The sequence below is a fragment of the Eublepharis macularius genome, chromosome 19, assembly GCF_028583425.1.
Source record: "Eublepharis macularius isolate TG4126 chromosome 19, MPM_Emac_v1.0, whole genome shotgun sequence".
NCBI classification, from domain to species: Eukaryota; Metazoa; Chordata; class Lepidosauria; order Squamata; family Eublepharidae; genus Eublepharis; species Eublepharis macularius.
The window spans coordinates 4,909,575-4,965,719 of record NC_072808.1 but is presented as its reverse complement, the minus strand read 5'-3'; the positions used below and the strand labels follow the sequence as shown (position 1 = coordinate 4,965,719).

General features: G+C 44.1%; 2 protein-coding genes across 2 annotated transcripts; both read right to left on the bottom strand.

Annotated features, from left to right (window-relative positions):
- Positions 1-12,190: 12,190 nt before the first annotated feature.
- On the bottom strand, positions 12,191-29,351 carry PRR13 (proline rich 13). The gene is made up of 4 exons (XM_055003932.1): positions 29,204-29,351; positions 22,701-22,747; positions 19,485-19,897; positions 12,191-13,726 (listed from the first exon to the last, which is right to left on the bottom strand). The coding sequence occupies exons 2-4, from the start codon at positions 22,717-22,719 to the stop codon at positions 13,688-13,690; spliced, it is 471 nt and encodes a 156-aa protein (XP_054859907.1). The 5' UTR covers positions 22,720-22,747; positions 29,204-29,351; the 3' UTR covers positions 12,191-13,687.
- A 4,172-nt stretch (positions 29,352-33,523) lies between these two features.
- Positions 33,524-55,591, bottom strand: AMHR2 (anti-Mullerian hormone receptor type 2). The gene is made up of 10 exons (XM_055003778.1): positions 55,399-55,591; positions 53,181-53,321; positions 48,247-48,333; positions 46,052-46,191; positions 44,186-44,413; positions 41,910-42,024; positions 40,526-40,686; positions 39,623-39,770; positions 35,111-35,247; positions 33,524-33,920 (listed from the first exon to the last, which is right to left on the bottom strand). The coding sequence occupies exons 1-10, from the start codon at positions 55,589-55,591 to the stop codon at positions 33,789-33,791; spliced, it is 1,482 nt and encodes a 493-aa protein (XP_054859753.1). The 3' UTR covers positions 33,524-33,788.
- Between the last annotated feature and the right edge of the window lie 554 nt (positions 55,592-56,145).

The window sequence follows — 56,145 nt, the reverse complement described above, 5'->3', positions numbered from 1 at the left end:
CTCTGCCATCTCAGGCTCAATCACTTGTTTAACTTTCAAAGTTATATATGCCATCAAGGGTCAGCAATGCCCTTCAGCTCTCTGTATTGGACAAGCAGTTCAATTCCTTCGTCAAAGAATGAATGGGCCTAAATCTGATAATAAGAAAAAACAATATTAAAAACAACAGTGGGAGAACATTTTAATCACCCCGGACATTCCATGGTTGGGTTAAGAGTCGCAATTCTCAAGCTGAGAAACTTCAAAGGAAAAACTACAATGCAAGACTGGTGAAATTGAGTTTATTCGCAGATTTGGAACAATGGATCCCGTGGGGTTGAATGGGGACATAGGACTTTTCTCGCATTACAGATGCTAATTTTCTGCATTTTGTCCCCTGCTCTGTCAAGCTATTTACAACACGTATTATAGCTAGCTTCCTAGCATTTGTTTGTTTATTTTTATTAACATTTATTTATAGTCCGCCTTTCTCTCTCAGACTCGGCAAATTACACTGAGTCAGTACAGCCAATTTCAAAGGCATTTCAATAAGCAATGTAATAAAAAAGGAAATCCTGCAAAACTAGCAGGAATGTAATAGAGTTAAAGAAATGCTTAACAGAGCATAAGCAATTCTAGTACCGACATCGAGCTTTCAAGGGTCAGAGTGGAAAAAGGAAGGGATCTTTCTAATCCAGGCAGAGGGAGGGTATTGTAATCCCTCTGCCTGGATTATAAGGACCTATTTTTCCACTGCTTATATCTGAAAAACGGGCTCTCACTCTCAAAACTCGTACCCTGAAAATCTAGTTAGCCTTTAAGGCGCTACTGGATCCGAATCTTGCTCTTCTACTACAAACCAACGTGGCTACCCACCTGAAAGTAAGACTTAACATCTTAAACAACATATAAACTATTCTGTGGGATCATATTTACAGCAACAGACAGTACATAGTAGAAAAGTCTATAGTCCCTTTACTTTTGCATCTCTTTGAGACCACTTGCTTACAGTACAGCCCCCCATCTGAATAAGAAGCCCTCTTGAATAATTTAGTTTTGCATCATTTTGCAGGAAGGCAGGCTAGTGGGAGCTTTCCTGACCTCTTCAGGTAGGCCATTCCATAGGGTGGGGCCCACCACAGAAAATGCATGTAAATGAGCAGCTGTTGATTATGCCAACCTGCAAGGTCTCACCTGGAGAAGGCATGCTGTAAACATATACAGCTCTTAAATGTACCTAGAAGGATACCTAATCTTAATGAGAGAAACATGCAGGGCTTTCATTGCTTCTGAATTGTTGCATACCTTCGCTTGTCGTTTTGACCAGACTCTTCCCTTAGCGTTGATGTTTTCGCCTCTTCTTTTAATCACGGTGGCACATATACCCACAGATTGGGTAACAAGTAGCTTATTGCCCTACCTTGCAATAAGGGGGAAGGGTGGGGGAGATCACAAGGTGCTAGGAAAGAAACTACACCAAAGCCTCTGTAGAAAACTCTTAAAAGTAATTGAGAACTGAACTCTTAACTAGTAGCCACAGAAGGGGGGGGGGGAATCTACCTGGAACTACATCTAGCTGTGTTGACAGCATTATTGACCCTTTGTGACCAAATAATATTTTTTAGATTATTTACCACAAAGCTTGAGTTTTCTCTTTTACTCCTTTTAAAACTTTTCAGATAGCAAAAAATTAAGGTATATGTGCTAATGTAGCTTAAGGTGCATCAGCTTGCAGTTTTCTTTCAAGTAATGGGTATATTTGCAGTTGTGCTCGTAGAAAACTAAGGCATTTATACATTTAAATTCCATAAATATGTTACATATTGCCATTTTAGATCCTAATTACCAATTATGTATTTTGATGCTGTTAAAGTAGTAAAGTTAGTTTAGGTTTGATAGGACAATCAGTATTGCATATATCTTAATTTCCCCCAAAATTTCTATCGGTTTTTTTAAACAGCAAAAAGAAAACAATGGGGGAGAGGGGACAGTTTTTTCCCATCACTTCAAAATTTCTGGAAACTTTACAACTCTCACCAAAGTTACAATTTAGGGCTCTGCAAACTTGAGTGAATGCTAAAAAATATCCACCCATTTTCTCCTCTCACTTCAGATTTTGCTTTGCTCCTTGTCAATTTGCCAACCTCAATATGGAGGCTGAGATTACAAATGATCTCCAGATTACATAGATCAATTCCCCTGGAGAAAATAGTGTCAGAAAGCAGAACTGCATCCTCTTTATAAAAAAAAAAACTTAAGTGACCTTAAGTCTTCAGAATGGTGTGGCTGGATACAGACAAATGTCTGCGCATGAATTGATGTGTGTGTTGTGTGAGGGCTACTATTTTCTGGGTTCCCAGAGGGACCTGCCTGGATATGCTGTGTGGAGCTCTGGAGGTGTCCAGGGCAAGGGGAAAGAGGTGATGGGGAGTGGGGTAGGAAACGGGGAAGGGCCAAATACCAAAAAGAGGGGAGAGTAGGGTTGCCATCCCCCAGATAGTGGCTGGAGATCTCCCGGAATTACAACTGGTCTCCAGGCCACAGAGATCAGTTCACCTGGAGAAAATGGCTACTTTGGGGGGGGGTGGACTCTATGGAATTATGCTGTGCCAAGGTCCTTTCCCTCCCCAAACCCCACTTTCTCCAGGTTTCACCCTCCAAATTTCCAGGAATTTCCCAACTTGGAGCTGGCAACCCTAGGGGGGAGTAATGGCGTAAAATTGAATTTCCCCTCCCTCACCAGCCCTCTATTGTTTCCCTCTTGTTTTATCTAGAAAAACTGTTCAAATTATCCTCTGCTAGCATTGCATGGAGGTAAAATAGATCCAATGAACCAACCTTCTAAGAAAAGTATTCACACGTGAATAAAATTATGAAGCAAGTAACTGAGTTACCTCTTTATCTGGTTCAGCCTTCAGGTGCTGGTAAGAAAAGGCCAGTGTGACTTTTAGCGTGCTCATCACTTCATCTGATTCCAGAAAAATAGAAACCCGCATAATGCTTATTGGAGATGGCTCACACGTGTTTGTTTCATACACATGGAGAAGAAAGTCATGTGTGAAGCAGCCGCTAGTATGATTTATTTTCCTGCATATTTTGCAATCCGTGGAGTGAACATGTAGAGATCCATCGGAGGGAAGTGGCATAAAACTGAGATCAGGACAGGCCTGCCTTATTTTAACAGGGTGTTAACTCTCACACAGTTGTTGCCAGTGTCGTGCTGTCAGATGCGCTAATTTATTCTCTCAGGAACATTCAGCTATTCAAGGAGCCAGGCGTATCTCCTGCTTTTCCCACTACACCTGATGCAAAAGAGAGGCGATACCGACTTATGCTGTAAAGGCATGAAAATAATCCCAACTAAGAAACAGGAGAAAACTGTAAATGACCCTTTATTAAATCTACATTTGCAAACATTTGATTTGTAAAGCTTTTAAACCATATAATGACCCATACAAATAATTAAAGCCAGCTGGGAAAATGATGCTTATCATAAAAATAATACAACAGAATTTGGGAGCTTTCAGTTAGGTAAATTCTCAAAGCTGAGAGCAGCAGACAATTCAGCTTTTGAATAAATGGATGCTGCCATTCTGAGACTATACAGAACAGTCCACATTAAACTTGTGTAAAGATCCTTTAAAATGTTGTTCTATTTATATATATGAATTGTTTATGTCTCAGTATATTTAACTAGCTTGATACCCATGCTTCGCTACGGTATTTAACTACTTTAAATCCAGTTATAATACTTATGGGTATGTAACATTTTTTGGCTTGTTTTTTTTTAAAGTGGGTTTTGTAGTATAATAGCATAGAGCCTGAGCTTCACAAAGGTGTTTGAATAAAGCAAAACATGTTATCTCTATTCAGGAGTCTTGTACTGTCTTTCTTCAGCTGTCTGCAGTTTCCTTTACCTGATTTTTACCTCAGAACACAGAGTTCCACAGCTGATCAATCAGAGGGAGAGGGAGGTGCAAGCAGGCAGGAGCCTGCCAGCCACACAGGAAAGCCAGGCCCCACAGGGAGATTGGCAACCCTAGTGAACTTGGAGGGGAAGACTGGGAGGTGCATTCACTTCAAGACACAGTCAATTACTCCCAATAGCAACTGCATACTGTTTAGAATGTGGGGGGCGAGGACCAATCTGGCCATATATGCAAATGACCTCTGTGTTCCAACTCGGGGGGGGGGGGATGAGGTGTGCAATGTCATGAGCCCTAATCTGCCTGCATATGCAAATTACATTGAAAGGCTGGCTCAATCAGGGAAGAGTGGCCGAGCTGGCAGCGGGCAGATGTGCAAGAAGGCAGCAGCCTGCCAGTCACACAGGGAAGCTGTATCCCTTTGGGAAAACACATTTTTACCTCTTTTTACCCCCTTAGGGGGTGTTTATATCATGAAAGAAATGTTCTCCCCAAATTTCATGTTTCTAGGTCCAGGGGTTTGGGCTGAGTGTTGATGAGTCAGTCGGGACACTTGTCTTTATATACAGAGATGGTAGCTTATACTTCGAGTACATGTTTTGTGACATTTACCTGTTAAAGCCTAACTTTCACTGAATATGCAAAGCCTAACTGTAAATTAGGGTGGTAGTTGGCATACCTTTACATTGTCAAAATTAAAGTTTCTGTTAATCCGTGCCCTTGTTTGTTTTGTTATTTGTAAAATCCAATAAAATAGTTTTTTAAAAGGTTAAAAATATTTAGACGGATAAATCCAAAATTGGAAAGAGAGTAACAACTTTCTATGTGTCTTTAAGAATAAACCTAAAATAAAATCTACATGAAACACGTAAATATCATCAAAATACTTTTCTGTAAAAATTACATATGGCAAGCTACTTCAGACTTATTGGAACTGGTCACACAGATGGAGAAGCGGTGTGTGTTTAAAAATCAGTTTCTTCTTTTAGTTTAAACAAGGGTTTTACTTGTCTTTTTTATATGGGGGGAGGGTTGGAGTTGTTGCTTTTAAACCCTTCAGATTTTTAACATTATGAAAACCGATCACCCATTTGTAATAGCATTGCTATCTTTTGTTAGAATTTTGTTAAGTATATTATTTATCAGATTACATACATGAATTGCAAACTGCATTCGGAACTTTACTTTTTGGTGTCACCTCTGGCTTGCTTGCTTATTTATTTATTTATAGTCTGCCTTTCTCACTGAGACTCAAGGCATATTACATAGCGTGAGATTAGTACAATCCGTATCGAGGACATTTCCATACAGTATCAAGGATAATTCCATACACTGGCAAAGACATTTCCACAACAAGGTAATAGGATCTTACAAAGATGCAACATTAGCAAGGATCCAATACAGAATTGCTGAAACAGAACATAATAAATTCTAGGACTGCCATTAGTTAACATTAAGCACAGGTAGTATAGGAGTACATATTCATGCAACAGACAATATGCAAGGCAACATCATGGTGAAGTCTATTAGCGAAGCATTTGAGACCCCCTTCCTACAATATTTCCCTCCTATCTGAGTAAAAAAACTTCTAAGGTTTGGTATGCCCTGCCCTGTCCCCTTCTTTGGGCAACCTCTAAAGAGGGCCTTTTTGGTTGTGGTTCCTTGGTTTTGGAACACCTTCCCATAATTGGTTCCATTTATTTTGCCACCCCCAAGCAGGTCCCGAGCAGCACAGTAAAGAGACAAACCAAGGCTACATCTCTTACACCTCCAGTGCTACTCGAGACCAGGAAGAAAGCAGATGCCAGCAGGGATTGTCTGGGACAGGGCTGCCAACTCTAGGATGGGAAATTCTGGAGTAGTGGGGGGTGGAGCCTAGTCTGGGAGGCAACAATTAAGGTTGTCAGTTTCCAGGTGGTAACCAACACCCAGCCCACCCACTCCCCAAGTAACAGTCCACTGAAGATCCTATACAATGCAAATGTTATTAAATATTATTAGAAGTATAACGTATCAATAATTCATATCATTTACACCAAATATCCAATGAGCGTTTCTCCTTTTACTGTTCTGTTAGAAGAGATTCTTTTGTACTAATTTTTTATTGGATTTGTGCACTTTCAAGACCCCTTTAAAGTTGCTTTTACTTTTATTCTAGCTGTTCTTTGATAATTCAGTGGATGTTTTTATTCTTGAGATTAGAAGCCACCTCAGGAGCACTCGTTCAGAGAATTGTGGGATAAATATGGGGGGTATATATATCTCGGAACAGTTTCGGTTTCCATTTTATTTCGTTTTTCATTTTGTGAAGCGGACAAAGAAGAGGAGAGCACATTCCCTTTGGAACGCTATTTAAAATTAATGTTGTCGTCTGCACTTTGCCATTTTAGCATCTTCCTCGCTCTAACCTACAGACTGCAGCCAGCACAGGAAGGCGGTTATAAAGCACTAGTCAAGTCACACTGTATGGCTGCTAGGTTCAAAAATCCTGAGTTGTGCAGACCTCTTTTAGATATTCTTGGTGGTAGCAGCAGAGGAGCCTCTCAACATACGTTTCTATTTTCATCCTGCTATTTAAAGGATATTTTAAAAACAGCCCGGCATTGCTACGGGCAGGAAGAAAACAACCATGTTATCAGTTCTGCAATATGACTCAAACTGATGCCTTCTCCTTCCCCCAAATCTACCATTAAAAAAAAAAAGGAATTTATTCATCCAAAATAATCTACGTTTGGAGAAGCTACAATCAATCATATGACTCATCTTGCAGTCCATAAAGCAGAGATTGCCTTTCCGCCTGTTAGTCAACGCACCAGGGTGTGGAAAAGACAGCTGCAAGCGGAGGAAAGAAGCTCGTTGCCACAACAAAGTTCAACGAAACTGTAGGCACCTCTAGGACTGACGTTAGACAACATGAAGCACAGGTAGTGTATAGGAGTGCATATTTAAAGCAACAGATAATATGTAAGGCAACATAGCGGTGAAGTCTAATGTCCCTAACTCATTAGCGAAGCGTCTGAGACCCCCCCCCCTCCCTACAATACAGTCCTCCTATCTGAGTAAAAAGCCTTTTTGAATCATTCGGTTTTGCACGTTTTTTCAGCCGTTCAACTCTGTATTGGATCCTTGCTAACGCTATGTCTTTGTAAACTTGTATTTATTTATCCTATGGCATTGTTTATGGAAATGTCTTTGACACTGCATGGAAATGTCCTTGATACTGATTGTACTAATCTCACACTAATCTCACACAGGACACATATTACACCAATCCTACAGCAGCTTCATTGGCTCCCCGTGGAATTCCGGCTCCGTTTCAAGGTGTTGGTTTTAACCTTTAAAGCCCTAAACGAATTGGGACCAGCAAACCTGAGGGACCGTCTCTCCCAGTATGTGCCCCGGAAAGCACTTCGTTCAGCGGGTGAGAAATTACTGGTGATCCCTAGCCCTAGGGAGGCTCGTTTGGCCTCAACCAGGGCCAGGGCCTTTTCGGTCCTGGCCCCAACCTGGTGGAATTCTCTGTCTGAGGACACTCGGGACCACCAGGATCTTGTATCATTTTGGCGGGCCTGCAAGATGGAGATGTTCCACCAGGCTTACAGTTGAGGCCAGCGTCAGGACTGTCATTGAGCCTCCCACCGGTCTCTGGTATTCGAGTACAGCTCGGGTGTTTGTCTACCTCCTCTTTGTATGCTGGGGGCAGGAATGTGTAGCCAACCATCGGAGGTTTTTGTATATATATGATTTTAATTGCTGGATTTTATTGTAGAATTTGTTATGCAGTTGTATTTTATGACTGTTGTACCCCGTCCTGAGCCCACTTGTGGGGAGGGCGAGTTAAACACCAAATAAACTAAAACTAAACTATGTAATCCGCCTTGAGTCTCAATGAGAAAGGTGGACTATAAATGACACAAATAAATACATATATTAGTTGTAGACCATTAGCATGGCTCCTCCCAAAAGGATTATGGGAGTTGTAATTTGGCAATGAACCTAAGGGCCTATGTAGACACTGACAGTGACTATATTGGTTTTATGCAACTGTCATGGCTCCCCCTCAAAGGATTTTGGGAGTTGTAACATAGCAAGGATTTTGAAAATTCTGTCAGAGATCCCTTACTCCCCCATTCTCCTGGAGAGGGAAAGAGTCTGAGGGTGAAGCTACAAGTGACGAATGACACTTGAACAGCAAGTGTATTTCTCCCTGTTCTCTTGCGCTCCACTCAATCCACTTGCTGTTCAAGTGTCATTCGTCACTTGTAGCTTGGCCCTTAAACTCTTTTATGTCTTTAATATAATATAAACACAGCTTTTCTTTCTCTGAACACATACGAGCAAAATTATTTGCTACTTGTGGTTCTCTGGTGGCCAGAGCAGTAAATTGACAACAAAGGAGAACATTGAACGTGCGGACACGATATACTACAGTGGAGAACACAATACCACACAACTTACGTTCCATCAAGATAAAATAAATTTATTGATCATGGAATGGTGGCCAACCAGATATCCAGTGAATTGCCTGATTTTCGCCGACTGACTAGAGAAACTAACTGAGGAGATTCTCAAGTCATTTGGTAGGCCACAAAATGTGGCAAGTGGGCCAGCCAGGCTTAAAGAACCGCAGTTTGTGTTGGCCTGTTATGAAACCATTGTGTGACTTCCTCATTCAAACAAAGGGTTTAGGGTAAACCAAACCTACTTGCCTCTGTGTTAAACATTTGTATTGTTTAAACTGGAAAGTTGGGGGGAGAAGGGAATCTCTTCCGCTTAACGAGAGCTACCTTGACTGGTTACCTGCAAGGCTACCCAACTAGCCAGCCAAGTAACTCTTTACAAACTTAATTGGGGGCAGCAGGGATGGGGAGAATGGCAAGGAAATGGCTGCCTAATATCCAGCTGTTCTGTATTTCAGCCTGGATTTTTCTTTTAACATTACCTATCCCTAGACCTTTAGAAATAAGAAGGGTTAGACCTCTAAGGAAATAATTTTATGCACATCACATTTGGCTCAATAAACAAACCCATTAGGAGACATTCACATATATCAGGCCTGTTTATACAGAGTGGGGTAAATTGTTAGGGCTCTATACATTTATATCATCTCTGGATTTGATCCTGGTGAAAACCGGTGGAAAAATTACTGTTTTACTTCCAGCTCTCTTGGCCCATAGGACCAAACACAGAGAAGGCATAAATGTGTGAATCCCTGTTGGTTTACACCACTGCAGGATCAGGCCTGGGGTTATTTCCGTAATTGCCATTATCCACATATTGAATTAACAGAAGAATATAAAACTAAGATAAACAAGCTGAAAATGACTCATCCCAATACACAATAATTACTGTGTTGACGATTAGGATTGCTCGTGTGAAATAGATATAGAACTGCAATGTTTCCCCCACCTACTTTTTTTTTGTTTTACTGCATCCTGTAGAAACCACAGCGCACTTCAGTTTATTGTTGAAGCTAATTGGTTTATACTCCTTAAAGCTCTCTCTTGCTCTTCGGAATGCACAGACGTCACACCAAAAAAATAGAGGCCATTTTTAAAAAGGTACCCCAGGTAAAATCATTAATGACTTGGGTGAACTGTTAATATGTAAAAGGGCTTTGAATCTAGTTTTTTACGAGATAGGTTATTACCCCAACACAAGTGACTTACTCAGGGCTGCACAATGAGTCCACAGCCAAGCTGGGATTTGAACTTTAAATGTGAAAGGCCACATTCAACATTCCACCAAGCGAGCCTCAGCGAGAGACGATTGCTGCATTCACAGAGTAGTGGTGGCAAGGACTCAAGAGGACCCGTTCTACACTAGCAACACTTGAAGCCAAATGGAACAGATGGTTCCTATGCCAGATTACAAATGTTGATTCCCCCCATATTGAAGTCCAGGAAGTCAAACTTAAGTCATCGCACAGAATGGCTCTCCAAACCCCTTCCTCTCTTCTTTAGTACTTTAACAAGGTTTCCCCCCCCCCTCCACATCTTGTCAAGCACGTGAAAACCTTTAGCATTTTTAGAATGGGTAGTGGGCACCACCACAAAATGGTTGTGGTGGAAGGTGGATCCAGTAACAAGACCCCAACTGGTGCAAAATGTCGCAGTGTAACAAGCAGGAGCATGAACACCACCCCCATTCTGCAGTCACTCCTTTGGCTACCTATCATCTACTATGCTCAGTTCAAGGTATTAGTTATCACATACAAAGCTCTTCACAGCCTTGGTCTGGCGTATCTATGGGACCGCCTCTCTCTTGAAGGTGCCACCCTGCACATGGGCGAAATCAACAGCAGCCCATAAATAGGCTTTCTCTGTGGTGGCCCCTACCCTCTGGAATGGCCTGCCTGAGGTCAGGAGTAGAGATGGGCACGAACCGGAAAAAACTGAACCGTGCGGTTTGTGGTTTGTCAAATTTCACGAACCACGAACTTTCACGAACCTGCCCCGGTTCATGAACTGGCTGGTTTGGTTCGTGAAAATGTCACATCCAGGTCAGAAAACCATCATTTACGGTCCAGCAGAAGGTCACTTCTGGGTCAGCAGAAGGTCTGCAGAAAGTCCACCCCCCCCCGTTTCCTAGGAAACTGATTGGCGCCAGGCTGTCTGCAGTGACAAACCAAAAAAAGAACCAAACGAACCAGCCTAAAGTTTGTGGCGGTTCATCAGAAATGGGATCTGACGAATCATGGTTTGTGAACCACAAACTAGCCTGGTTTGTGCTTAATTTTGGTTCTTATTTTGGTTCGTGCCCATCTCTAGTCAGGAGTGCCCCCACTCTCCTAGCTTTTCGCAAAGGATGCAAAACCGAATTACTCAAAACGGCTTTTGTATTGTAGGGAGGAGCTCTCAGATGCTTCGCTAATGAGTTAAGGACTATAAACTGCACCACTGTGTTGCCTTGTGTACTAAATAAGGCAACACAGTGGTGCAGTTTATAGTCCTATGAACTACCCGTGCTTCATGTGGTCTAGTGTCAGCCCTAGAATTGCTTATGTTCTGTTTCAGCATTTCTTCAACTCTGTATTGGAGTCTTGCTTTGTAAAATTCTGTTTATTTACCCTATGGCATAGTTTATGGAAATGCCATTGAAATTGATTGTAAGAGAAAGGCAGACTATAAATGACATAAATAAAGATGGCTGCCATGGGGGTAATTACAAAATGTTGGGAGGTCCCAAGCCATATGAGAACATCTATTTTTACATGGTGGGGGGCTCCTGGCAGTCCCAAAGGTGACACCTCCTGGGGTCTTGTGAAGCATCCCTTGCTTGGCTCCATTCGTGATTTTTTGTTTCGAGGAAGAAGCAAGCGGGCACCAGGAAATACATTAGTGGGCTCCATGGTGCCATGGTGGGCATCTCTATTGTAACCCCTTTATATAATTTTGGGTGACTGGTGAGTAGGGAAGGAAATTGTAGACGCTTGTGTATCTGTGGAAACTTTTTAAAAAATGTTAAAGTTGACTGAATAGCCAAAACTACACTTGTCTGTCCTTCTGGTGGAGAAACACCAAGTACTTGGTGGTAGAATAAAGGAAGGACATTTGACAAAAGAAGCTATTTGTCACTATTCCAGGCATGACAATCAATGCAATTTTCAATTTGCCACCAACAAACAAGTCCTTGAAGGAGGAATCGTGAGTGGAGCTGTTCTTTAAATTTTCTTATTATTTTCCAAGATGAAATTCAGTAAACTCGCAAGTAAGGTTAAGTGAAGGATTGGGGGGGGGGCTGCCTAAAGGAAGAAAATTCAGGTACAAAAAATACAAGAGACCTCTATTTAAAAAGATACAATCTTCCATTGTATCCCTTAATTGGATTCTGCTTACGTTAAACCAGACAGAAGCTAATATTGTGGCATTTACAAAAAAAAAACACCTTGCATTGTTCTGAGCAACACAATTTAAATTTATTCTTGAGAGTGAAGGTGAAGTCAACCAAAGGTTGGAAAAAACCATCAAGGAAGGAGCTACTGAACACAGCAATTGTATTTGTAGGTAAGGAGATTGGTTGCTACATCTCTTACAAATTTTAATTTGATTCCATTCAAACCTTTTAACGCTGAAGGCCAGTGTGACACGACAGCGTGACTTTGGGGTACCCACTCTCTTGACCTAATCTACCTCACATGGTTGTTGAAAGGATCAAAGGGGAGGTGGAGAAGGAAGGAGGTATATTCTACCCTGAACTACACGTGGGCACGTGTAGGATGAAAATGTACCAAATAAACATTTCCAAATAAATAGCAACATATTCATACTACAATTCCAATTAAGTAGTAAAATCAAAAAGCCCTTTATAGTGAACACAGGCAACAAAAAAACAAGTTTAAGTCTGGGATCATTAGATACACACATTTGTGCAACTGTTGACAGGGGCAGGGTGGTGGAAGAATTCATGAACTAGGAAGCAAGCTATCACAATAAGATAGGGCTCAGCATCCTCTCTTGTGCCTTTCAAAGCAGCGGAAGCTCATATCTTAGCAAATTTCATTTGCCTTATTCCAATAGGTCTATAAAAGTCCTATTTTGTCCACGAGTGATTCCGCACACGTTGGATAATGCACTTCCAGTCCTCTTTATAGATCATTTGGAATGGATTTTTTCATGTGCGGAACAAAAAATCCACCTCAAACGATTGATAAAGTGCATTGAAAGTGCATTATCCAACGTGTGCGGAATCAGCCCACTTTTGACTAAACTTCTTCCAAGCCTAAAATCTACAACTGGATGCTATCTAAGCAACCCTATCTTGACAAGACACCAGCAAACTAGCTCAGGGTCAAGAACGGATTAAAAAGTGAGGACATGTTCCCTCCAAATGGAATGGCTTGGACTGCAGGTATGTAAAAATTGTATCACCATATGTACGTCCTTGTGGTAATTTATTAGACATTACCAACCCCTCAAGCCAGATACCTACTTCAGATCAATGAGAGCTGCACCCATGGAAGTAATAATAAAAAGTATAATGTGAGGGATTAACTCCCAGGCCGAAGTAAACAACCTCCTAGGATATATTCCAAACAAGATTTTTATCCTCAACAATCCTACAAAAAAACCTAATAAATTTGCCCCTCAAATCACATTATAAAGCCCATAAAATATGCTCATAACGAAGTGCACAATTATCCCCGATCAAACATGTTTTATTTGCTATAGTAAGAAGCCTATAATTCTCGTTTATATAGTGAACAACAAGCATTTGTCAGATACAATTCAAATGTAGGGCAGTCTCTCCTTCGCTTTACCATTTCCCCTTGCAAGATGGAAAAGGCAAACAGTTGTTTTGGGAGTAAAGGCAAATCCGAAAGCGCTTCGGCCAACTCGAACCCATCACCCCACATTCAAATTTCAGCTTAAAGTGATAACATGACATGTTTCTGCAGGTATTTGGGAATCAATCAGAAAGCTTCAAGGTGCTCAGGAATGACTTGATTGGTTGCAGGGTTGGTCAGTCTACATTTTCGGAAGGCTACAGGCTTGTAGGTTTTCCAGTGGTCTTTACACCCGCATAATGCCTTCCTACTTCTGCAGAGCAGCTGATCAGTCTAGTTCTATTTAATCAACATCACCAGAGTTCCCATCAGGCTTTGCAGACTGCTGCGCATGCCAGCGAGATAATCTTGACATTTTGGCCCAAACCTGTAAGAACAGGAGGAGCAGCAAGGAGGAGTCGTTTTTATCTGGTGATTATTTATCCGGTGATTATTGGATGGATGCAGGAAGCGGCGTTTTAGGGAAGGAGGTAGAGCTGGAAGGTAGGAAGAGGCCTCAGTCCGAATCGCTACTGCTGGAAGAAGAGGAGGAATGCTGTGAAGAGAGAGATTATTATATTATATATTTATTTATAGTCCACCTCTCTCACTTAAGATTCAAGGCAAATGACACAGTGTAAGTCAATGAGATCAATAGCTAGGACACAGGAGATTGAAAACCATCATAAATCTAAACACAGAGATAAAACGCAGATAAAAATGTTGCTAAAACAAGGGCACTAATGTTGGCCAGATTTAACATATTGCCTTCAGCCATCTTCGTTGGTAGATGTCAAGGGACCCCTTATGAACTTAGGAAATGCCCCTGTGGCCTGGATGTCATTGAATCTGTCTCTCACATTTTATTAAACTGTTTATTTTACTCGAAGATCCGGAGACAAATGTCTGAACTCCCTTCTTTATCTATGATGTGGCCTTTCTGATAATGTCAAGGTCCAGCGTCTATTATCTGGTCACAATTTTTCTATAACCTCCAACGTTGCTTGTTTTCTTCAGTCTGCAATTTGTTATCAGGGAAGCTATTAATTAATTTTTACTACTTTGGTTTTTAATGCCTTTTCCCTCCCATTTTTTAATGTATCCCCTTTTGCTTCTGACATGCCAATAAAGGTTGTGTGTGTGTGTGTGTGTTGCTAAAACAATTATGAGACATCAACCTGGTTTACAGAGGGATCAGGTTTAATCGTACTCAGGGCTCCAGAAAGTGTCAATTGGGGATATCGAGACCTTACATCAGTTGAAGGCATTTATTTTTCTCTGCCTGCCTATCAGTTGAGCAGGCTGTCTCTGAAAAATGTACATAATACTTCTCAGCAAATCGCTACAGATTCAACAAAGATTCGAACTCAGACACCTTTCCTTTTATACATTAAGAACAGCAGTACGTTGCAAGTTATGGCAATAGTATGGGGCGAGAAGGAAGAGGTCCATTGCCACTCCAGTATGGCCCAAATCCCCGCCAGTTCTCTTAAACAACTTTTGCTGCAATGGCTTGATAGCCACGGGGCACCATCTATACAAAGTTAGACATCTTGAAGACCTGAAGAACGTAAGCTGGCAACTGAGCCGTCCTGTTTATTGATTTAATAAGCTCTTCTGCACTACTATTATCGTCTACTTCCTTTTTCTCACTATGGCGTCTTTGGTTCCCAGTACTGAAAAATGTCATATTGCCCCTTCCTCCTTTTTTAGTTCTAACCAAGATCTGCAGGGCCAATAACGTTGTTTCATATTTCATCCAACAAACATGCCTGTCATCTTTTATTTTCCATCTGTGAAGAGGGATGCAAAGAGCTAATAACTGTCACTTGAAACCATCATTTAAATCTATTGATCTTTTGTTAGCAGACTGCAACCTTGACTAACACAGGCTGCATTAGTAGATTATGTTCATGTTGTCGACAGAGGAGGAGGAGGGGAGCATGGAAAGAACAATGGTACTGCATTCGAGATCGGCACGAACCGAAATACGAACCAAAGGCCAGTTCGTGATTTTCGAACCAGCGGTTTGTCAGAGCCCATTTCTGTCGAATCGCCACAAACTTTAGGCTGGTTCATTTAGTTCGGGTTTTTTTGGTTCGTCACTGCAGACAGCCTGGTGCCAATCAATCAGTTTCCTAGGCAACAGGGGATAGACTTCCTGGAGACCTTCTGCTGACCCGGAAGTGACCTTCTGATGACCTGGAAATGACAATTTGCTGCCCTAGATGTGAAATTTTCACGAACCAAATGAACCTGTTTGTGAAAGTTCATGGTTCATGGTTTGTGAAACGCAACAAACTACACGGTTCGGTTTTTTTCCAGTTTGTGCCCATCTCTATTCTGCGTAGATCAAGGGTCTCTGCAACCCTGTACAATTAAAGACACAAATGATGTCAACATTTGGAGAAAGAAAACAATGCAAATGAGTCCATTTGCATAACTGAAATGATCCAATTTAGCATTACTAATAATTGACATAGGAGTCAATGATCTAAACAGTTTCTGCCACCCAAACTGGCCGTTGGGCACGCAATAAGTCACAAATATGCACAGTTGCATCCCGCACAATTATTTCAGTGCAGTGGCATAGATCTGCACATAGCTCAAACTTGGGATTTCTGGCAACTGTTCACCTTTAGCATTTCTCTTTCTGTAATGCATCTCTAAGAAACTCTTCAATCCCACACAAATCTCTTGTCAGTCACTCCCTTGACATACTGGTTAGTCTATCATCCCACCTACCCTTTCCTATATATCAAAACAGAAAGATTTCATATATATTTTTAAACAGCCACATTTGGCTTTAGTTTGAGCCACGGTCTGCAGACCCCTGATACAGAGGTTTTACCTTTACGTTCAAGGAGATTAAAAGTGATGTATTGTCGAAGGCTTTCACGGCCGGAGAACGATGGTTGTTGTGGGTTTTCCGGGCTGTATTGCCGTGGTCTTGGCATTGTAGTTCCTGATGTTTCGCCAGCAGCTGTGGCTGGCATCTTCAGAGGTGTAGCACCTTTTGGTGCTACACCTCTGAAGATGCCAGCCACAGCTGCTGGCGAAACATCAGGAACTACAATGCCAAGACCACGGCAATACAGCCCGGAAAACCCACAACAACCATCAGATTAAAAGTGGATCCTATTTTCCATGTTAAGGTTAAAGCTGAGTTCTGGAAAGACTGAAAAATCAATTCCAAGACTTTTTAGGCTTCAAAGACCCATCCAAGACACCGTTCTTAAACAAAGACTTATTTAGAAAAGAGCAATTGTCCAAGTAACACCTCTAAGACTAAACAAATTTGTGGTAGGGTATCAGCTTTTGTAAGCCGTAGCTCACTTCTTCAGATACAGCTGAATTGCAACTGATAACAATGCTCAAGACAATGTATCCTCCTGGACTGAATCAAGATATTGGCTTCCTGTCTCATTATCAATGTTAATTTCCCCCCTTTGCATATCCCACCCTATTTAATCACACCTGCCATTGTCATTCACAGGCTATTATCATTCGGCTTCTGCAATCATTCCACTCTCCAAGATATAAGGATAGATGAACTTATCTGTATCTGAAGAAGTGAGCTGTGGCTCACGAAAGCTCCTACCCTACCACAAATGTTGTTAGTCTTATAGGTGCTACTGGACTCCTGCTCTTTTCTACTGCTACAGACAGACTAACACAGCTACCCATCTTCATGATCAGGGCTTGTGATGTCAGGTATAGACCAGTATGGAGTACAGATAAGAAAATGGCCTTAATGGTACCTCTCATCTTCTCCTCCAAAGCAGATGGTACTGGTAAAGGATATATGCAACGATGGTTGTTGGGGGTTTTCCGGGCTGTATTGCCGTGGTCTTGGCATTGTAGTTCCTGACGTTTCGCCAGCAGCTGTGACACTGAGAGATCTCTGTCTTTTGGTGCTACACCTCTGAAGATGCCAGCCACAGCTGCTGGCGAAACGTCAGGAACTACAATGCCAAGACCACGGCAATACAGCCCGGAAAACCCCCAACAACCATCGTTCTCCGGCCGTGAAAGCCTTCGACAATACATCGATATATGCAACCTTTATAACTAATCACAGCTGCAGGAAAGGATTGTCATATGTCTATGTTTGGATAAATGATGGAGTCTGAGAGCGGGACCACAAGTGACGCCTGACACAGGTTGGACACTTGCCAGCTTCCCTCAAGTTTTGGCGGGAAATGTAGGCAGCTTGGCGGAATGTTGGACAAGTGACAGTTGAAAAGTCCGTTGGACAGCAGTCAGAGAGCGAAGCTGCGAGACCAGGATGCCTACATTTCCCATCAAAACTTGAGGGAAGCTGACTAGTGTCCAACCTGTGTCAGGCGTCACTTGTGGTCCCGCTCTGAGAGTTTTGTAGGTCCTTGGGAACATCCTCCTCACGTTGCATGCAGAGGGAGAGGCAGTTTTTAAAGTAGCAGCAGCATGAGGCAAAAAGGACCCTGAAAACCCAGTTCCTGTCCTGATAACCTTACCACAGTGAAGCCTAGCCAGTTGAACATTTTGATAATACATATAATAACTGCAGCAAGAATAGTATATGCCAGATACTGGAAAAACACAGATATACCAACAAAAGAAGAATTATGGTTGTTGTGGGTTTTCCGGGCTGCATTGCCGTGGTCTTGGCATTGTAGTTCCTGACGTTTCACCAGCAGCTGTGGCTGGCATCTTCAGAGATCTCTCAGTGTCCAAACGTCAGGAACTACAATGCCAAGACCACGGCAATACAGCCCGGAAAACCCACAACACCCATCGTTCTCCAGCCGTGAAAGCCTTCGACAATACAAAAGAAGAATAGAGAAAATCTTAGAGACAGCAGAAATGGACACACTGACAGAATTAATAAAAGAAATAAACGGACGTAATGGAAAACAAAAATGGACTCTGTTTTATAGATGGGTTAAACGGAAGTGTAAAATAGAGGCATAACTATATGTTAGCAGAATACAATCAAATGAACGAGCAGAGTAAAGAAGTACTAGAATGAAAGAATGCAGACTTATAGGGATAATAGTGTAGTGAAAACAGTATAATTATGATGGAACTGTAGAGATGAAATGGAACGTATGATTTATAACATGTATTCAAAGAATGTAAGACTTTTGATTAATTTTGCTATTAGAATAAGATGGAACTAAAACAAATTAAAATATTTTTTTTAAAAAAAGAAACATAACCAGTTGACCAACTGGTATTAATATCCCAAGCGACTACAGGAAATTCAGAATTAAAAACCCCTGAATTTAAGAAAGGTTCTTGGTTGCAGAGATGTGCTTGGGGAGGAAATAGTCAACACCTGTCAGAATTAAAGGCAAGGAGAATATCAACACAAGTTGATCGGGAAAGAGGTCATGAATGTGTAGAAGAGGGCTTTGGCATGTATGTCCCCCACTAGAGGGGGAACCCCAAATGGATCATATATACACAGCTTCTCTTGCTGATTCATCTGCCAGGGCTATAGAGCCCCCTTCAGAAAGCTGTAAGGGCATCCATCGGTTATCTGAGGCAGAGAGGGGGCACGCAGATTCAGTCACCTCTTCCTCAGCTTTTTGAAGAGGGCTGCAGATGGATGGGGAGCTGAAGGATTCAGAAAGCCGGGCGTCTCTTTCCAAGGAGACGAGTCTAGACAGTAGAGGTAGGCCTCAAAACAAGCAGTGTGGTATAGTGATTAGTCCAGGACCTGAGTGACCCAGTTTCGAACCCCCGCTCAGCCATACAAGTTCACAGAGTGACCATGGGCCAGTCACATACAGACAGCCTAAAGTACCTCACAGGGTGGCTGTGGGGTGTGTGTGTGGAATGGATGAGAGCAGCTTTGGGTTCCCTTTGGGGGAAAAGGCGTGGTTATAAATGAAGTAAATAAATAAATAAATAAATAAATAAATAAATAAATAACAACATTCGATTTATATACCGCCCTTCAGGACAACGCCCACTCAAAGTGGTTTACATAGTATGTTGTTATCCTCACGACAATTACCCTGTGAGGTGGGTGGGGCTGCGAGAGCTCTGAGAGAGCTGTGACTGACCCAAGGTCACGCAGCTGGCTACAAGTGGAGGAGCGAGGAATCAAACCCGGTTCTCCAGATGAGAGTCCTGCTGCTCTTTAACCACTACACCAAACTGGCTTCATAGATAAATAAATAGAACGATTTTAATCCAACCGCCTTGCAGCCCTCATCCTAAGGGTAGAAGACACGATGACTCGAGTGGCACGCAGGCCTTCTTTGCTCATCCTCCAACGCCACAGGTGAAAAAAGCCCACCCTGCCCCTCCCCCTTCCAACAGACCTTGCCATGCAGCTTGTGGAGCTTATGCGGTTTGTGCATCTTGTGAGCCTTCTTCATCTTCTTCCTCATCTTCTTGGCTTCCTTCTTGTCCAGCACATGGGTGCCCACAGCAACTGCTCCAGGCAGCAAAGGGTTAACCCCCATCCCTCCAGGCATCCCAGGAGCAGGGGGCAGGTAAGGGCCACCAGGTGGGACGGGGTAGCCAGGCTGGTGACCGTGATAAGAGGGCTGAACAGGATGGCCTGGAGGGTAGGCGGGCTGGCCTGGGATCCCTGGGGGGACAGGGTACGAGCCAGCAGGCACAGGGCCTGGAGGGAAACCAGGATTCACTGCAGGAGGATAGGCAGGATTGGAGCCGGCAGGGTAGGAAGCATTGGGGGGATAGGCTGCTCCCGGGTAGCCGCCAGGCTGGCCTAAGAAAGGGAAGAAAAAAGATCGGTTCCAAGGTCACGCAAATCCTGCTGCAGTCATCTTCTACCACCCAGTCACTATTTTTTTTTGCTTTTTATTTTTAATTTTTTTGGTTTTCATAGACACAAATTTGAACACAACATTACAAAATATTAAAAACAAAAACAGATTGAATAGAAGAGGCAGTCAAATGCAGACACAGACAGGAGCGTCTGTAGAAGAAATGTTATTGAGATATCCAGGGCTTTTTTTCTGGGAAAAGAGGTGGTGGAACTCAGTGGTGGAACTCAAGACTGCACAATGATGTCGCTTTGGGTCAGCTGGAACAAGGGGGGAGTTTTTAAAAGTTTAAATCGTCCTTGGCGAAAATGGTCACATGGCTGGTGGCCCCACCCCCTAGTCTTCAGACAGAGGGGAGTTTAGATTGACCTCTGTCTGGAGATCAGGGGGCAGGGCCACTGGCCATGTGACCATTTGTAAGAGGTGCCGGAACTCCGTTCCACCGCGCTCCCGCTGAAAAAAAGCCCTGGAGATATCTGTAGACCAGGATTTTGATAGGTATTCCGTATCTTGAAATAGCCTCTCAGATACTAAAAGGATCAACTGGGTACGGTATGCATGGCTTTATGTCCTGGTTAATTATATAGTCCCAATCTTCCCAAAAGTTCGATTGAAGATTTACTGAATCCACTTGTTTATGTTGGTAAGCTATTTTCTCCATAAAAAAGTAGTCCCAAATTTTATTATGCCAAATTGTGATTGAGGAGGGTTTGGGATCTATTGTAGCCTCAGCTGCAGCTAATACAGAGGCTATTAAGTCTCTCGGCCCTCTTGGTAGATCCTGTTCTGACCAACAGTTACTACTTCTTAAGACTCAAGCCTGCCAGGAAACTATACTTGCTAAGCTAGCAGGAGCCCGATATTCTCTGAACAGCTCATCCCTGTCATAACCTGTCATACACAATCTGCAGTCCTACCTAAAGCCCATCAAGTTTGCAAGCAACAACAGCTTCATTGTCCCCTGAAGATTATGACCACCTTTTTGGGTAAGCAGCATCCATTGCCTAGAGGTGTCCATTACTCTCCCTCTAAGCAGCCCTGTGGCGCAGAGTGGTAAGCTGCAGTACTGCAGTCCAAGCTCTGCTCGTGACCCGAGTTCAATCCTGTAGGAAGCCGAGTTCAGGTAGCCTGCTCAAGGTTCACTCAGCCTTCCATCCTTCCAAAGTTGGTAAAATGAGCACCCAGTTTCCTGGGGGTAAAGTGTAGATGACTGGGGAAGGCAATGGCAAACCACCCTGTTAAAAAGTCTGCCAAGAAAACATCGTGATGCGACGTCCCCCCCATGGGTCAGTAATGACTCGATGCTTGCACAGGGGACTACCTTTACCTAGATTGACAGCAATACTAATGCTGTGAATCTCGGCAGATCATGAGAGGGAGGGCAGGAAGGGTTACATCAGTGCTTAGTTATTGAGGCCCCTTCTTGCCACCTTGGGTCAGGTAGCAATTTTCCCCAGGCCAGTTTGGGTAGGGACCCTGATGGTGCTTTGCCATTTTCTGGCCACTGTGTGTGTGTGTATGGGGGGGAAGTAGCTGTGAATTTCCGACACTGTGCAGGGGGTTGGACTAGATGACCCTAGAGGCCCCGTCCAACCTTGATTCCATGACACCTCTAGGCAATTTAGTTTCCTACTAACTCCGTGATCCTCACTATGGCATCTTCTGATCTGTTTCCTAGCACCCATTTCCTTCCCTCCGAAAGGAGACCCAACCTTAGCTTTATTCCACTGAAGCAGGGGTATTTTAGAAGACAGCTCAGGAGGCACCACCTTCTACCAACAGAACGCATTTGGAATCAGCTGTCTCCATTGCACCTGGATTTGAACCTCCCCACTTTAGGGGGCTGGCCTCAGCCCCCTAGGAAACTTGGCGACCATTTTGTCATAGGTTGAACCCAGCCATGGCAGACATTTTGTGGTGACACCTACTGTGTGTGTGTTGTTATGTGCCGTCAAGTCACCTCCGACCTATGGCAACCCAATGAAGGAAAGACCTCCAAAACATCCTATCATTAATATCTACCTCCTGTTCTTAAAATCTGAGAAGTTCACAGGTTTAACAAGGTTGGGGACATTGGCCCTAAACAAACGCAAAGGTCACCATTCTTCATCTAACAAATGTAGTTATTCAGGCCTAGCCAATGATTTCTACATTCTGACAGCTGGTCACCGCTAATTCTAGTTAGGGTGGGCGATTCCGGATACAAATCAGAGGGGGCCATTCAGAATGCTGTGTGTGGGGAGCATTCAGAGATTTTAGAACAGCATATGGCCAATAGCAAAGAGCAAGTACCTATGAGCCATCCATGACTAGAAAAAAAATCAGCTGAGTCACTACGGAGAGCAACCTGGATACAGCAAGCAGGGCAGGCTTGCGGTTCTACAAAGCGGGCAGTCATCTCCAATTTGCTAAGCGTCTGCCAGAGCTTGACCCTCAAAGCACTCTGTAACATATCAGCAGGACGGCAAAAGCTCGTGTCTTGGCTCTTACTGAGTCACCTTTTAAAGGCACCTTAACAGCTATTATAACCCATGGCTACAAGTGAATGACTCAGCTATTAGAATACACCAAACACTTCTTGGAGACAGCCGAAGCCTATTAAAATGCCTCCAGTCCAGACCCCACCTGCACCTTGCCCAAGAATAGCTAAGAAGCGATACTCTTATTATGTTACAACAACTCACCATGCATTTTCCACAATGTGGTACTCTAGAGAAATCCATCAAAGAACATTAATGCTCATACCTGTATTGGGATTCCACATAGTCCACAAGGAGAGAAGAATTTGTCACCTGGTGGGAGAAAGATACTACTAGATCAGGATGGTAAAAGGCTATCAGCATTGCGTCTATCAACTCAGGCAGAAGACTTTGCTACTTAGAGCAAACTCTTCACTATAAAGGTCAAACTTCATTAGATTATATGGGTCTACAGTGGCAACTGCTGTACAGGCAAATTCTACCAGAGAGCAAAAAAAAAAAAAAAGTTAGAAAGGCCAACAAGGAAAACAGGATTTCAATTAAAAAATAAAGTTTCTACCCCTCATGGCTACAGAAAGCAATACTCTCAAAACATTCTAACAAAATAGCGACTAAGCCAACATTTGGAATGGGAATCTATATGGCCTATAATCAATATCGTTCCATGCCTTAGCAATAATCTAGGACAGGGGTGGGCAAATTGCGGCCTGCGGGCCTCATGCGGCCCGCTACAGAGTTTTTTGTGGCCCGCCAAGACAGTAGAAAAGTGTGATAAGGTACATTTGTCTCATTAAACTGATTCTAAAATTAAATGTGCTTGCAGCTATAGATGATATGAAATTAGCACAATAAATAAATTGAATAAAACGACCACTATTTTATTTAATTTATATTTATTGATTTTTATGATACAATTTATACCTTTTCTGAAATGCAAAGTTAACTAATGAATGCAATCATTTTAAAAGGTGCGGCCCTCCACTAACCTCCGCTCCCACAATGTGGCCCCCAAGCCAAAACAATTGCCCACCCCTGATCTAGGAGATAAAAAGGTGAATGTATCTCAGCCAGGCACACTTCCTGATATGAAGCAATTTTCGCAGAAACCAATCAGTTAATGACAGGAGTCTTCTTGTATTATGCAGGACTGTGGAAATAAATATTCTGATACAGCCCACACATGACCCACATCTGGTCTAAGCAGGCCAAACAGCATGGAGTTCAAATGATTTAGCCTTTTCGGCTTGCCTATACAAAACGACCAGCATCTCTCATATGTAAACCAGTTCCTAAAATTCTGTCACACTGTGGTGTAATCAAAAAAGGATCAAGCCATGCAGGGAGGGCCACACTTGGCTGGGATCTTCATAGGTAGGGAAGAGTTTAGATACACGCATCCTGTTACAATGGGGTTGCTAAGCAATTTCCCTCGGAGAAGGGTAAAGCCCTGCATTTGGGGGGCAAAAACCTGCCCTCGGTCCTTGACACGACATCATTCTGCCCCGATAGATAGGAACCCTGTAGAATACAATCTCTGCACAGAAAGGGAGCTCCTCACAATATGACCCCTTCTCTAACATGCAGCCTGAATATCATCAGGGCAAGAATGCTGCTGTCTAGAGTGCACATATTGCTGCAGATCAGGTTTCCATTTGCAACTTGATAATAAGCAATTATCCACCATTTTATGACTGTTCAAGCCACTCCGCAGATTATCTCAGTAGTTCTTATAACAGCCGTGCAAGACAATCAGTATTAATCCCCCCGCCCATTGCTGGGCGGGGGGGAATGGAGAGTGATGAAGCAGACAGGTTGCTTGCCTGCCTAGGGACGCTAAAAGCTAAACTACAAGAGATAAATTACATAAGGACACTCATGTGAAGGGAGTCGCAATGTTAGCCGGGAAGCGTAAAAGACAGATCAGAAAGCTCTGTCAATTTCCCCTCTCTAGAGCCAGCAAAGATTGCTCCTCAGAGCTCCTTTGTTAATTTCCTCTTCTCCTCCTAGAAGGGGAGGTGAAACTGACAGAGCCTTCTGGAGGCAAAGAGGAAATTAACAAACCCTCTGAGAAGCTATCTTTGCCCTATGTAGGAAGGGGAAACTGACAAAGCCTTCCGATCTGTCTTTTAAAACGCCACTTCCCAGCTAACATCGCAACTCCCTTCATGCGCACGTCCTCGTGTAATTCATCTCTTGCAGTTTAACTCTTAGTGACCTCAAGGGCAAAATGAGATTCGAACCAAGGATTTCTTCTTTAACACGACACTACCTCTCGAAAGGAACAGTGAATGAATAACTACAATATTAATTTAGTGCCAATAGGCATGGTACTTTATCGAGTAGGAGGCAATTTCCTGCCCCAAGGAGCTTACAGTCTAAAAGCTGACCTAAGAGAAACAAAGGGAGGAGAATGAGGTGGGGATAAAGATGCGTTAGAATCTGCAGCTTTCCAGGATACAGCAAAAGCCAGTGCGGTGTAGTGGTTAAAATGTTGGACTAGGATTTGGGAAATCCAGGTTTGAATCCTACTGCTCCTTAACTGCATGGTAAGCTCCTAGTGCGAAATCCACCTCAGTCATGGAAGCTCGCTGGGTGGCCTTGAGACAGTCAAATACTTTTAGCACAGGGTGGTTGGTTATCAAGAAGATAAAATGGAGACAGGAAGAACGATAGCATAAGCTGCTTCGAGTTTCTACTGGCAAGAAAGGCAGGGTATAAAAGAAGTAATAAAAATGCTGCGGAATAAGATTCCGCACACGTTGGATAATGCACTTTCAATGCACTTTAGCAATTGTTTGGAAGTGGATTTTTTGTTTCACACTCGAAAAATTCAGTTCCAAATGATTTCTAAAGAGGATTGGAAGTGCATTATCCAATGTGTGTGGAATCATGTCAGGACTCTATTTACTACTCCCACTGAACTGGAAAGAAATGGTGCAGTACAAGGACTGCTGCTACCCCAGGCCAATCCTACAACCATTCGATCCTTTTGCTCTGTTGCTGCTGGAAGAGCCCAGGGCCCTACAGCACCTGCAGAAAACTCCACTGACACCTATGGCAAGGTCGGCACAAACTGGAAAAAGGATCCGATTTACAAAAATCAAGGAAGCTATGCAAATGTCCACACACAGCCAGAGTTTATTCCATACATGGACTATGTCCAAGCAAATGAGAAGGGGAACAAACAAGACAGGAAAACACACACACACACAGCTAGAAAGCAAGTCACAGAAAATGCACAAACTGGCGGAGATTAGTGACAGATACACGGACTTGATGTAAACGCTGTGCTAGAGTAGTGGGTCTCCACCGAAGGTACATATTACACAGAAGTAATCTAGCTGGGACACAGAATATTTGTAACAATTACTAAGAATTCTCTCTCTCTCTATTCCAATAACATGTTCCACTGAACAGAACAAAACTACAACCAGAATTCAAACTCTAGCTTGGTCATAAACTCCTGAGAACGCATTCCCTATAGCCAAGTTTCACTCCCTCCATTTGTAGGACAAGAATTAACAGATATCTAAAGAATGAAGGATATAAGGAAATGTACAGTTGCTGCTTTCTTTTCCGTTGTCTGTTTCTCAACACGTTTTTACACATTCCTGGACATCTCACTTTACGGGTTCCACCCATATTAATCTTGTTTGTCTGATGTAAATTTTAAACTCTATGACCAAGCCCTGCATGAATTTCATGGTCCATCTGATGCAGTCATTTACACTAAACAACACAACCCACTGCAACTGAACAACAACTGAGAGGTGAACCAGAAAGTTCAGATCTCACATCAGTCTCAAGCTCCAGAGATGACTGCAGGCAAGCTCCCTCTGTTTCAGCCCTTCCCCCTCGCCCCATGGGGATAAAAAGATAAAGATTACTGAGAGAAAGATGCCAGGCGCTTAAAAGTTGGACCCACTACATCTCTGTTAAGTAACACTATGCATTATGGTGTTTTCTTACAGTTTGGGTCAGACAAGAATGAGGGAGACTTGGGTTCGAATCCACACCTTGCTATGAAGCTTAATGAATGAACTGAGACATTGCTTCAGCCTGACCTACTTCAAGGGGTTATTGGAAGGATAAAAAAGGAAGAGGACAGAATCATGTATCAAAAGACAGGGTATTTAAAAGTGACTAATAGAGGTATCCTTGCTCCACTGCTGTTTAATTTGTACATTAACAATTTAAGCTCCTATATTTCCAGAGATGGATTCCATTTGCCCTCTCTGGCTCGTGTTAAATTGTTGTGACATCTGTGTGTGGATGACACAGCCCTCCTTTTGTGGTAGACTTGCGTAAATGTATAAGCTCCTTCTCGTATTGCTCTAAACAGGGCCTAACTATCAATGTTTCTAAGTCAAAGGTTCTTCTTTTTAGCAAAAAGCGATAGACCAAGAAGTAAAAGTGGACAGTAGCAGGACAGACAATGGGGCAAGTCGACCAATTTAAGTGTTTAGGAGTTATATTTCAAGCAAATCTCTCTGGGAGGGTACATTTGACTTCTGTTGTAAGATCAGCCATGAGTACTGGGAAAGCTATTTTGAGATTTTATTATTCCTCAGGTGGACAGTATGTCCTTGCAAGCAGTTAAAGCATTCAGCTCTAAAGTTTCTGGGCAACTGACAGGGCTTTTTTTCAGCTGGAACGTGGTGGAACGGAGTTCCAGAACCTCTTGAAAATGGTCACATGGCTGGTGGCCCCGCCCCCTGCTCTCCAGACAGAGGGGAGTTTAGATTGCCATCCATGCCATGGCTAAACTCCCCTCTGCCTGGAGATCAGGGGCCGGGGCCACCAGCCACGTGACCATTTTCTCCGAGGGCAACCCACTGAGTTCTACCACCTCTTTTCCCAGAAAAAAAAAGCCCTGGCAATTAATATATGCTGATGGGGTATGGATCAGTGTGGCAACAGATAATATTGATGGACTGTTATGAAGGTCCCTACATAACACCTCGGGAACTCCGAGATGTGTGTCAAATCAAAAATAGCTTTGATAGCCAAGATTGGAGACATGTCTTATGACGCAAAGGTTTGGTGGAGAGCATTTTAACTTAAAAATTACGATCTTGAAATCAAACTCAGAACCAGGTAGCCTTGGATCAATTACGCAGGACCATCGTACGAGTTTTGGGGATAAGTATTTGGAATACAAATGATCACGTCTGACTAATAGATAATTATACCACAGGTACAATTTTTTTCCAAGGATGACCAAACACGGTTAAGGAGTGCAACTTACCACCTAGTTGAGTTCCCACAAAACTCTGGGAATTTCTCTCTCTCTCTCCTGGATTTGTCTTTTTTTCTCTTCTCACAAACATCTCTCCCCATCAACAAGTTTCAAAAGTTATGGGGCTCTCCAGTTTCCTTCTCCCACTCTTGGATGACAGGCCCAATAAACCATGAACTCTAAAACTGTATTATATATTAATATTTTGACTTGGAAATAATTTGTTGGGTTTTGTCCTATTTTTATTTACTTATGGTCCGCTTTTCTTCCTGAGACTAGAGGCAGATTATATGAGGAGCCAGCATGGAGTACTGGTCAGAGTAGGATCTGGGAAATCCAGGTTCAAATCCTCAGTTTGCCAGAAAAGCTTGTTCAGGTGACCTTGGAACAGTCATGTAGACTCAGCCTAACCTACCTCACAGGGTTGTTAGGAGGATAAAAGGGGAAAAGAGACGATGTTGGCTCCTCGTGGAGGAGGAAAGTTGGAATAATTGCAGTAAATAAGTCAAAGCAAGCAAATGGTATATCTAATAAACAACACAACAGGACTAGGATAACAAAAATTAAAACAATGCTATTAAGACTACAAGTATGTTTGTAAAGTTAACGCATCTGAGGAAGAGAACTGTGATTCTCAAAAGCTTATGCTACAGTAAAGTTGGTTAGTCTTAAAGGTGCTATTGGACTCTCTTCGATTTCGTAAAGTTATGATAGATGTTGTAGAGAAAATTGAAAATGATTTCTTATACATGTTTTCTTGTTCTTTTTCTTTAATTTCTGTTCTCTTCTTTTTCTTTTTCTCCCTCACTATTTCTCTTTTGTTTCTTTCTCTTTTCTCTTTAATGGGATTTTAAACTTATCAATAAAATAAAAAGTATTGTGGAACACCCCCCCCAATAATATAGAGTAAAAACGTGTTGACTGTAAAAAAAAATGCAAGAAAGAATTAGGCATGATACAACACAGTAAGTACAATCTTTTAACTGTTTTATAAGGCTGAGTGTTATCAAAACAAAATATATATACATCTGTGCGACTTGAAGCTCTCAAATTTATCATAGATCCAGAGGAGTTCACCATGTTAGTCTGTAGTTGCAAAACAGTAAAGAGTCCAGTAGCAACTTTAAGACTAACCAATTTCATTGTAGCATAAGCCTTCGAGAACCACAGCTCTCTGCATCTGACCAAGAGAGCTGTGGTTCTCGAAAGCTTATGCTGCAATAAAATTTATCATGAGCAGCTTAGAAAGTTAGCAAGCTTGGCCACCCCAGTATGATTGCTACCAGAAATGTCAGTCCCAGAAGCAGCATACAGGCAGTTCGAAGTCGCTGCTACACCTTCCACCAAGTATCGCGGACAGCTGAAAGCTGCACTACCATTTTAACTCGCAATCAAGTGTCATGGAGTTCCGCGAGCTACTGCAATTGTTGGGAAGCTTTAGAAGGCTTCAGCGAAAGTCTGCCCCCAAAGTAAGCCCAGAGCTGCATTAACCTGGTCCCACCCACCGCAACAGCCACCGACTTCTCTACCTTCGCCTTCGGGACTCCCTGCTGCTCGTCCGCCTCTGCACAATTCTGCAGCCGCCGCTTCCGGGAACCCTCCCTTGCACCCGGCTCTGCCTGCAAATCCCTGAGCCCTATTGGCTCACAGCCTACGTTGGAAACTTCTTACAGGCCAGAAGAGACGTCCCTCGGCAGTTGCATTGCAGACTTCCAGCAAATGGCTCTTCTAGCAGGGTGTGCCCAAAACAAACCGAAAAGAAAGCGTAGAGGGAGGGCTTTAAAGGGGCCAGGCACTCGTTCTGCCCCCAGCAGGAATCTCTAATTCTTGAGTTTATATTCCCATAAAGAATTACAGTAGGGAGTGAAAGATTTGTTGTAGGCTTGCCAACTCTGGATTGGGAAATTCCTGGAGATTTGGGGTGGAGCTTAGCAAGGGTGTAAGAGCAGAGTCCACCTTCCAATGCAGTCTGATTGAAGCAACGGCCGGTATGAAAAAACCTTGGTGGGAAAACCTAGGAGGAAGGAGGACAAAACACAGGAGGCAAACCAGCTCTGTGTCAGCAAAAGCAAAGCCGAGTGAAAGCGTGTCTCAGCACTGGCCCTGCTAGCTCCAGGGGGAGGCGTTTGATGGCCCTGCAGCAATAAGAATTCAATTTGGCGTGACCTTCCCACTATTAATGCCTGTATCACTATTTGAAAACAGCAATTAGGAAATGTTTTGTGGAGCACTGTGCACTTTAAGAAATGTATAATGTTTTAGAGCACTGTGCACTTTAAGAGATGTATATTGTTTTAGAGCACTGTGCACTTTAAGAAATGTATATTGTTTTAGAGCACTGTGCACTTTAAGAAATGTATCTTATATCAGAGCGCTGTGCACTTTAAGAAATGTATATTATATTAGTGCACTGTGCACTTTAAGAAATGTATATTATATTAGTGCACTGTGCACTAAGAAATGTATCTTATATCAGAGCACTGCACTTTAAGAAATGTATATTATATTAGTGCACTGTGCACTAAGAAATGTATCTTATATCAGAGCACTGCACTTTAAGAAATGTATATTATATTAGTGCACTGTGCACTTTAAGAAATATATCTTGTATTAGAGCACAGTGCACTTTAAGAAATGTATGCTGACAGGATGAATTTTTGATATACCACTTGTTTATAGGTCTGTGTGAAGATTCTTTGAGGGGTACATTTGGCACCTACCTGTTATTGTTATTACATCCAGCAAGCTGGATCCTACCAAATGTTTCCACTTGTGTAAGAGCTCTTGCACGAGCGGAAGCACAAGGTTGTCACCATAGCAGTCCTTGCACGAAGTCCACTTGATGCTATCCTAGCTGGTGTTTTTGCTTGACATATTGCAAGCAAGGTACGCTTCGGCAACCCCCCTCCCCTTCTGATAATGGCCTTCTTCGGTCAAATCATATCACACAGCCAAACAGCAGTCCGGTGACTTGATAGGTCTTTTGATTTTTGTACATATTAACATAGATCAGAAACAAGGGGGGCGGAATCAGCGCTTGAGCTTACAGTAGCTAAGGATCGTCTATTAGTAGCTAAGTAAAACCTCCCTTAGATGGCAGGATTCCATTCACCCGCGATGTAAAAAAAGACCCAAAGGTGTTTTTTCACGTGTTTTGTCAGGCTCCAAAAAAGAGAGCGGAGGCTGCCGTGTGTGTGCCAGAGATACAGGCCCTGCAATTCTGGTTGCTCCTGGCCTCCAGCCAAGTCGCCTGGAGCAGGATATAGGAACACACCTGCCCTTTCTCCTCTGATGAAATGGCAAAGAATGCAATTCTGCTCGACAGCTGAAGGTCAAAAGGGGAGCCTAGCTGAGCAGCGGGACTTTGTGCAGTGTTTAATGCCCTCCCGTAGGCTGAGGGCTTGGAGCTAGGTTTGCTAACCTCCAGGTAGGGCCCGGGGATCTCCCAGAATTCCAGCTACAGAGATTAGATCTCCTGGAAAAAAATGGCTTCTCTGGAGGGTAAACACTGTATCGTTATACCCCTGCTGATGTCTCTCGCCTCCCCAAACTCTACTCCCCCCAGGTTCCACTCCCAATTCTCCAGGAATTTCCCAAACTGGAGTTGGCAACCCTACACACAACAGATCTTTGCATATATTACATTCATATCCCTCAAAGGAGCTTGCGGTCATATATATACGGGCTTTCTCTGTGGTGGCCCCTACTCTGTGGAACGGCCTGCCTGAGGAAGTCAGGAGAGCCCCCACTCTCCTAGCTTTCCGCAAACGATGCAAAACCAAATTATTCAAAAAGGCTTTTGTATTGTAGGGAGGGGCTCTCAGATGCTTCGCTAATGAGTTAAGGACCAGAGACTTCACCACTATGTTGCCTTACCTGTCGTCTTCAATATGTGCTCCTAGGAGCTACCTGTGCTTCATGCGGTCTAATGTCAGCCCTAGAATTGCTTATGTTCTGTTTCAGCATTTCTTCAAGTCTGTATTGGTTTCTTACTAATGTTATGTCTTTGTAAAATTGCGTTTATTAACCCTATGGCGTCGTTTATGGAAATGTCCTTGAAACTGACTGCACTGATCTCACACTGTGTAATCCACCTTGAGTCTCAGTGAGAAAGGCAGACTATAAATGACATAAATAAATAAATAAAAAGTATTGAGGATATCCCAATTTATAAATAAACAGCCCAAAGAGGAAAGGGGAAGTTTTTGCTTGAGCAAGGATTTGAATTAGGCATTTCTGGTCCAAGTCTGAGAATCTCTCTACACGTTACTAAGTACCTAGGGACGCTCAAGTGCAGGACTGTATGTGTAGCCCTCAATTCACGTGCAGGCTGTTCTTGCTCTGCACACGTGAATGCTGCTTTCAGAGGAGCTCCCTTTGTGTGGCTGCATCTGCGAGTCACTCCGGAGGGCAAAGCGCCAATTCAGCTCTGCTTTTGCTGAGAGAACAAGTACTGTAGGCTCCTTTGAACTGCCAATTTGCATTTCTCTAAGGTGTGAGAAAGTGTCAAGATCTGCATTTGAAAGAATTGACTTGGCGGAAACTGGGATGCTTTTAGTGGCTGTGGAGGAACTGCTATGAAACAGGAGAATGTACTCACAGGGAGCAAATTGAAATGTGACCATGCAAGGAGTACATGGGAAGTTAGAGAGGGGAGGGGACACGTGAAATGAGGTTCCCTTGAGCTTTTTTAGGTACTTAGTAATGTGCAGAGAGGCTCGATCCAATAAACCACACCATTTCTCAGCCAATCAGGTATGGTGTGCTAAAAAAACCAAAGTAGACGTGTTGCATTACGGAAGCTTACTAGGTGACCTTGGGCCAGTCATATACTCTCAGCATAACCGGATGGTTGGTTATTGAGAAGCTAAAATGGAGGAGGGATATTGCTGCCAGTGGAAAAAGACGGGGATATTTTGCTAATTCCCAATCAAACTGTGTTCCTAGAGGACTGTCAAACCTCAAAGGCACAATTTTGGGGAGCCCAGCAGGCTGCAGTCGGAGGTGCAAACTAGAGTTGCCAGCCTCCAGGCAGTAGCTGGAGATCTCCCTAGGGTTGCCAGCTTCAAGTTGGGAAATTCCTGGAGATCTAGAGGGTGAAACCTGCAGAAAGTGGGGTTTGGGAAGGGAAAGGACCTTGGCATGGCCTAATTCCATAGAGTCCACCCCCAAAAGTAGCCATTTTCTCCAGGTGAACTGATCTCTGTGGCCTGGAGACCAGTTGCAATTCTGGGAGATCTCCAGCCACTACCTGGAGGCTGGCAACCCTAGATCTCCCAGAATTACAACTGGTCTCCAGGCCACACAGATCAGTTCACCTGGAGAAAATGGGTACTTTGGGGTGTGTGTGGACTGTATGGAATTATGCCATGTCAAGGCCCTTTCCCTCCCCAAACCCCACTTTCTCCAGGTTTCTTCAGGTTTCACCCCTCAGATCTCCAGGAATTTCCCAACTTGGATTGGCAACTCTAGTGCAAACACTACAGCACTTGTGGTAGATTGGGTCCCCACTTTCTGTTCAGTCCTAGGTTTGCCAGCCATTTTGCAGCGTCTTTTCAGTTTCTTCCAAGTTTATTTTTGCAGCCTTTCTTGGGTTTTGTTTGAAAGAAAGCTGGTATTGTTAGGATGGCAAACTCTGTGTGCAGTGCCCGTTTCTGCTTCTGGGTGCCTTAAGTTGCATTGAGTTGGCCAGATAGAGATAGTTCAAGCAACGAAGAGTCCAAGAAACGCTAGATGGGGCAAAGAGGGAAGATGCAGTCCAGGACCCGTTAGTTAGCAAGAGCATTCGCAATAAAACAGGAAGCCAGGGGCTAACAAAATTTATTCCAGAGGACGTTTTTGTGAGCCAGAGCTCACTTGATCAGCTGCATTAGAGTGCAAATCCTTAGCAGTGCTTTATACTTAGCGTTACTTCAAGTTGATTAAGTGGGCAGAGGTTCATCAAGTGGCACAACACAAAGAGACACATCCCTCCCACTGTGACGAAGTTCAGATCAAATCCTATACAGCCTGGAAGGTCTTTCCTTAACGGCCTCTGTTGCCCTGCCCTGAAGGCAAAAGAACTCTTGGCCCGACATCCAGGCAAGTGGCGGACCGCACGATCACGCTTTGACCTCAACAGCACTCTTTCGCCACATCTGCAGCGCCCAGCCTCTGCAGCCTCTGTTGGGCGCACTCAGCTTGCAAGCGAGCTTCTGGCTCCGGGTCCCAGCAGTCTTCTAGAAGTTCCTGTAGGCAGACAGAAACCTAAGGGAAAGGTCAGAGAAGGGGATTTGCTGCCAAGGAACGAACAACTGGAAGATTCATTGCAATGGGATGTACCACTGCTGGTGCCAGGATCTGTGAAAAGACTCAATGTCCTCTAGAAGAGAAAATGCCAACCCCCTGTGACCACACGGGTGCCCAGTAAGTGTCCACGATGGGCAGAGGATTGCTACTCTTCCGGAGGGGGTTGAAGTACTCTCAGAATTACAGCTGATATCCAAACTACAGAGATCAGTTCCTCTGGAGAAAATAATAATAATTGCACTTATATATCACTCTTCTAGACAGATTAGTGCCTCACCTGGGCCGATTCCAGACGGCCCTCTCCATGCCGAAACGTCGCGCGTTGTCGCGTGGAAAACACGAAATATCGCGTTTTCTCGCGCGAGTTTTGTGCGATGTCATGCAAAACTTGAACGAGAAAACGTGATATTTCGCGTTTTCCATGCGACAATGCGCGACGTTTCAGCATGGAGAGGGCCGTCTGGAATCGGCCCAGGTGAGGCACTAATCTGAGTTCACCAGAGTGGTGAACAAGTTAGTGTTGTTATTATTATCCCCACAATACAGCTGGGGCTGAGCTCCACCTGCTGATCTCATGGCAGTAGTGGGATTCAAACCAGCAGAGTGCTGATTCACAGCCAAACCACTTAACCACTGTGCTACAGCAGCTCTCAACACCTTATCCTCATGACAATCACCCTGTGAGGTAGGTGGGGCTGAGAGAGCTCTGAGAGAGCTGTGACTGACAAAAGGTCACCCGGCTGGCTTCAATCGGATGAATGGGGATGGGAGTCAAACCCGGTTCTTCAGATTAGAGTCCTGCCGCTCTTAACCACTAGATCAAACTGGCTATAAACAATAACCCACCCCTGGGTGACAAAAGGGAGCTTTTATCAGTTCGAAAATGAGTCCTCCCACCCCTGGTGTTTTCAGGCCTTCAGTGTGTCACAAGAGACTGGCATACATGTGTAGGGACAGGCTAATCCAAAGTTTTATGCGCTAGTAACTTTTGTGGATTGATTTGTATTGTTATTTTAAACCATGAAAAGCAAGTTTATTTTCTATCCATTTCAAGCCTTTAATGGCTGTGAGGTCTGAACAGCAACCCTTTGGACGGCAGAAGATTTATTCCCGTTCTGAGTATCACTCCTTCCCAAGCACCTATTTACCTGTCCCATTCTTCTCCAGGTGGGGGGGATGGCTGGTCTCCCCCTTTCCTCGACAGCCAGTCTCCTTAGCTCACTGTACGTAGGGGTGCTACCCAGCTCCGCTTCATAGGCCAGCTGAAACTCAGGGACGCTGTTTTCTGAAGAGGCAGAAATGAGTAAAGCTATAGAGAAAGAGATTTCTTGTGAATCACATGCATGACTGCAAATAGGGTTGCTAACCCCCAAGCGGCGCGTGGAGATCTCCCGGAATGATAGCTGATCTCCAGATTGCAGAAATCAGTTCCCCTGGAGAAAAGAGATCCAGAGGAGTTAGCCCTGTTAGTCTGTAGTTGCAAAATAGTAAAGAGTCCAGTAGCACCTTCAAGACTAACCGACTTTGGGCCAAGCTACACATGACAAATGACACTTGAACGGCAAGTGTATTTCTCCCTGTTCACTTGCCCTCCACTCAATCCACTTGCTGTTCAAGTGTCATTCGTCACGTGTAGCTTGGCCCTCTATCGTCGCATAAGCTTTCGAGAACCACAGCTCTCTTCGTCAGATGCATGACTTATGCTGCAATAAAGTTGGTTAGTCTTAAAGGTGCTACTATCCTGGAGAAAATGGATCCTTTGACATTATGGCATTATGGTCCTTACCCAAATTCTAACCTCCCACCCTGGGCCCTAACCTCAAATGTACACATTTCTCAGCTGGCAACCGTAGGTGTAAAGTAGGGCCTGTTCCAGCATTATGTAGCCCCTGCTTGGAAACTGCTAAATATCACCTCCATACAAAAAGTGTCATGTTTGAAAACTGCTTTCTATGCACTCAATCTAAACACTGTAGGAATGTGTATCCCAGCACCACAGGTGTGTGTGTGTGGGGGGGGAGGAATATATGTAGTTCGATTAAACTATGTGGGGAATGGCCTTCAGACATAACAGTTGTCACACTGATGACTGAGGGCCGAACTACAAGTGACGAATGACACAGGTTGGACACTTGTCAGCTTCCCTCAAGTTTTGATGGGAAATGTAGGCAGCTTGGCGGAATGTTGGACAAGTGACAGTTGAAAAGTCAATTGGACAGCAGTCAGAGAGCCAAGCTGCAAGACTAGGATGCCTACATTTCCCATCAAATTGAGGGAAGCTGACAAGTGTCCAACTAGCGTCAGGCGTCACTTGTAGTTTGGCTCTGAGGCCAGGCAGAAGGGATTTTTAGCCTCCATTTGGGACACACAGGAAGAATCCCATCGCCCATCACCATTTAATGGCAGAGGGACAGAGATCCTACAAATGTATCAGTACGTTTAAAAGTTGTGGAACTCTCTGGACAACCAGTTTATAGCAGGCAGGGGGCACCCAGACTTGCTTTCTTAAAGAAGCACATCTCTTCTGGGGCTATTGCATGTTCCCGGTGCTCAAATTCCAGTGTATTTGACAGGAAAATGCTATAACATGAAGACATCTACAGTGTTCTGCTTAGACTAAGTTTTATCAGTCCTGTCTTCAGTTTTTCACGGTAGCCTGTTAAATGTATTTGCCTAAAACCGTAGGTCACCACAAAACCATATTCCTCAAATACATGTGTACAAACGATACAGAGGAATTAGCCATGTTAGTCTGTAGTTGCAAAATAGTAGAGTCCAGTAGCACCTTTAAGACTAACCCACTTTATTGTAGCATAAGCTTTAGAGAACCACAGCTCTCTTCATCAGATGCATGATGTCAACTACAGGAGCAACTTAACAGAAAATTAAGTATGGCAAGTGGATATGGGGACGAATACAGAAATACAGAATACAGATGAGAATGTGAAAAGAAAGTAATGTGAATCTCAGAGCTTTCTAATAACAGGTTATGTATGTCCCGGTTTATTTTACACAGGGAAACTAAACAAATCCCACTGCGGTGACTGATAATAAAATGGGTATTAAGCAGAAAATGCTGGTTTTCCCATCCACAGCGTCCATCCAAAATCCCCACCAGGTGGCAACCTAACCCACATTTCAAGAATTGCAGTGTTTCTCAATACTATTTGTCCCCAGCAGGGTTGCCAACTCTGGCTGGGGAAATTCCTGGAAATTTGGAGGTGGTGCCTGGAGAGGGCCGAGTGTGAAGATGAGATGGAGTTCAATGGGGATGTGACACCACACAGTTGAAATTCTGGGAGAACACCTGGAGATTGGCAGCCCTAAAACAAGAGAACTAGGACATTTCTCTGCAATAGACAGGAAATTATTTATTCTCTTTTGGAACAAGAGGTGTTTCTTTTATGAAACACAAGCACCCTGGATTAAAGCACGCATTTGCTCAAATGCATCGATTACACTTTTATTTGGTCTTACCTGTATGGAGCTCATGGCAGCCTTATGGGCTAGAAACTTTATTTTTAAAAAAGAGAAACCTGAGAGTCTTAGAAAACTGAATTTTGTCTGCAATGCCACATTTTGTGCTTTTTTCTGTGCTTCTGCAAAATTGTAGCAAACACGCAAGCCTTGCCTCGAGAAAATCCAGAAGAAAGAGGAATTCATGGAAGAAAATCAGGAAAGTTGCAAAGACTATGGTGGAAGAACCCACCTTTCAAAAAACCAAAACCAGACCTACCAAATTAGGGGCATAGTGAAAGAAACTTCAAGGGATGTGTGGTGATAACAGCTATTGTCTACCGTTAACAATGGTACATATTATAAGGAGTTTTCCCATATGACTTAATAGCTGTTTCCAATTTTTCTTTCATTTGAACAACATTCAAATAAGGCTTTAATTATGCATGAGAGGATCTAATGTGTTTTTTAGGGTATAAATACACTGCAGACTTAAATGGGTTTAATAGTAATTTCCTTTCCCCCAAGGAACTATAGTTCTTGGGGAGGGCTAGAATATTCTGTCAGAATTCTCAGAACTTCACCCACACTCCAACCCCCACTCCCAGATTCTCTGGTGGTAGTCATGGTAGTAAAACTAGTAGGAAACAGTTACTGCTCCTTCTCAGGGGTCATTTCATAGAAAAAGAGCTGGAGGAACTCATTAGCATAACTCATTAACATATGCGACACCCCTTGCCATCACCGGAAGCGTGTTATTAGCATACCTGATTTGCATGTGCCAAACCCCCTGGCATCACCTATCTTGGCTGTTTTGGACCCAATCCTGGCCATTCAGGGCCGAAATTGGGCCCAAAATGGCAAAAAGGGGCTGAAAATGGCTGCAAAGGGGCCCAAAATGGTCGGGATCGGGCTGCTGCTGAGTGGGAGAGTGATCCACACCACCCATCAGAGGCCCGATCCAGGCTGTTTAGGCCCCAATCCAGGCCGAAATGGGCCCCAAATGGCCGAGGTCAGGTGGGCGGGGCCACCTGTCATGTGACCTCTTTGGGGAACTGCCGGAACTGCGTTCCTGCGTGTTCCCCCTCAAAATGAGCCCTGCTCCTTCTAATATTTAAGTCACTTCCAAATGGGTTGGTTGGCCTGGCTTGGATACTTTCGGGAATTGGGGTTTTCCCCTGCTTCCCCCCAGCATCATGGTACTTCCATTCCCTTCACTGGTTTTCCTAATTTCCCCTGCCCCAGACCCTTATGGTGGACATTTCCTCCACCTCAAGTGGTAAACTCTGTGGTAAACTCCAGTGATTCCTGGCAATGCATTGGTAGGCATATGGTGAACCTACCCGGATAGCATGAGGGTGGGAGATATTTGAAAAGAACCATAAAAAAAAACTCGGTGCATTTTAACCATTCAGATTTGGGATCAGATTAATAAAATTCCTGCATCCTGTTCAACCCAAATCTCAGCAGTTCTCAGTATATGTTGATTATGATGACATTCCATATGAGGAAGATGCTCCACTCGCCTCAAAATTGAACCATCTCGTGTTGTTGTGTTTTGATGGTGCTAGGGAATTTCTCACGAGATCACCTCCTTCCTTGGTGATTCCATGCAGGCTCACAGCGTCCAAGTGTGAGATGTAATTCACGGCAGATGTAAGTCATGTCACGTCCCTAGGGTTGCCACATCCCTCTACCCCCCCCCCAGGTGGGAGATGGGAGGCCTGGCACATACCTTCTCTCCACTGGTTGTGCGTGTGCGCATGCACTCCCAGCCTGCATGATGACATCACTTCCAGGAAGTGACAATATCCCACGGGCCACGGGCCACCCTGGGAGCGCTCCTGCACTCCGCAGGGGCCTGAATCCGGCTGCTGTGGAGGGCGGGAGAGCTGCTATGCTCTGCAGCAGCCTGATCTGGGCCGATTCGGGCCTGATCCGGTCCAATTCGGCCCCGATTTGGGCACAGGAGCATGCCACAAAGCCCAGGTGCGCACCCTGGGAGACACGTTCCCCCCCGCTTGCCAGGTAAGAGGGGCGGGGGGTGGAGGGTGGGAGCAAGGCATCCCCCACCTGCAGTGGGGAACTGGCAATCCTACAGTCCCTCACCCAGCAGGGGTGAAGGGCTGGAGTACTGATCTTGAGAGATTCGGGAGAGCTGTGTATATGATCCCTCTATCTCCCTCTTGTCCTCCCTTCCTCACCTGGGAAGAGTATGGAGCACCTCATCAGGGTTTCCCACAACACCAGTGCCAGGGAGTAGACATCCGCCTGCCTCAGTGCCGACCCCAAGTCCTGCAAATTCAGGCTCTCGTCCAGAATCTCAGGAGCAGTGTAGCGTGGGGCGCCTGCCTAGGAAGAATGTTGGTGAATGACACTGTTAGTTACACAATTCCCCTGCAAAGAAGGAAATATGATAAGCTGGCGTTTGTAAAGACGAGGCCAAAATGAAATGCAGAGTGGTGTAGTGCTAATATGCTTTCCATCCTCCAGGGGTGGCCAACCTCCAGGCGTGGCCTGGCCTTCTCTATGAATTACAACGGATCTCAAGACTACAGGGATCAATTCCCCTGGAGAAAAGGGCAGCCCCAGAGGGCAAACTCTGTGGTATACCAAACTCTGTGGTATACCATAGATCCTAAGGTAAACCATGCCCTTAATTCCACCCTCTAGAGGCACTGCCCTCAAATCTCCAGGAATTTCCCAAGCCCGCCCTAAGTGCTAATCTTGGATGGATGTGTATGTGCAGGGGGGACATGACAGTGTCCATGTTTCCTGACTTGACTGCCACCAACGAGAAAAGTCTTCAGGGCAGAATTTGGATTCAGCACATGTGCACAAGCACAAAGATGAAAATACTACAGTGATACATGCCCCATGGTTTCCGGTTTGATCTTGGGATGTACATCAATACCTGCTTGCTGGGAGGGGACAGTTTTGCTCCCAGCAGTGGAAAAAACCCGGCATGGTCCTGTATGGGGGGCCAGCTGTGATTGGTGGGATGCACTGCAAACGTGGTAGCATGAGGGGATTCCTCTGCACTTATTCTGACTATGGACAAGCCCACACTACTCTTCTCCTACTTGACCCAATAGTGATGGAGGTACCTTGCGGACAATGCCTTCTGCGGGTCCCTCTTTCCATCGCTCATGGCACATCGGCAAAGGCATGGCAAGGCCAAAGTCACTGATGACACAAGTCTTGTCCTCCTGTACCAGTACATTCTGGCTGCTCAGGTCTCGGTGGGCCACTCCAGGTTTGTGCAGACCTGGCACCAAATGGAAGGGCAATGATTTCATTGAAACCTACAACCTTCCCTGGGGTTGCCATCCACTCACTTGTCCACCAATACTAATTGATGCAGTGATCGAAAGTAATGAGAGATGTTCTAGGATTCCCCTAAATCTCTATGGTCTTTACCATAGAGATAGGGAGGGGGGATTCCTGGAGTGTTGCCCAGCAGTGACTTCACTTACAAGTTGGATGCCTCTAAACTTGTATCTATTTACCCTATGGAATTGTTTACGGAAATGTCCATGATACTGTTTTAAAATATACTTGATACTGATTGTACTAATCTCATACTATGTAATCTCAGTGAGAAAGGTGGACTTTATTATTATTTTTAAAAATTTTATTAGGTGAGAATATTAATACATACAACTTTCAAATAACATCTCAATATCATTTCCCCCCACCCTTTCCCTCCCCCCCTTTTCAGGACTTCCAACAGCTTTCCAACCCTATATCTTAATCTATTCCTAATCTATCCCCTTTTTCTATAACTCATTATATCATGTTTACATTCTACTTTGTTAAACTAAGCTCTATCTGTTAGCTTCAAATCTATTATTATTAACTTAAAATCTGTTATCTATTACTATCTGTTAACTTCAAATATATTTAAATTTAAGATAACAATTAAATAAAATATCTACTTTATTGATTTTACCAATATCTATTAACTCCAAATCCACTTGAATTTAAACTATTAGCTAATACTTCACTTCATATGGTAAAGATTCCGTCTCTTCCAATAAAAAAAAACCATTCTAATAATTTTCGAATTGCCATAGTTCCCCTTTCACATCCCACTTCTTTTCTAAATATGTTTTCAGTCTTCCCCAATCAGTAAAAAATTCTGCTAGGTTCTGATCTCTCAGCTTTCTTGTCATTTTATCCATTTCTGCCATGTACAGCAGTTTATACATCCAATCTTCAATAGTTGGTATGAGAAAGGTGGACTTTAAATGACACAAACAAACAAACAGGACAGACTTTATGGCATGCTGTTGATTCTAGGTGAAATCTCCCCAAATTCTTCCTGCCAGAAGCATCGCCCCCCAAATCTCCAGGAATTTCCCAGGCAGAAGATGGCATCCTAGCCAAAGATCACTTGGTCACGGGCATAAAAGGAACACTTAAATAGGTAAACGTGGTCTAACAGAGAGTGTGGGAAAAGAGGCCTCTATAGTCCCACTTGCAACATACCGTCCTTCCGCTGCTCCTCGTGTAAGAAAGCAAGGCCTTTGGCAAGAGATGATCCTAGCCGGATAGCAGTATCCCAGGAACAAACATGCTGGGTAAGGAAATGCCGCAGGGACCCCTGGAAAGACAATGAAACTGCTAGGCTTAAACACGTCTTGACATCTCTGTGAGCCAGTGTGCTGGAGCAGTGTTTCTCAACCTTTTCCCCCAGGGAGGAAAATCTGTACCCCTACATTAATTTTTCAAATCCCGAGGAAGCCCTACCTATGAAAACGTTTACAGGCCAGAAAAAGTTGAGTGCAATTTAATGACTGCTAAATTATTGTCAAGAAAATACGTTTGTGAAAAAAACTGCTATATTGGCAGGAATTGGGCCACTGCGGAGTGAGGGAGCACTCCTGCGCTCTGCAGTGGCCCGATTCAGGCCAATTTGGGCCCAGATCAGGCCCGTGGGAACATGCCACGCCGCCCAGGAGTGCACCCCCAGGAGACCGGTGCCTTCCCTGCTGGCCAAGTAAGCAGGGGTGGAGGGTGGGAGCGGGCAATACCCTACAGGTACACATGTGTATGTCAGTTTAAATTGTAAGAAAAAGGTTAAGCATTTTCCCTGTCTTTTTTTGTATTATCTAATTTCCCTCTCTCAAATATCAAAATATCAAACCAAAATAAAGTTTACTAAACATCAAAATAGAGTTCACATCCAAATGTATTGTCAAAGGCTTTCACGGCCGGAGAACGATGGTTGTTGGGGGTTTTCCGGGCTGTATTGCTGTTTCACAGCTGCTGGTGAAACGTCAGGAACTACAATGCCAAGACCACGGCAATACAGCCCGGAAAACCCCCAACAACCATTCACATCCAAAGTCAATATGAGGTTTCCTTTCAGGGAGATATTTGGGCTTTGGTTGTTGTGGGTTTTCCGGGCTGTATTGCCGTGGTCTTGGCATTGTAGTTCCTGACGTTTCGCCAGCAGCTGTGGCTGGCATCTTCAGAGGTGTAGCACCAAAAGACAGAGATCTTTTGCTATGTTCAGCAGTGGCTGAACATAGCCTAACTCAAACAGGGCACAGTATCTTATTCCAGGACACCAAAATACTGGACAACACTTCCAACTACTTTGTCAGACTGCACAGGGAAGCCATTGAAATTCACAAGCATAAGCAAAACTTCAACAGGAAAGAAGAAACCTTAAGAATGAACCGAGCATGGTTGCCAGTTCTGAAAAACACCAGGCTAACAAAACATTCTATCCTTGACAATAGCCCTGCAGAGAAGATTAGCACATCAAGTACCAATCCAGATGCAAAAGAACCTCCTCAGGATACAGTGAAGCCTCCCGCCATTAGCATTCCACACCCTGGGAAACTCTTACAGGATGACTCAGCTCAACCCCACCCCTCCTGAGTAGATACAAATGACCTACATCTTTTCCACACTGTGACACTGAGAGATCTCTGTCTTTTGGTGCTACACCTCTGAAGATGCCAGCCACAGCTGCTGGCGAAACGTCAGGAACTACAATGCCAAGACCATGGCAATACAGCCCGGAAAACCCACAACAACCATCGTTCTCCGGCCGTGAAAGCCTTCGACAATACATATTTGGGCTTGTTTGTTTTTGCACAAATGTTGAACTCTTGGCCAATTTCTTGCAGAACCTCTGATGATATCCTGTGGAACCCGAGGACTCCGTGGACCCCTGGTTGGGAAACGCTGAGCTAGAGTGACAGGCTAGGATCTGGGTGACCCAGGGCCAAGCTACAAGTGACGAATGACACTTGCTTGGCAAGTGAACAGACTCACGTGTATTCCTCCCTGTTCACTTGCCATTCACTTGCTCTAGTGGAGCGCAAGTGAATGGCAAGTGAACAGGGAGGAATACATGTGAGGGCCAAGCTACAAATGACGAATGACACTTGAAGGGCAAGTGGATTGAGTGGAGGGCAAGTGAACAGAGAGAAATACACTTGCCGTTCAAGTGTCATTCGTCATGTGTAGCTTGGCCCTGAGTCTGTTCACTTGCCAGGCAACTGTCATTCGTCACTTGTAGCTTGGCCCTCACATGCATTCCTCCCTGTTCACTTGCCATTCACTTGCTCTCCACTTGCGCTGAATTTCTTGTCTAGAATTTCTCATTCCTTGCTTGTCTGGCCGAGTGGTGGGTATCAGACACACACAAGCAATAACTTTCCATTGTTGGATAAATTTGCCGCATGTGCACATAATGGTTTTGTGTATGACGCGAGTCATTTCAACACTCCTTGAACACAAACGCTCACCAATGGATACAGGGTCAGCACTAAGAGACCGCCTTGTTCTTTGTCGGGCCCTCCACACCCAGCGGCCAAGAGCCGAACCACGTTGTCGTGCCTCATCAGTGGAAGGTTGTGCACAGCCCACTCGGACGCAAACTGCCGGTAGCAAGAATGAGGAAAAGTCTTGATGGCCACAGGTTGCTGACAGAATGTCCCCTGCCACAGCTTAGAGCACTGCCCTTCATAAAGAACCTGTCAGGAGGACAAAGGGGAAAACTTTATTTACCTCAGCTTGCTAACTATAGGCAGGGCGCTTCCATTATTTGCAAATTTGCACCACGCAAATGGGATAGTAGATATTGTAAAATTGAACCTGTATTCTATCCCATGGAGAGTGCTCCTTTTACAAATAGATTACAGTCTAATATAAGCTTTGTATATGAAAACACTTTGAGAACTAGTTTAACATTAAGGGCTCCTCTCTCAGAAAAGAATTCTGGAAATCGTAGTTTTATGCCCACTTCACTTGCCCACAGAAGAAAAATTTGCAGACCATCTTCTCACAAGGCCAAATTGAATTTTGCTTTATACATTATATACTTGATTTTAACGTGAAGACCACCTTGAACAGAGATTTAAGACTACTTACTTATTACAGGTATTCACTATCGTAGTAAAACCTGGACCCCCTCCCATACACCCATTACAGGTGTTGACCTGTGATTGTGAATGTCTCTGTATTTTTCCCGACAGGATTTTAATTTTACATAATTACATTTCATCCGTACTTCCTGCATTGCACAGTCCCCTTGACTTTGCTATTCATTTGTTTTTAAACCCAAGAACAAAATCCGTGTCATACTTTTTATTAGGACCAATCATACTGACACAAAATATCATGCAAACTTTAGAGCTCTCCAGAATTCTTCATCAAGGAGAACACTAACTTTTTTTTTTTAAGCAAGAAAGGGGGAAAGCAGATTTTTCAGGCCCTGATCTTGCACACATCTTCTGTGCCAAACTGGTCACATAAAACTACGGCCTTCTGAGGACCCTCTCCATCTGGAAAAGTGGGCTCTCGACCGCAAAAGCTCAGGCCAGAATAAAATGAGGCTAGCCTTTGAACATGCCTCGAGAGTCCTGTTTATTTTTGCTGCTCCAGACTAACACGCCAACCCCCCCCCCCCCCGGGAACTGCAAATTTAGGCATACGCGTTTCACCTTTTCATTCACTGCAGCCACATTTTGGTTTTGAACCGAACTGTACAATCCCAAAAAAAGAGTTACGTGATCCTTCCGAGCGAACTGATTTCAGCGGTTTTAGAAAGGACTGGTTGGCACAGTAAGTCACTCAACAGATATTTCAAAGCGAGAAGTGGAAAGTGGGCATCGGTCCTTCTTTTTTAATTTGGTTCAGATGTGGACCAAACTGCGGTGTTTGTGACACGGCCTCTCCGAGGATGTCCCAAATGTGGGTCCTCTAGGAAGCACTGCCAAAGTAGGCTGTGGTCTGAGACTGACCCTTCAGGATCACATAGTAGGCCATTTCCACACGTCTTACCTGCCTCCAGAACATCGCACGAAATACCCAGAAGACAGTGTCTTCTCGTGCGAAATCGCGCCAGAAAGACGCTGTTATCCAAGAGTTTTGCGCAAAATCATATCTTCCTGGCGTGATTTTGCATGAGAAGATGCTGTCTTCCGGGTGTTTCGCACGATGTCCCAGAGGCAGGTAAGACGTGTGGAAACAGCCATAATTCTCAGAAGATGGAGGATTCTAAACAGAGATGTGACTGCCCCTTTTCTGACCAGCTGCAAGGACACCAAGCGTCTGACCTGCATAGCTCCCATGACAAGTCCCAAAATGTGTGAAAAGGGGGGGGGTGATACCTTATGGAACTGGAGGCCCGGAAGTTCTTGTCTGGGCAGTTTCCTCTCGCTGCCTTTCTCCAAACCTGTGGTGACCTTTGTGAGTTCCCCAATTTCTTCTGGTCTCATCAGCAATGCAGGGCCTTTCCACAGTCTTAGCACTAATAACAACAACAACATTTGATTTATATACCGCCCTTCAGGACAACTTAATGCCCACTCAGAGCGGTTTACAAAGTATGCTATTATTGTCCCCACAACAATCCTCCCTGTGAGGTGGGTGGGGCTGGGAGAGCTCTGAGAGAGCTGTGACTAACCCAAGGTCACCCAGCTGGCTTCAAGAGGAGGAGTGAAGAATCAAACCTGGCTCTCCAGATTAGAGTCCTGCCATTCTTAACCACTATACTAGAGATTTGCCCCTCCATATTCCATGCTAATTCAGATCCTTTATTGTGCATAAATTATGAAAATGTTCATATATTTGTCTAATTTATTCATCTTCTCCTAAGGGAAGGGTAAAGACATGTGCAAAGTAAAGAAGCTCCACAACCACCCCATCCATTAATAACAACAATATCAATAACAACAATAACAACAATGACAATAACAACAACAGCATTGGATTTATATACCGCTCTTCAGGACAACTTAAAGCCTACTCAGAGTGGTTTACAAAATGTGTTATTATTATCCCCACAAAAAAAACACCCTGTGAGGTGGGTGGGGCTGAGAGAGCTCTGAGAGAGCTGTGATTTACCCAAGGTCACCAGCTGCCTTCAGGCAGAGGAGTGAGGAATCAAATCCGGTTCTCCAGATTAGAGTCCTGCCACTCTTAACCACTACATCAAACCGATCAGAATTAGAAATTCTGCTCAGACCACTCCCCACATTTCTGGGACTTCCTCTGGTGTTGCTCACCAAACTTGAGCTACTTTTGAAGCACAGGGGATTAGAAATGCTGCTTTAAAAAAAAGCAAGGAAAAAAAAGAAAGCTAACATTGAATTCTGTACTGGGTATCAATTTCTGAATCTGCACAACTTGTTCTTAGGTTGTGTGGCCAGTGCAGTACTGCGTATTGGCCCTCTTGTGATTCTGTTCTGCCTTGCAGATGGAACTGGAGAAATTTACTTGCTTCTTGAAAAGAAGAAGTGTTTATGTGTGTACAGGAGGGGGTTTGTGGGAAAATGAAAGTGGTTAAGTAATAGAGCTGTGATACAACACAATGCTGATTTGAATCTCACGACTTCCATAAACTGAGGGCCAAGCTACACATGACGAATGACACTTGAACGGCAAGTGGATTGAGTGGAGGGCAAGTGAACAGGGAGAAATACACTTGCCGTTCAAGTGTCATTCGTCATGTGTAGCTTGGCCCTCATTAGGTGGCCTCGGGTAAGCCGCTCCTCTCAGCCCAGTTGCTAACCTTCAGGTTGCACCTGGAGATCTCCTGGAATTATAGCTAATCTCCAGGCACTAGAAATCAGTTCCCCTGGAGAAAATGCCTATTTTGGAGGGTGGTCTGTATGGTATTTTATCATGCTGGGGTCCCTCCCCTCCTCAAACCCAACTCTCCCCCCACAAAAAAAATCTCCAGGAATTTTCCAATCTAGAACTGGCAAGTGTACAACCCCAGCTGTATTGTGAGGATAATAATATCGACTTGGTTCACCACTCCAAGCGAGCACTAATCTGAATAAGGACAATACGGGCCTATGCTTAATGATAAGAGTGCAACATGAAAAAATAAGTTTCTGTGCGCATTTCGAAGTGCACAGGAGGAAGTCTCACGTATTCATGTACCATTAGTATTCTTTGATCCAAAACTGGGAGAGCTTTGAGTTCCAAAAGTTCAGTACAGCCTTCCCTTGCTAAACACAGCCATCTTTTCCCCTCCCACCCCCTGCCCCGCACATCCTTCCCATAGGGTTCCCAGCTCCAAGTCGGGAAATTCCTGGAGATCTGGGGGTGAAACCTGGAGAAACCTGGAGAAAGTGGGGTTTGGGGAGGGAAAGGACCTTGGCATGGCATAATTCCATAGAGTCCACCCCCCACAAAGTAACCATTTCCTCCAGGTGAACTGATCTCTGTGGCCTGGAGACTGGTTGTAATTCCAGGAGATCTCCAGCTACTACCTGGAGGCTGGCAACCCTACCTTCCCACCATGGGGCCAAGCCTTATACTTGTACCCTAAAAGCTTGTCCTGAAGACACAGTACCTACAAACACCAAGAAACCAAGGAAGAACAGAACAAAGCAGGTTGCGATGATCCAGATGGTCCCGGTAGAACTACGCAAGGAGTCAGCTACAAAGACAAAACAAAGAGGTCAAGGGAGGAGGCCGTACCACGATAGGAGAATCAGCATTCTAAATTTTGGGGCAGAGTAACAGGGAGAAGGGAGAATAGTGTCTCTTAACCGCATACACTTCCAAGCTTCTTGGCTCTGAGCCTCGGGCACCCATCCCATAAGCCGCTCCTCTGCATCTCCAGGTGCTCTGCCTGTCTGTCTCTCAGCCCTCTTTGCCCACCTCTGACATCAGCTTCCCTCCCATCTTCACAGGACTTTCCTCTGATGTTTTAATTAAAATTAAAGCAGGGGAAAGGACCTCTCCCTCCCCAGAGAACTCTGCCCGCCCTTTCTCATCTCCCGCAGCCAACATTCCCGTGTCCTCCCATCCCCGATGTTTGAAGGCCACAGTGCGGCACTACAATGCTCCAGGGCGGGGAGGGAACCATTAGAGCTCATAAAAGTGATGGATTCTATAGCCAATAGAATTTCACTGTCTTGGGATTAAAGGAAACAAATGGCTTTGGGGCGGTGGCGGTGGTATGTACATCAAAGACCTGTATCCTTTTCCTCTTCCCTATACAAAAATTTATAAACCTTTAACCTGTCCCCCCCCCTTAGCTATCTTTCCTCTGTTTAGAGAAAAGATAGCCGGGGTGAGGCAGGGGGTAGATTAAAGAGCTATAATATTTTGTATGGGGTGGAGAAAGTGGATACAGAGAAATTTTTCCCCTCCCTCCCCTTCGGGGGCACCCAACGACGGGCAAAGATTAGGACAGACAAAAGAAAATACTTCTTGACAAATCATTAAATGGTGGAATTCACTGCCATGGCCACCAGCTTAGATAACTTTAAAAGGGGATTCGACCGATGCATGACAAAGAGGTTCATCGATGGCTACTAGCCATGACAAGTAAAGGGAGCCTTCATAGCCAGGGGCAGTATATCTCTCAATACCAGAGGTGAGATCCAAACTACACGTTACATATGCCACCTGATCACCATGGGGACTTGCAGCCATATGGCAGCTGTGAGTTCCGCATGGGAACTTAATCCGGAAGCACCGCAGGGGTCCAATTTGGATCAAGAGGGGGAGAAGGAGCTGCGGTGTGGAGAACAGCAAAAAAACCCAAAACCCACCACCACCCTTAAAATATTGGAATGGTCAGACCATCTTATATTATTCCGCCACCAGTGGGAAGCCCCTAGGTGCCATTGGGTTATTCCTGCATTACTTAAACATCAGCTCCCCTGAGTAATAGCCCCACTGTTGGTTCTGACCCAGAGTTAACGCGTTATGTGGCAAAATAGTAAACTCCCTTAAACAACACTGAGAAACGAAAAGCAGACGCCTGTATTTATACATTCCCTACCCTGTTTTATACATGTTCAATGCATTGGTTTTAAAAATTCTTATATATTTGTATATTTTATTCTGAATAAATATTTTATGTTATTTATATATTATCTCTGCTCTTATACCCTATTAAGATAATGATTTATGATGAGTTTGCTGCAGTGATTCTGTGTGTATATACTGCTGTAGGTTGTTTTAAACTGTGGATATGTCTGTTATAAGTTCTAAGCTTGAGACCTTTGGTCAAATGAGCTAACAAATAAAGGAAAAGGGGAATGGTCAGAATATATATAATTTTAATTTACTTCCTTTATACCCTAACTTTTCCCCCAATGGAGACCCAAAGAAGCTTACATCATTCTCTTCTCCTCCATTTTATCCACACAACAACCCTGCAAGGAAGGTTAGGGCCAGAGGGTGTGACTTGCCCAAGGTTACCCAGCGAACTTCCATGGCAGAGCAGAGATTTGAACTTGGGTCTCCCAGATCCTAGCCCAACAAAGATTCTGGCCGTTTAACTGGTCAAAAAATATCTGGCCAACCGACCCATCAAATTAAGTAATTTTTAAAGCATTAATTGTATTAAATCCACAACTGGAAAAGATATATGAGTAATCAACAGTTTTGATATTTGCAAACCCAGATTACTTAACTGTTATTGTGAAACAATAAAATCAAACTTCTGATGAAATGTTAGAGAATTACCCTAACTTTTAACTATGTTAGGGAAGGGTTTCTATAAATGTGAGCAAGTCACTGAATGGTGCTTCTCTTTGGCCTTTATCGTGGAACACGATAAAGTTAAGAGTCCAGTAGCACCTTTAAGACTAACCAACTTTATTGTAGCATACACTTTCGAGAGCCACAGCTCTCTTCGTCAGATGCATGATAAAGAGAGCTGTGGTTCTCAAATGCTTATGCTGTAATAAAGTTGGTTAGTCTTAAAGGTGCTACTATTCTAGAGAAAATGGATCCTTTGACATTATGGCATTATGACATTATGGCATTATGGTCCTTCCCTTACCCAAATTCTAACCTCCTATTTCACAAACAAAGAGTCCAGTAACACCTTTAAGACTAACCAATTTATTGTAGCATAAGTGTTTGAGAACCACAGCTCTCTTCGTCAGATGCATCTGACAAAGAGAGCTGTGGTTCTTGAAAGCTTATGCTACAATAAAGTTGGTTAGTCTTAAAGGTGCTACTGGACTCTTTACTATTTTGCTACTACAGACTAACAGGGCTAACTCCTCTGGCACAAACAACAAGAACCAAGGTCAATGTTGGCTGTCGGGGGAGTGCTGTACACATGTAAAATACATATTTATTGCTTCGTTAGGGTCTTTCACACAGGTTTTCTTGCAGTTTGGATGCTGACCTGCAGTGTTTTTTTCTCTGAGCTTCCTCATAGTGTCGTCTATTTGTTGTCTTCCTTCGGTTTCCTCATTGTTCCTCCATGCTTTCTGAAAACTGGATCAAAGGCAGTTTGAGAAAGCATGGAGAAATGACTAGAAAGCCATGGGAAGACAAGTGGGCAACATCACAAGGAAAACTGCCACAGTTCAACACCCAAACCTGCGGGAAAGCCTCTGTGTAAAATACCCTATTGTGTGTGTGTAAAGAGCTAAAAACGTGATGTGAGAAATGGCTTTGGCATATAACGGCCACACTACCCATTCCAAAATGAGAGCCACCAGGGTCTCCTTAGCTTTGTAGACAAATTATTTTTCTAGACTTCTGAAAGGGACATTTCACATGTTATGCTGGGACAAAACAAGCATATTTGTTGATGCACAAATCTGCAAACACCTCTTTGTTATATTCACACTTGAGCTTTTCGACTGTGCTCTTAAGACATCACAGGAGCACATCTTAGAAAACGAAGCAGCCCATTTAATTGAAAATCATCGAACGCAGGAGTCTATTTTTTAAATCCTCTTTCAATAGGTATTCCAGGTCCAGGCAAAATAGATCCGGAGCCAGTTATTCCAGATCCAGGAAAAAAACGATACAGAAAATACTTCCACGAAAATTCTTATCTGTATCCCAAACAAGGCTTCGGACATTCACCTTCAAAGGGGGGGGGCATTATGGGGATTTGGAGGAAGGGGGTGGTCTAGGCCCACAATTCGGTTCCGTGAGAACAGGCAGCTTCCCCTTCTTCAAAACAGCAGCTATCAGGCTGACTCAGTGGTCTGGCACGTTCCCTCCCTAAACCCTCAAGGTCTCTGCTGAAAGAACCGACAGCGCCTATGCCCAGAAAGTAGAGCGCAAGAGGCACCTGTTGGTGTGAGGGAGGTAAGACCCACAGACGGTTGAGACATGTGATAAGCAAGAAAGCGAGCAGCGGTGAGAGAAGGCAGGGAGACAGGAATTTGGAAGGCAACCTGGGAAGGGTGTTGTTTCGATTTCTTTTGGCTTCCCCTTCTCATCCTAGCAGTGTCCTTCCACTACAATCCTCCATCATAGAAAAGAGTCCAGTAGCACCTTTAAAACTAACCAACTTTACTATAGCACAAGCTTTCGAGAATCACAGTTCTCTTCTTCAGATGCAACTGATGAAGAGAACTGTGATTCTCGAAAGCTTATGCTACAGTAAAGTTGGTTAGTCTTCCCCCCCCTCTTTTTTAAAATTAATAACAAATAATAAATAACAAACCAACTATTTACATAGAATGTAAATAGAATAGAATGTACATAGAATAGAAAAATGTAAATAGAATAGAATGTAAATAGAATAGAATGTACATAGAATGTACATAGAATTTGGCAACAGTCCTTACATGAGGGATTAGGTACATACACAGTTAGTAGTAAAGATGAGAAAGAAATACATTGCTCGTTCAAAGAAGTTTCAAAAGACTATTTGCAGATATCAAAAGTACTCTACAGTGTGCCCTTGTATTCATCTCCAGGTAAGTATTTTACTAATCGTAGGTTTTGTTAGGTAACAGCTGTATGAATGCAGTCTAATTTTACTCATTATCAGATTGTTGTAATAAGTTATCTCTAGACATATATTCAATAATTGGGTCCCATTTGGTTGCAAAGTTTGTTTCTCTAGGGAAATGTTCAGCTCTAAAAATGGTATCGTAGATTTTCTCTTGAATGGAGTGGTCAAAGGTTCTCGTTTTCCAAGTATCTATTGTTGGAACTTTTGGAGATTTCCAATTTCTTGCAATTAATGATTTAGCCACCACGAATAGTGTGCTGATTAGCTCTTTACTAAATTGGTTAGTCTTAAAGGTGCTACTGGAATCTTTTCTATTTTGCTACTACAGACTGAGAGCCAAGCAACAAGTGACGAATGACACTTGAACGGCAAGTGGATCGAGTGGAGGGCAAGTGAACAAGGAGAAATACACTTGCCATTCAAGTGTCATTCATCACTTGTAGCTTGGCCCTAACACGGCTAACTCCTCTGGATCTCTAATCCTCCATCATCTATGCGTCCTCCACCTCCAACCATACCGTCTTCCTTGGTGTCTGACCCCTGATATCTCTTACCTTGTCTCTTCCTTTCATGCGTGATGTTATCATTACACAGGTCAGCCCGGCACCTGCAGGACAATGTGAACGTGTCCTCAGAAGACTGAGTCTCACAAGTGGGCGAGTCGCACGTGGCTTCCTTTTCGCTTATCCAACAACCTGAGGGCAAAGCCAGACAAACAAGAATTAGGGGGGAAACACCTCCTGACCGCAACTTTGGTAGAAAATCTGTTATAAGAAAGCTCGTCAGTGGTTGATGGCTTATTATGAAGTGATAATCCAAAGGTTTAAGAGCCCCGTGGCGCAGAGTGGTAAGCTGCAGTACTGCAGCCCAAGCTCTGCTCATGACCTGAGTTCAATCCTGTAGGAAGCAGGGTTCAGGTAGCCGGCTCAAGGTTGACTTATCCTTCTGAGGTCAGTAAAATGAGTACCCAGTTTCCTGGGGGGAAAGTGTAGATGACTGGGTAAGGCAATGGCAAACCACCCCGTAACAAAAGTCTGCCAAGAAAACGTCGTGATGCGACGTCCTCCCATGGGTCAGTAATGACTCGGTGCTTGCACAGGAAACTACCTTTACCTTTACCTAATCCAAAGGTATGATTGCCAGCCTCCAGGTGGGGCCTGAAGATCTCCTTGCATTGCTACTGATCTCCAGACTACAGAGATAAGTTCCCCTGGAGAAAATGGCTGCTTTGGAGGATGGCATTATACCTTGTCCATCCCCTCCCAAACCTCACCTTCCCTTGGCTCCACTCCAAATCTCCATGGATTTCCCAACATGGAGTTGGCAACCAAAGAATCTGCCATTGCTGATCAATCAATCACAAACCTGATTCACACATACCTATACAACACCGGATTTCTTTATACTGGACGACTGGCAGCCAAATGTGTGAAATGACCCACTTGAAATGGCTCACCTTTGTGGTCATATATATATCTCTGGTTGTTTGGTCTGTGGCTTATTTACATGGGCAGCCCTCTCTTAATTTAGCAGCATCGTACATAGCGGTAATATAGCAGTCATCAAACATTGAACATGCTTGAATGGCCCAACTAGGGTTTCCAGCTCCAAGTTGGGAAATTCCTGGAGATCTGGGGGGTGAAACCTGGAGAAACCTGGAGAAAGTGGGGTTTGGGGAGAGAAAGGACCTGGGCATGGCATAATTCCATAGAGTCCACCCCCCAAAGTAGCCATTTTCTCCAGGTGAACTGATCTCTGTGGCCTGGAGACCGGTTGTAATTCACTCCCTGGAGGCTGGCAACCCTAGGCCCAACCCCAAAATTTCCTATCAAATCATAGCAAGCACAATTATCTTCAGTGGAGAAAGTTCATATATGCAGCACCCCGATGTGATTATGCACATCTACAAACCAGCCCACAGAATTCCTATTGAGTTGGCAGGAACCAAAAAGGCGATTCAGTTCAGTCCCTGCTATAACCTACCACCTTTTCCTCTAACAAATCAAACCACATGATCCAAGCCACAAAGCGATGGCAGTGCACAGCCATGGAATCCCAATAAAAACTTTTTATCTCAGTCGCGCCGCTTTGTATAGCAAGGTTCTGAAGAGCCTGTGCCTTTTAACCTCGCACAAATCAAAATAGGAGCTTGACAGAAATAGAGGCTGCTCTTTCGGCATTTCTGCCTCCCACATGGTTCATTTACAAGTTTCATTTCTTCCCAAAGGCCAGAAATACTTGGATCAGCCTGTTAGGTCTAGCACCATAGTGGCTGGCGACTTGTTAAGAGCGAGGGGGAGATGTGGAGGAACCACCGGGTGCGTGTGCATGTGCGTGTTTGAGTGTGCGAGGACTTGATGACCTTCTGATCACAACAATTCTGTTTCTAGAAATAAAATATGAAAATGGGAAGACCCCTTGTCTGCTAAACACAATGCTCGCCTGTACAAAGCAGCAGAAACTTGAAGCTTTTGTTCCCATCCATACATTCTGATGACAAAAAAAATCTGCCCATTGATAGCCAGGATTGGAAGCCATTTTGGCTTCCACGGGCCAAGCTACACATGACGAATGACACTTGAACGGCAAGTGGATTGAGTGGAGGGCAAGTGAACAGGGAGAAATACACTTGCTGTTCAAGTGTCATTCGTCATGTGTAGCTTGGCCCCACGTCCCCCACCCTTCTATAATCTGATGTCCAAGCACACTTCTGCTTCACCCCTCCTTGGAGGGGGGGGCAGAGTAGAATCCTGGTTCCACAATTGTCCTTACCTTTCAGCTGGGCCCGGAGTTGACCCTCGATCAGGTTCCAAATGCCAAAACAGCACTGATTGTGAGGGCACTGGACGGTGCCATTCTGGCCGTCTTCCAAAATAAGTCCCCGAAGATGCTCCATCCCTTCCGTCAGAGCACTGGAGCCGTAGGAAACGCAGCTTCGGTTTTTAGCCTGGAAGCCAACCCGCATACTTTGGAGTCCCTGCACCAATAGCCAGAAGGTCGTTCTCCAAAGTAGGCTGCAAGACCCCATCTACTTTCTAGCACCACCTGGAGTGGGTATGCGAACCCAGCCTGCCAGACTTGGTGTCCCTCCTCCAGGCCCAGGTGGGAAGGATTTGGCTGACTCCGGCATGTGGGATGGGACCAGTTGCTGTCAGCTGGTGACCGCACGCAATGAAACAGGGGAGGAAGGCACTGTGTCTAGCCAAGGACGAGATGAATCTCTAGCAGGCTTGTCTTTATTCCCGGCATCTTGGGACCCACCATGCTACAAAGCAAAGCAACCCTCCCACAAGACAGCTGTACGCATCCCAGAACTCATGGAGGTAATCTCAGCTGTCCTAGCTTGAGATGACAAATAGATAGGCCAAGGATGGCTTTTCTCGTTTCACTGGGTGTGTGTGTGTGTGTGTGTGTGTAGAGTGGCAGAGATTTTGTATGGTGGAAGGAGTGTCCGCAGCAAGTTTTAACAGCCTTACTGTTGGATACATTGAAGGTTATTTTGCAGCCGTAAAAAAAAAC

Bases quoted from the DNA above. Each gene is read 5' to 3' on its own strand.
- AMHR2 (XM_055003778.1), bottom strand. From the start codon at position 55,591: ATGCGGGTTGGCTTCCAGGCTAAAAACCGAAGCTGCGTTTCCTACGGC. The intron at 48,334-53,180 runs GTAAGAGATATC...TTGTCTTTGTAG, and splicing joins GCATGAAAGGAAGAGACAAG to CTGACTCCTTGCGTAGTTCT. The intron at 40,687-41,909 runs GTATGTTGCAAG...ATTTGGTGCCAG, and splicing joins CGAGGAGCAGCGGAAGGACG to GTCTGCACAAACCTGGAGTG.
- PRR13 (XM_055003932.1), bottom strand. The intron at 13,727-19,484 runs GTCTGTTGGAAG...CTCTCTTCACAG, and splicing joins TCCACAAGCTGCATGGCAAG to CATTCCTCCTCTTCTTCCAG.